Source organism: Rhinolophus sinicus, linkage group LG04 (genome assembly GCF_036562045.2).
Source record: "Rhinolophus sinicus isolate RSC01 linkage group LG04, ASM3656204v1, whole genome shotgun sequence".
Lineage (NCBI taxonomy): Eukaryota > Metazoa > Chordata > Mammalia > Chiroptera > Rhinolophidae > Rhinolophus > Rhinolophus sinicus.
In genome coordinates this window covers 97,292,660-97,364,748 of record NC_133754.1, presented here as the reverse complement: position 1 = coordinate 97,364,748, position 72,089 = coordinate 97,292,660, and the positions used below count along the sequence as shown (strand labels likewise).

Below are 72,089 nucleotides of genomic sequence, written 5' to 3'. Positions count from 1 at the left end.
GTCTTTTGGAAACTGAGATGTTTGTCTGGCGTTCTCAGTGACTGATGTTTGGACTTGTTGGAAAACAATCGAGCACAGACAGCTCTGCTCTTAATTTTTCAGTGTTAAACCAGGATCGAAGACCCCAAAAACAAGGCAGCTGCCACTGCAAAGTGAATTATAGCAACTCCCTCCACATGAAGTGCTATTTCTAGACAAATGTGCTCTCTGGCTGGAGATTACACAAGCAGAGAAAAGGCAGATAGCATTCAGTAAATATTGGCTTGGGGGTCATATGCATGCAAATGCACAATGGGCAGCTTGACAGTTCTGATTCTGCATTTTCAGTTGCCCCATTTGTCTCTTTTCTGAGATCATCTCTATGATACAGAATCTGTTCTGTAGTCTCTCCCCTTCTTCCCCCATACCATGGAAAGGGTACTTTGGCAAATCTTCAGTCATTCCAAAGACAAAAACTAGCCAATTTAGCTTCAGTGAAAGATCTTTAGGGAGGAGCAGATTTATGTAAAAAGGACAGTCCCCCTACCCATGCAAGGCATTTTTCTAATTTTTTTTCAGTGTGGTTGTATGTGGTAGCACAACTATTGGTGCAGTATTGTCAGTGGTCTGAATCACAGTGCTACATGCCAGCTTGTGAACTGAGGCTAGTAATGAATTCCCCTCTCTCTCAAAACAAATACATGAATCATCCTATCCTGAAAGGAAACTGGAAGGTTCAAATTATAAATATTAAGTATTAGAAGGCAAATTATATCAACAAAAGAGTGAAACTGGAAATCAAGGGTAGTGGAAACAAGCATTAGTCCAACCCTATATAAGAAAAAATAACTCCTACTATGATTTAGAAATATGGAGAGTCAGAGGTGGATAGGTAGGAGGCCAGGCAGAAAGCCGACAGCTTAGAAATGTAACTGCAATCTGCAGAGCAGCTCTCAGGACTTAGTGTGAGGCTCAAACTTTACAAAGGCACAATCACTGCTCAATAGATGCTTTGAATAGATGATGAGCCTTTGTACTCATCATCAGCCTCATTTATTGGGAAAACAAATGAACATATGAAAGAAAACCTTTCTTTGTTCCCAAATGTAAAAAATGAATTAAGCTTTGCTGCTGCTTCCTCAGAGATAATTCCAAGTAATGCATATTCTAGTTCTACTTCAAACTCCTAGTCTGGCCTCCCTCATGTCACAGGTAATACTCATACAAATACTCGTATACAGAACTAAAGTCTATCTACAATTGACTGTGCCTTTTTTTCCTACTTCAAATGCTTCTGCATTTCCCAATCAATTCCTTTTGCTCATCTTACTATCTCTACCTGGTCATGCTAGAGAAGGTGGAATTGCCTGCTGAAAAAAGAAGCAATGGAAAATAAGTCATGGGAAGCATAGGGCTTCCAGCTAGAAACAAGTAGCCACTGGGCAAATTACCATCATACTTTTTAAAGCATTACTGAGTTCACAAGTAAGTATTAAAGGTACAAAAAAAGGTGGAGCTGGTGGGGGGAGACTAGGGAAAAAAATTAGAACAGAGAGCTGAAATGGGGATAGTAAGCAACAAGCAAACTTATAAGATAACTTTTCCCCGGGACGCAGTATCGCCTCCTGAAGCCCACCACAAAGTGGAAGAGTTGAACTTTATATTCCCCCAAAAGATGGGACCTTCAAAAGGAAACCTTAAACTTGAAGTTTAAATGTCATTTAAGCTGAAAAAGGAATTCGTAAACAAAGCCAAAAAAAATGTACCCAGAATTACAGCATGGAGAGAAGGAGGTGGGAAAAATCATCATTAGGAGACACAGAAAAAGCAGACTTCCGGATTACTGAGGTCATTCATGGTCGCCATCTACATCCAAATCCCACCCCTACCCCCCAACATCCTCCGGTAAACCACACAGTTCAACAAGGCGGACAAAACAAATCTCATGCTATCAGCATAATGACAAGACAGAGAAGATTACAAGCTTTAAATTACCCGTATACAGAAATATAAACAATTGCCAGAAGAGATATATCTCAAATTCCCACAATAAGCCTTTGTGGATTGCTAGGGAGGTTTCCATGGAAGAGAAAATAAAGGAAGAAAGGGCTTACTACTCACCTAAAGCTCCCCCTGAAAGAGAAATTCCACTTGGACAATAAAAACATTGAAAAGGAGTCATAGTACATCAGAGCACTGACTACAGAGAAATACACTTAGACGTATGTTGGGCCCGAGGTGGCAGTCACATAAAAGCATCAATTCTGAGAAAGAGGCTTCAAAAGACAAGAGAGGTCCACTCTGAAAACTTGAAGGTGAAGGAAAAAAATTAACTAGAGGGAGAAATTTAGGATCCTCAAAGATAAAAATGAACCAATTGTTGAAGGACACACAACCGCAGACTCCTTTGTACCCCTCAAAAAAATCCATTAAAAACAGTAGTTTCTTATAAATCTACTTTGCTACATAGAGAGAAGAGGGTTTTCTTGAATTAGGAATTTTCTGTAGAGATTATTCACTAAAGATTGATGCAACAATTCATCTTATCCAACTAACTACACATGTCCCTTTGCAATGTGACTTTGCACTCTGCACCAAATCTGGACTAATCCTATGATTTGTTTTGATCGATAGAATGCAATGGAAGTGACACTGTGTGGCTCTGAGCCCAGGCCTCGAGAGTCCTTGCAGATTCCACCGTTACCCACCTAGAACCTGACTTTAGAATGAAAGACTACATCTGCAGAGTCCAAGCTGTCCATCCAGCTGAGCCCAGTCCCCAGCCAGCCCATCAGTTGAATGTGGCTGTATAAATGAGCCCAGCTGAGACCACTGAAGACCCACCCAGCCAATATACACTTACAAATCACTAAAGTTTTTGTTTTAAGCCAGTAAGTTTTACAGTGGTTTGATGTACGGCATAAAATAACTGATATATACCATAAACAAACATCCCTGCCCCTAAAATGCATAGATATAAGCAGTCTTCATCTATACAAAGCTACTGTAAGGGGAAAAATAAAAACCAGAAAATAAGAATGCTTTCATTCAACTAATAAACGTAATGAACTGCCCCTCCTTGACAAAATCACACAGAAAAAAACTGTAACATGATACTCCAGACAGAATTAAATATTCTCAAACAAGCATTTGGGAATATGAAAAAACACCATTATGAGAAGTTTTTATTTTGAAAAATGAAAGAAATGGAACCCAAATATGAAGAAATAAAAAGAAATTTTCTTAAAATGAGGAAAGCAAAAGACAGTATTATATCAGAAGTGATAACTAAATTACAAAGTGTCAAAGAAAGAATAGACTCAAGCAAAAGTTTAATAAAGGCCATTAAAGAAATGTGGGGGTGGGGAATGAGATTAAAAAAGAAAATGGGTGAAATGAAACACAGAAAAAGAAGATCCAACATATGATAAATAGAGACCCTCAAGGAGAAAGAGAAAAATAGGGGGGAAATGAAGGTGGAGGAGGAAGAGAAGAAAGAAGAAAAGAGTAGAAACAAAAGAAAAAAGAAGTAGGAGAAGGAGTTAGGGAAAGGGAAGGATGAGGAAGAAGAAGAGGAAAAGGAGAAGAACACTCTAAAAGAACTAATTCATAAGCTATCCAAGAAAACTTTCAAGAAGTGAAAAAAAAAAACCACATGAATATACATAATTGAGAGGATCAACCAGCTACCTGAGGAAATTAATATAGCCTAGTAAAATTGTTAGGCTTTAAAGATAAAGGGGGAAAGTCCTTTGGGATTTCAGGCAAAAAATATCAAATAACTTACAAGGGCAAGAGAATTAGACTGAGATTGCTATCTAAAAAGTAGCACACAAAGCAAGACAACAAGAGAGCAACATTTTGAAGAACTACAAATAAAAACACTGAACAAAAATATACCAAAAAAGCAAACATGAACCAAGAATGACTTAGCCAACTATCTCAAGATAAAGGTTTATAGAAAAACAGTTTTGTTTTAAACATGAAGAGCTAAGGAAATACTGTACTCACAAGCCCTTCTTTAAGAGTATCTTAGAAGAGGAACTTTTTCTAACCAAGAGATGACTGGAGAAATTTCAGCAAAAAGGCTGATGGCAAACATTTAATATGTTTAAATATAAATCTAAGACTAAAAGGTGGGATGAGGGGGATGAATAATATATAAATGTTATGTTTTGACAAAGTAGAAATAGATGCAACAATAAAAACAAAATAAGGGAAAGAGGAAAATAGAACAAGTTCATTAATTATTATATAGGCACTAGGTAGAAATCAAAGGATATTATTAGAAACCCACAAACCAGAAAACAAAAGGCTAAATAAGAAAATAGAGGACAAAGGCAATAAAAAATGTTCAAGTACAAATGTAACCCACTAGAATAAAAACTAAAACCTTTTTTTAATACCAAAAGAAATTTAAAAATGAAAGCACAATGAAAAATACGTAAAGAAAAACACACAGCTAATGCAGAGAAAATAGTAATTATAACATGTCAGGGTTGCAATAAAATATATTAATCATATCAACAAATGTGAATGGACCTAATTCAAATATTAAAATAAAAATATTTTCAATCTGGCTTACAAAACAGACTCAACTATATGCTGTATGTAACAGATACATCTAAAACACAGCGATGTGGAAAGGTTAAACATAAAGGGATGGGCAAATAAAGATAATAAGAAAGTAAGGGTTGAAATTCTGATATTAAAATAGAATTTCAGCCGAAAGCATTATATGTGACAAAGAAGGACACTATAATTCTAAAAGCCAACAATAGAGATATAACAGTTAGGAATATCTATGTTCCAAATAACCTATCAACCACCTTCATAAAGCGGGAGACTATAGGAGATTTAAGGAGAAGTGGATATAAACACATTACTAATAGGAGATTTTAAGACACCACTCAGTACAAGTTAGGTCAAGTAGACACAATATAAGGATAATGAAGACCTAAACAATATAACCCATAATATAGGACTTATGGGCCATATATAGAACTTCATACATTAATAATAGAGAATATACATTCTTCTTAACTGCACATGGAACATTCACAAAACTGACCTTATGTTAGGGAATAAAAAAAGCATCAATAAGTTCCATAAAATAGAAATAATATAAAAAATGATCACAGTATAATGAAACTATTAATTAGTAACAAACTTGTTTTGAGAAACACCACCATTTAATTGTGATACTAAATATGCTATGAAAGCTGAAATACAAAAACAGAATCTTTTTATTATTCAAATGCCAAATGCACAGAGGTGAAGAACACAGGCTCTGCCACTTATCTGCTCAGTAAGCTTAAGCAATTGATCAATCACTATAACCTTCCTTTTCCACATGTAAACACAGAATTAAAGTGAAAAGGATTGATGTAAGTAAAACATTGAGCTCACAGCCTGCATACTGTAAGCACTCAATCATTAATTGTCCACAATTAGGGATGATACTGGTCTGTGGACCTCAGTAGTCCAGTAACTGAAACAAATTTGATGGAGTCAAGAGTTAGAAACTTTTTAAAGTGTAGGAAAATTATATTCTGAAAAATGGAACTCAATCTAAAGTCGAGGAAGTTTAGAATTCACAGTGACTAGCAGAGTTCTTCTACTTTACATTGAAAAAATGATGCAGCCCTAAAAGGATATTTGTATTATTTTTTGCTAGTCTACGAGTGAAACTAGAGATTTAATTGTTATTTTCCAATAAAACTTTGGAGGTGACAAGGCCTGGTGGGCTCGATGTGTGAATTGCTTTTCCTCTGAAAGTTTTACTGGGAAACGGGATGAAACTCAACCAACCGTAGCACTCCCAATAAATTGAAGTCAGATAATGGGCTGGAGTGTAAATGTGTTTGTGTCTTTCTTCCCCTTTAAAGACTCCTGGTAGAACAAACATTTTTTAAAAGATCCTTCAACTGGAAAGTAAAACCTTGTATTTAACAATGCTTAGGTAAAGGGGACATTTTTTAAAATTACATAATGTCTAAAAAAAATAAAGATACTGAAAAGCACTAACTATCAGAATTGGTGAGATACTTTTAAAAATAATGATTTATAGTCATAAACAAAAATACAAATCAAAATTAAAACAAATTACCCAGCTAAATGCTATTTTTTTTTATAAGAGACATGCCAAAAATAAAGGGACAGAGAAAGATTGAAAAATATAAGGGCACAGAAAGATTGAAAGCAAAAGAATGGAAAGGTTACATTACACAAATATTAACAAAAAGAAAGCAGGAGGGACTATGTTACTAAGAGACAAAATAGATAACCGTAATATAACTAAAGATAAAAAGAGTTCTACCTAATGATAAAAGATTCAATTCACCTAACACGATCGCCTTAATATGTATAATGAAAACTTGATAGAACTTCAGTGTGACATTGACAGAGACATCAATATTGCAGGAGATTTCCACCCCGAGTTAATGACAGATGGTATGATGCAGTAGGTCTCCAGCGCCAGAATACCAGGTATGATTCTTACTCCGGTACTTACTAGTGGTGTGATCTTGGACAAGTTACTTAACTCATTTCAGTTTCCTCTTCTGGAAAATTAGAATAATGCTCTTACTTACCCTATAGGCAAATGCAATTTAGCACATGAACAGATTAAAAAAGAAAACCATATCAATCCCTCAGTGGATGCTGAAAAAGCAAGAAATTCAATACCTATTCATGATTTTTTTTTTTAATGTACACAAAGGAATTTCCTTAACTAGATAAAGAAAATCTTAAAAAACAAAACAACAACAAAAAACCTTAATGGTGAAACATTGACAGCTTTCCTTTAAGATTAGGAAAAAGACAAGGACACTATTATTTCCACTTCTGTTCCACATTGTATCGTGTACCCAGCCAGGGGCATAAGAGAACAAAATCAAGTAAAAGATCAAAGAATCAGAAAGGAAGACGCAAAACTGACTTTTTGCAGAGGATATGATTCTCAATGTAGAAATCTCTAAAACACCAACAGATAAATTATTAGAATTAATAAGGGTTTAGCAAGATTGCTGAATACAAATGCATTATATGAAATTTAATTACATTTCTATGCAATAAGAAATTTTGATTTTTTTTTTAAAGTCGATACCACCTTACATAGCAATAAGAGCTTGCAAATAAATCTAACGAATAGTGTACAAGGACTATTATGATAAAAATTATAAAACTTTATTAAGAGATTAAAAAGACCCAAATAAATGGAACTGTATACCATGCGCATTGATAGTAAAAAGTGTTATACGATATAATTATCTACAAATTAATCCATAGATTCAATGGAATTCAAACCAAGTTTTCAATAGGAATTTTCATGAAACTTGAAAAGCAGATTCTCAACTTTATAAGCAAAGCAAAGGGCCAAGAATAAGCAAGATACTCCCAAAAAAAAACAAAGTAGGAAAGCTTAACCTACTGGACTTATCATGAAGTTATAAAAATTAGGTTCGTAATTTAGTGTCTATAACAATTAAGTCAGTGTGGAGTTGATGCTGGAGAGAGAAATATACCAATGGAGCAGAACAGTGAGAAACAGATGTATAGGTACACACATACACACATGAAACTTGACCTATGACCCAGGCTGCACTCTGAACAGTGGGGAAATAAGAGATTATTCAATAAACAGTACTGAGTTTCTACGTGAAAAAAATAAAATTGTGTTTCTCACACCATACATGAGTTAATTCCAGTTGGAAAGAGCGAATGCCTTTGTGGCTTGCTTCGAAATAGGGAAAGGTTTTTAAAATAAACCAAAAATCCATAAAAATCATAAAGAAAAAATGCATAATTTCAACTGCCTTAACACTAAGAACTTCTGCTCATCAAAAGACATTGTAGACGGAAAGGACAAGCCCCAAACTGTAATTAAGTATTTGTAACATACTCATATATATAACCAACAAAGGAAGAACACCTAGAATTTATGAGTTAATAAGAAAAAGATAACCCACTATAAAAAATAGTTAAAAGAGGTCACATATTAACTGAAAACAAAACACGAATGACCCATAAACATATAAAAATATGATCAACTTTATTAGTCATTTTGTAACTAAATATTAAAAGCACCCAGAGATACCATTTAATACCAATTAGACTCCAAAAATTAGGGAGTCTCCCATTACTAATGCTAGTGAGGTTGTAGAACGGGGCTCACAAACACTGTTGGTGGGAAATTTACACAGCTCCTGTGAAAAACAATTTTAACATGTGCATACTTAAATACTCCCTAGAGCACCGGTGTTAAACCTTTTGACTATCAGCCACAATCATACATTTTAGATCCCAATTCAGTACAGCAACGTGCTTACAAGGGAAATCTGTTTAGGAAAACAATACTTGCTCTTACTATGTGTGACATACTCTGATCTTTTCTGTTTTCATACAAACATTTTCATTTTTGGTATACCAATCCTGCCAAGAGTGTCCATAGAGTCAGCAGCATACACTTCTTACCTTGGGCCTCCATTAAGGGAGGGTTTTTTCCTAAAGTAGGGCAGGCTGGTATTCTAGTTGAAGGAAGGTGTGTTTCTCCCTTGACTTCCATTTTTGTCTGATCATTTTTCTTCATGTCAGGAAGCCCCTCAGTTCATTAGAGTGCCTAATATGTACAAATCACACATTAATTCTCTTGGTAAATAGCTTCTTTGATCCAACAATTTCAGAAGCACTGTGTTTTGCATTCCAGACTCTCCCCAGCTTTGCCATGGTAACGTTTGAGAGGACTTCCTTTTAGAATAGGATATATTTCTTTGATGTCTACAGTGTCAACTTTCTTGTGGATGCCCACGTTTGCAGACAAAGGAAGAACTCCTTGTTTTCAACAAGCCCTAAGGAACATGTACGAAGTCCCTTTTCTTTTTCCTTTTCTGGTAATTATAACATGTATCAGTTCTGTTTGAAATCTGTAGATGCTGGTTGCATATGTTGGGGAGGAACAAACTTTGTTCTACCCTCAAGGTTCTTCTGGCTGGTCTAATAATCAAACAGACATGAGACAGATTAGCAAGAGAAAATAACCAAATTAATACATACATGTGTGTGGGAACCCTGCATACATGAGAGCATCAGAGTCCCCCCACCCCCATGCATGAAAGGTTCAGAGATAGAAAGGGGATTGAAGTATGTAAGACATCCTGAGCCAGAGATGAGGTGATGTACCTTGAGGCTTCACAGGGTCACTGCAGGATGATAAGAACAGACGTTTAGTAATGAGAAGTTTGCCCTGCCCTGTAGATAGGTCAAAAGAAGTTACCTCTGATCATAGCTTATTATAGGAAATGCCCCTAATTCAAGTTCTTCTAGGTAGTTGAGAGGGGCAGAAGTTTCTTTTGAGATTGCGGCTAAAGTTGCCTTTAGCTCAAAGTAATCTGCATACCACTAAGGCACATCTTGGGGTGACTCGTTCTGAACCCCCACATTCTACTAAATTTGTTTTCATGACTTACTAATGGATCATGACTCACAGTTTGAAAAGTAGTGCCAGAGAGAACCTCTTCCATGGTGTGTCAGGAAACGCATTCAGAAACGTTCCTGACAACCATTAGTTTATAAGGGAAACAGTACAGAAACTACAAAGGGCCCACTCTCAGGTAAGGGGTGGTTAACTTCACTCAATGAATGTTTACGTGGTCATGAAAATTCAGAAACCTAGATAAACCTAGACGCAACATGGATAAATCCTGGAAATATAATGTTAAGTGAAAACAAGCAATTTGCCCATTACAAATAATATAACTTTTTTATATCACTCAAAACCAAGCAAAATGACATGTTTAGGGAAATACGCGTATGTGGTTAAAAATTAGTTTTAAAACATCAAAGGGAAAGAGAACAAAATTTAGAATAGTGGTGACTTCTGTGGCAAGCCAGGGAGATGGGGCTGGGTAAGAACCCCCAGGTAGTTTTAATATTGATCATGTTCTGGTTTCTAAATTGAATGGTGATTTCATGAGTGTTTATCATTATTACTCATAATTTATATTCATTATTGTAGTTAGACTTATGCTTATTTTGTGGTTATTATACATTATATGCTTATTATTATAAACTTATACCTGTACTTATTTTATTATCCCACATAATCTATACTTTATTTTTTTTGTATCAGGTATCATGATACCTTTTCTAAATGAAAAAAAAAATAAAAAGCTGTAAATTTGGTCCCACAGAAATGTCACGAGGGAGGCCCATAAACTCTAAACTCAGGGTAAGAACACGTTTGCCAGGTCCCAGATCTCCACTACTGGCAATTCCCATGAGGAGGCACTGGAATTCTGCATGCTCCAGGCAACATTCCCAACCCACCCACCACCCAATTCCACAGCCTTGACACCAGTCAGAAGTAGGCTCCTAATGCCCTGTACCTTTATGGGAAACCCACACAACCCCAGGACAGCCCACTTACCCCAATTCCCACACTGACCTCCTCTCATCCCTCACCCAGCCTGCAGTCCTGAATCCTGGGTGCTCGGTAGTGCAGTCAGCCATCAGCAAAGTCCTTTTAGCCTCAAACTCTGAGCACTGCCTTCACCTTCCGGCTGTCAGAGCAGCCCCCCTCTCCTGAGGGCGCTGCTCTCTTACCGCCCTCTTACCTCCCTCATATACCTGGTCAGCAGGTGGTGAGGGCGCCCTGGCTGGTCATTGCTGCTTCCAGGCCATTCTTCCTCCTTCTTGCCAAACTGCCTGAGCTCTGAAACTCACCACTGGCCACCCTTCCTCTTCACCTCATTCTATGAAGCCCTTACCTCCTGACTTATCCCCACTCTTTCCAATACGGCTGCTGTGACTCTTGGTGGCAACAACACCCGAGGCGATGATCCATCCAGCACCCCAGCCTCAGGGTTCCTGAATTTCCTTTTCCTCCAGCAATTTGACCGTCCCTTCCACGGTTACACGTCCAGCACTAACAGGGCTGTGAAGATGGAAATGTCCTGTATCTGTGCAGTTCGGTCTGGTGGCCATTTGTCACATGGGGCTTTCCACATGTGTGACTGAAGAACTGAACTGTTTATTTACTTTTAATTAACTTAAATTTAAATAGTCACCTAAGGCTAGCAGCTAATATATGGGAAAGCACGGCTCTAGATTTTGTCATAATCAGTAACTGGAAAACCCCTCCCCGATCTGAATTTCAATCATCACATTCTCCTTCCATCATCTATTTTCCCAGCACATTCTCTTGAATATCAAATACAATTCTTTCATCTCCATAGGACCAAAAACCAATTGATTCTACAATTATTTTTCACTGTGTCTCAATTCTTCATTTCCCTCCTTCCCCAGTTTGAATTCTATAATCCCAAGCCCCTTGTCATTGTCTAGCTTCGTTTTACCTGCTTGGCAAACCTGGAAACCTGATTTAACCTAAGTCCCTGCTTTCTACATGCCAAAAACGGAACATCTGAATGCGGAGAAGAAAGTTGCCCAGCTCTGACTGGGAGTGTTGAATTCATGACTGCCAAACTCAAAAGGGTATTCAGTATCGCCTGGCAGTTCAAATTAGTCAGTCTCTTGCTGTCATAGGGTGACTATTGCCTACGTTTCTTCTCAAACCTCCACACCTTTGCCTGCACCACCATTCTCAGCTTTCACACGCTCCCACCACAGTATCGTCCCACCTTCCACATCTACGGCCATGAACTCTGCACTCTTTTGAGTTACCATGGATCTACTCTCTGCTCTTATTTAAGACAGATCCCATCTCCCCTCACTTCTCCTAGAACACCACTCCAATAATTCTCTCCTCCTTCTCTTGCATCACCAATTCATGATTCCCCTGGGGTCTTTTCTGTCAACATACGAACACACCATTAATTCTAGCATCTTCAAAAAAAAAATTGATTCTACTTTTCCCTCCGATTCTTAACTCCCTTTTCAGTAATCTCAAAAGGATTGCCTTTCCTCACTGTCCCAATTTCTTTCCAGTCTGTTTTACTTTTTTGAGGTAAAATTGGTGTACAGTAAACTGTATCTACGTAAAGTGCACAATTTGAAAAGGCTTGGCATATGTATTCACCTGTGCGATAATCACAATCAAGGTAACAAACATTTCTTTCACTCCCAAAAGTTTTGGTCTGTTCTCCTTGTTTGCCTTCTCTGAAATATTTCAGCATATTTAGCATTCCATTTTAACTCGTCTATTGGCATTTTGGCTGTATCTTTTTGTATTTTTGTTGTTGGTAGTGGTGGTTGCTCCAGGGATTACAATATAAACTTTCACATCTATTTGGGGTTAATAAACTAGAAACCTTACACCATAGAAATGAATCCCTTTACTCTTCCTCTACCAACCTTTGTATTAGAGTTATCATAAGTGTTACATCTATATACACTTTCTTTCAGCACTTTAAAGATGTTGTTCCATTGTCTGTTGGCATCCATGGCTTCTGATGAGAAATCCACTATTATTCAAATCATTATTTTTCTTCAATAACTTTAAATTTTTTATTTGGTCTTATTTGCTATATCTAGGCATAGTGTCTTTTAACTTCTTCTACTTGGAGTTCGGTAAGCCTTTTGAATCTGTACATGTTGTCTCTGCTCCAATATTTATTTCCTCTCCTTCTGGGATAATCATATATATGTTAGATTTTAAATTAAGCCCCAAGTTCCTAAAACTCTATTCATTTCTTTTTGTTCTTCAAATTTAATAATTTTTATCTCCAAATCCAGTTTTGCATTCGTCTATCACTTTCATTTTGCTATTAATTTCAGCAGTGAATTTTTTTTATTTCAGATATTGTAATTTTCAGTTCTACAATTTTCCTTTGGTTCTTCATTAGTTTTTATTTCTCTATTGATATTTCCTATCTTTTCGTCATCTCAAGTCTTCTTTTACCTCATGGTGTATCTCAGGGTTGTCTCTTGGGAATCGGTCACCTTTTCTTGGTTCTTTGTGTATCAGGTAATAATGTACTGTGTCTTGAGCATTGCTAGTGTTATTTCCTAGACTTTGGGTTATGTTCTGATCCTCTGGAGAATGCTAATGTTTCCGAGTTACATACCTTGCTTAAGTTCAGACCATAAGCTCCATTTTACCTTCGGTGGTTCAAGTCTCAATTCAGTTCTCTACGTGTTTGCTATGCTGGTTTCAGTCTGCCCTGCACATGTGGGGTTCAGGGTTAATCTGAGACTGATACAGGTTCCTCTGCAGTTAGGGAATCACCTTCTGTGTTGTTGTTTTTCCTAATCAGATCTGTCTGTTCCTCTCCCACCCAAACACCCCCAGGCCACCAACACCTCTCTCTTTCCAGTTCACAGGGACTCCCTTACCTGATTTTTTTGGCCAAAAAGACTGAGAAGTTTCAACTGCAGTTTAAGCCACCTGAAATATACTGATAAGCCACTGGGGCCTGCCCCTGGAGCAAAGTATTGAGAAAAAAATTTTTTTAAAGAAAAAGAAACCTGGTCCCTGTTCCACAACCTGCCTTCTGTTGTGGACTCTTCAAAAATCCTCAAGTAGTTGTTTTTGTGTTTCATCAAGACTTTATTTGTCGTCAGCAGGAGGGATGGGCTGTCAGGGAAACAAACATAATAGCCAGACTGGGAATCTCCCCACTCTTGTCTGAACCCCCTCCAGTCGTTTCCTTCTTCAGCACCACCCAACTACACTTCTCAAGGTGACCAGAAATTGCCTCTTACTTAACAGTTCACTTTCTCCTTCTACCTCACTGGACATTCTAAGTCTCCTTGGCTGGTTCCTGGTTATCACTCTGGCTTTATGGTGGAAAGCCCCAGAGCTTGCCCCTTTTCTAATACACTCCTTTGTTGATCATCTGGTCTGAGAAGACTCTCAAATTTGTATCAACTCTCAGGCCCCTTTTCACCTGCAGACTGGTGTTTTCAACGGCCTACTTAACACGTCCACTTGTGTGTCTAAACACATTTCTAACTTAAAACCTCCGACTACACCGTTATTATGCCACCCTTTCCCCACCTCTCCTCCCTGTCTTACCCTTCCCAATTAATGCCATCTCCATTTTTCCCAAAGCTCAGACCACTGTCCTTGAAATCCTTGATCCTTCTCTAATACAGATCAAGTTTCTTTATCCCCTACACAGCCCCAGCGATCCAAGTCACCCTCTTCTCATGTCTCAACTCACCTCCTGTTTCTTCCTTACCCTGTGTTTCCTAGCAGGGCTTCTACTGACACTGTGAAGATCACCATCTGTGGCAAAACATTCAGCATCCCCGATCCCCAATCACTGTGGCAACCGATCCCCCCTCACCCATGTGTGTACACACATGCAATTCCAAACAGCGTTACATGGATGTCAGATCACGTCGTTTCTCTGTACAAAGGATCCAAAGACTTAGCATGTTATTCAAAGTGAAGGCCAATGTCCTTCTTAAGAGCCTATAAAGGTCTTACATAATCTGATCTCATTGTAACTGTGATCTCACCTCTTCCTACTCTCCTCCCTCTCCATTCCAGCCACACTGATGCTCTTTGAATGAGACCATGAGCCCTCCTTCCTTGAGACTTGTGCTACTTCCCCAACCTACTTTGCTAATGTCTCTGCACAGCTCCCTCCATTATCTCCTCTTTCTCTTCATCGTCTTCTTGGTGAGGCTTTCTCTAGCTACTTTATTTAAAATCGCAAGCCTCGCCTTCGACAGTGTCTATCCCTTTCCTACTTTCTTCCCATAGCTCCTATCACCACCTAACATTTCTACATATTTAACTTATCATTCTCTATATTGCCTATGGCCTCCAACTAGAATATATGTTCCAGGAGAGCTGATGTTTTTGTTTGCTGTGTTCACTTACCTATTCCAACACTTAGAAAGGCATCTGAACATAACAGTTGCTCAACAAATATTTGTCAATTAATAGAATGACATAGGAATGGTGTACTTATCATGAGAAATGAATCGCATAATATACAAATGGCCAATAAGCATATGAAAGGATATCCAACATTAGTCATTAAGGAAACACAAATCAAAACCACAGTGAGGTACCATTTCACACTGACTAGGATAGCTATTATAAAAAAAAATTTTTTTTTAATTTAAAAAACAGACAAAAGCAGGATCTGAAGATATTGGAACCCTCATACTTTGCTGGTGATATATAATGGGACAGCTACTTTGGACGTTTGGCAATTCTTCAAAATGATACAGAGTCACTATGTGAGCCAGCAATTTCTTTCCTAGATATATGCTCAAGAGAATTGAACACATACGTCCATACAAAAACCTGTACGTGAATGTTCACAGCAGCACTATTCATAATAGCTAAAAAGTGGAAACCCAAATGTACAACTGATGAATAGGTAAATAAAATGTGTTACATCCATACAACTGAATATTATTCAGTGATAAAAATGAAGTACTGACATATCCTACATGGACAACCCTTGAAAACATTATGGTAAATGAAAGAAGTCGATCACATCCATATGAAATGTTCAGAACAGGCAAATACGAGCATATAGAAACAAAGGTGTCTATTACCTATATTACCTAGGACTTGGGGAGGTGCTGCGGGATGGGGAGTGACTGCTACTGTGTATGGGAGTTCTTTTGGGGGGTGACAAAAATGTTCTAAAATTAGATTGTGATATTGCACAACTTTGTGAATACACTAAAAACCACTGAATGTACACTTCAAATGGATAAATTGCATAGAATGTAAATTATATCTCAATAAAGCTTTTTTTTAAAAAAAAAAGAGCTGCATAATTCAAGTCAACAAATATTTAATTCACTATAGTTGGTAAATTGTGTCTTGTATCACATTTTCCCATTCCATCTGTGAACTTTCCACAATTCCTTATGTACACTGAATTAGTGGTCTCCTTCCCAGTTCCTTTAAACACTGTCAGTATCTAGTATGTGACCCATTAGATTGTCCTTAAACATCAAGGTCAAGTTGTCTTTCCTGAATTCTAAAAATCTTGACCAAACTCACTCTAAGACATACAGTTCAGTTCTTAAATAATGCAATTCACAAAATGATAATCAGAACTTCCTTGCCAACTAGGTATTTCTTGATTCAATGATTGCTCAGAACTGGATTTTTCTTCCTACTTCATTGGTTTCTGTAACACTGGGTTTTCGAAATCCTGTTAAAACCTGTGATTTTTTGCCTGAGAGAAAAAGAAAAATAGTTTAGATTGCATTATGACAACTGTAATAGCTAATATTTATTGCACACTTAGCTTGCACCAGGCAGCTACGTGAGCACTTTACATGTTAACTCATTTTAATCTTCACAACCTGTAAGATAAAGTATTATTATTTCTATTTTACTGATGAGGCACAAAGATGTTAAATAACTTGGCCAAAGTCACACACCTACTAAGTAGTGGAACAGAAATTCTAAACCTAGTGGCCCAGTTCCAACACCTATACAGAGAAAGGTCAGCCATGGGTCACTGAATTAATCCTTTTCCCATTTCACGAGTTATTAATACTTAATCCAGAGATATTTATGGAGTCCAATTAGATGTTGAGTGTTGAGGATAAAAACAAACAAAACAAAAACAAGACAGGGCTCCCGTTCTGGTATACTATTTAATGTGAGAGATAAACATACCATCAAGTAACAAAAATACAACGTAGTAAGCCTGTATCATAAGGTCCAAAGTCTAACCAGAGTGAAGCTGTAGAGGAGATCCAGCTGAAGATCTGAAGAAGGAGATGAGGAAGGATGAGGAAAGATGGTGCTGACAGGTTCACATTTCTTCCAGACAAAAGAAACAGCGCGTGCAAAAGCAAAGTGGTGGGAAAGAACAGCGTTCTGGAATGGCCTTCGTGTGACAGTATCAGAAGGGGCTGGTGAAAGTAGAGAACAGGTTGTGAGGGGCCTTTTATATTATGCTAGAGTTTGGAATAAAGAATACCAAAGAGTATGGCTATACGCAATCCTATTTGCATTTTGAGACGATAACTAAGGATTCTGATGGAGGACGATAGAGACAATAAAACAGGGATGCCAGGTAGGAGGCTGTTGGAACAACTGACAAGAGATTTTCAAAAAGAAGCAAATTAAATATCTGCAATTTATTTCTCTTTCAGGTGTATAAGCCATATGTGGTCCCAGGACCATGTATAGCAGCACTGCCCAACAAATATAAAGTAAGTCACATACACGTGTATGTAATTTTAAATTTTATACCAGTCACATTAAAACAAGTACAAGAAACACGTAAAATTAATTTTGGTAATAGATTTTATTTAATCATATCATTTCAACATGAAATCAATATAAAAATATTTGAAATGTTTTACAAACTTCTTTTAAGTTTTCAAAACCCAGTGAGAAGTTTGTACCTAAATGCTTCCCAATTTGGATGCTCAATTTGCCTTGAAACCACTAGATCTGCATTGAGATTGCATAAAATTTACAATTGAAAAAAAGTAAACTCTGATATCCAAGTTCTTCCAAATACACTTAACTGTTGCCCAACATTTGAATTGAATGCCAGTTTTAAAATTTAAATTTAAATTGATTCCATTGAAAAAGTAAAAGTTCAATTTCGCAATCACACCAGCAGTATTTCAATTGCTCAGTAGCCACATATGGCCAGTGGCTACCATTTCGGACAGCACAGATAAAAGCACTAAGGCACAATGAACTCACCAAACACTCCTGCTTGGCTTATAGCAGCTGCTCACTAAATATGTTTGTGACTATCAGAGAGCACAGGGTTTTAAAAGTGAAGAATTACTAATTCTAAACCAACGGCACATAACACAGTGTATAGGAGCAGAAGGTTCTTCTTGAGTCGAGAAGGAATAAACGTTCAGTGCATTATTCTTAATGGCTAAGTTATTTTAAAGAGCATTGTTCTTTAGACCAATTCTTTGTTCAGCTCATACAGAAGATGTAAACAATGATTGGAAGGAATCATTCTTTGTTATGACTGTACCTAAGAAAGAACAAAACACCCACACACAAAAAGTCCCATCATAGAACTTTAACCCATAAAATAATAGGTCGGGAAACAAACGCTGTGCCTTGAATAACAGTGCAAGAAATTGCTCACACACCCTGGGCAGGAGGAAAATCGTCTCCCGCCCTCTGCTGTCAGTTGCCTAGTACTGCATGGCTCCAACTGGGATCCAAACTGCATTCACAGTGATGATTGATTGATTGATCCAGAGAGGCTTTCCGCAGCACTGAGGAATTCACTACATGGTGACTATGCTTTCCTTCCTAAGGCTTATTTGTGAGCAGATTAACCATTCTAACACCTGAACAGGGAAGGCCAGAATTCTGGGTCTATGTGCGTTGGTTTTTCTGACTGGGAAATGGAGAAGATATCTTTCCCACCCTACTAAACTAGTCACAAAACTAGTGAAGAAGTGTGTACAGAGTCCTGTAATATTTAAAGGTGGGGAACGGATTTGACAAAGCCAGTGTGAAATACAGCAAATTATTACATTGGTATGGCAGGTAATTCAACAAGTACCATGACGCGAGCGGGAAGAGAGGTAGGTAGAGGTGGGGACCGGGACAGACTGCACGGTAAATGACAGTTCTGAAAGTGCAGCATCCTGAGCCGGGAGAGATGCAGGCCGAGGCACTGCCACCAGATCTATCCACGGACTTTTCAAAATTAAGGCATTTCGAATTTCATGCAAAATCATATTTTCAAAAGTCAGGAAACATTCTGTAGACTAAACAGATCAAGTCGCAGACCCCTAGTTTGCAATCTCCAAATGCACAGTTACAGAAGCTGAAAATAAGGAGCAACTCCAGACACAGTTAAAGTGAAAGCCAAAGTAAAATTAAAATAAAAGCTAAGTGAAGGACAGTGATTTTGAAGAAAGGATAATATAAACTAGATCACGAGCAAAAAAGAATAAAATCACTGCTGGGATCAGATGCAATCTAGGTCACTTTACATCCATATCAGGAATAAGGTAGATTCAATAGAATACGTACCCATAAAAACCAGGTAAAGGCCTTCTATTCAAAACTATATCTGGATTACATCTCCTAAAACACACTCCCACTACAAAACACCTGAAAATAATGAGTACAATTTTTCAAAACACCTTTTAAACTCATAGCTGAGCTAGCAAGAAAGTAAATTCCTAGAAGCCAAAAATGAAATGAAAACTTGAGGAAGGGGGGCTACTGAGATGATAGCTGCCAAGGGTCTAGAGGTTTTAGTAGGTGTTTGGGGGGCAAGCCAAGGCTCTCCTGAGGCAGTCTTCTTGTTGTCCCCCAAGTAAAATTCTCTCCTTCTTTACCAATAGGAGTTTTAGCTGGACCCCTTGTGAACACTATTACCATACACAAATGGAAGGGAGGGACAGAGGGAGGAGAGAGAGGAAGAAAGGGAAAGAGTCTGACAAAGAAAACTTGCCTGTGGTTGCTTTGGCTCTCTCAAGTGAAAGAAAATTCTGCTCTGAGAATTCATTACTCTGACTCTCAGGAGGGGCTATGGTTTCAATTCACACTACATATGTGGATTAAAAAACTCCGAGTGCAATGCTATCTTAAAGTAGACCTGGGTTGGTAGCGTTCTCAACTGCCTGACAGAAGCAAATGCAAATCCCCTCTGGAGGAACACATCTTCAGCCTCAGAATTCTCAAAGATAAATTCCTATCAAAGATGAGCTCACAAGTAAAAATCACAAACACACAAGGAGAAAGACAAAGGGGCAAAAGCCAGCAGGAAAATCAAATAAGACCCTATTGACTTTAGATATTGGACTTATCATGACAAAATAAGTATGTTAAAAAATGCTTAAAGAAAAAGTATAAGTATAGAACAAGAGATTATCAAAAAGTGACCGGGCATAATTTTTAAACAGCCAATTAGAACTCCTAAAAAAAAAAAAAAAAAAAGGGAAATTTAAAATTAAAAGAATTTCCAACAAAATTACCATAAAAAGATTTAAAAATTTAAAAGATGGCCTGAAACCACAATGACAATAAGAATATGAAAAACCGGTAATAGCAATGAAATTTTAGAAACTGGAATTGAAAAGTGACTTAGCCTATCAAGAAAGCTAAATTCTAAACTTATAGGGGGGACAGTGGGACTGAGAACAAAATTGACCCAAAGTGTAAAGAGGTGACAATTATCACTTTGAAATAGAGAGAAAAGGTAGACTTGCTTTTGTAACAAATCTTATAGAAATATTTGATTCTTTAAACTGTCTTGTGTAATTCTGATTAAAAATAAGAATGAAAACAATTCTCTATTTTCAAGAGTAATAAACTCACAGGACTAATAAAGCCAATAAGAGGGGCAAAATATCAATATACAAAAGTATATAAAATATATATTTAAATACTTAGGTTATCAAAAACAGGAATGACTTTCAATTTTATTTATACATACATAGGATTATTTAAATTATATCTGTACATACACACACACACACACACACACACACACACACCACTGGATCAACCTACATCAGGAGTCTAAAAGTGGTAGTTTTTAGGAATTTCTCAATAGATTATCTTAAAAGATACAATCATTACATCTAACAAGGGCTCAGTCTAGAAGGTCCAGTTAAAGGTTAGTTTATCTCAGTTTTCAAAGTGGCACCTGTGGACATATAGTTCACCAAGATGAGAACTTGTCGTTCATGTTGTTTAGAGTTGGTGCCCTTGAAACAAGTCATCACGTCTATCTATGAGAAAAAAAATTCTTCAAAGAAATGAAAACAATTTCATTGGCCCCAGTGATTTAACTTTTCTTCTGCCTTCTCAATATTTAACGATACAGAAGGCATTAGAATTAAATCTGAAAATGACATTGAGCTGAAAGCAGGATCATTTAATAAAGATGGCATTTTATTTCAAAAAGGTTTTACTAGAATGACACGTGGGATGTTGGAATTTGAGTCTTGGCATCACTATTTTAATACCTGTATAACTCTGGGCAAATGACTTTGCTTCTCCCCTCATCTGTAAAAGAGAAATGGTCACATCACCTACCTCAAAGTGACCGCAGTGATCAAAAACTTAACAACTCTCAAAGTGTGACCAGTTCAAAGTCCACGCACCTGACCTTCAAAAGGCCAAAACTCAAAACGTCAGAATTTGGAGTAAGGAAAGGTTTATTGATCAAAAAGGCCACAACCAAGATGGGGACCTAATCCTCAACACCATCTCAAAAGAATCGAGTTCAGGCTTCTTTTAGGTCAAGGGAAGGGGAATTGGGAGGAGCTGTTTGCAAAACTCAAGCACAAGCAGGATTCCTCTAATGATGAGCGAGTCGATATGTCAGACAAAGCGGGAGCTATGAGCCTGAAGGCCACGGGCACAAGGCAAGCTGGACCAAGATGGAGTCGGAGAGGCCGAGCATTTCACTCTGCTACAATTGCCCCCTTTTGTTGTTCATTCCTCAATCTCCAGGTTCAATTAAGAGGGAGGGTCAGCTTTTAAGATGGAGTCAGATCTGTCTGTCCATTGTGCCCCTCTCATCGGGCTCTTACAATCTCACACGCCCACCTCTTCCGCGAAGTTCCCTAAGCCTTAGAGGGGGCATTCTGGGTGTTCAATTTGCAAGCAGAGACCACAGCAATGGAAGAAGCAGCAGCAGCCCAGGATACCTGTATCCTAATATGAGACAAAGAATAAAGAGTAACTTTTGTGATTATGTCCTCCAGGACCCGAACCATGATGAGTTGGCCACTGTACTCGTATAAACACTTCCTTGTTCAGCCGACAAGTAATCTAGAGCAACCTGCTGTCTAGACAACGACCCATGTCAAGGACTGTTGGTGTCTTAGAGCCTGGGCAGTAGAATGCACCAAACGGCTGACTATAGGGGTTAAATTCCATACCATCAGTATTTGACAAAATTTACGGAAACAAAGGAAAAACAAAGGTTAATGATCAGAGCAAACTATAAGCCAGTTTCTAAGTTTTTAGGCTGGAAGCTCCTTCTGTAGTTTGAAATGTCTCTGATGACGTCATCAGGTGCTCAGGTAAACTCTGTGTGGCCTACACAGCATTACTCACTGAGCTTGTTTAAGCATGAGCTAATGTACCAACCGCTCTGAAATGTATTATCACGTCGTCCAGCTACAGTTTGCAATTGCAAGGTTCAGGAAAAGGGCAGCTTTAGTGCTTAATGATTCCAAGTCACTGGAAGAATTCAGGATTCAGTCCAGTTTACAAGTAGAAAACAAAACTTAAGGCAATGGACAGCACTAGAATCTAATATCCACAAAGGTATACTATAGTTCCTTTTGAAATATAATTTTCTAAAATCAAGCCCATTTTCACCAAAGATAGCCAAATTAAGACTAATTTATCTGCAACACAAGTCTTCTTTCAATAGACTTGGCCTGATTGTGTAAGTCCAGGAAGAATAGTTATTAACCATAGGTACCACCTGCTTTGGTGGAATTTTCCTAAAATCTTCACATTGAATTTTAAAAGGCCTGTCGAGGCCAGAAAATCCAAGGCAAGGACGTGCCACCAGACTCCGCCTGGGTGAGTTCCTCTCTTCCTGAGGTCCCCAGTGCATCCTGAGGTTCTTTCCTCTCAGTATAGCAAGTGCAGCGGCATTATCTCCATCAGGTAACACGTGTGCAGCCTGCGGGTTCTGTACAGGCAGGCGGTGAGCGTCAGGTGACGGTGCCAGGTCATGTGCGATGTGGAGTGGCTGCACCACGCTGAGCGGCCTGAGTGCTCTCGGTGTTGGTTCCCATCCACAGAACGTTTGAGCCCAGACTTCTTCTCCTGGATCAACAGGGGCCGCTTTAGCTGGCCGGGAAACGCCTCTCTCTCTCTGCAAGACGTATCCTATCCAACCTGGGGGAAGTTGCCAGACCAACCCCCATTCCAATGTCCCCTCCCCTGGTTCAGTATCTTGAGGAGCCCTGAACAGCAGCTGACGCTGGCCGTTTACCAGCCCTGGTGCCAAGGCATCAGGCTGGAGCCTTTGCCAGACATGCCCAGAGGAACTTCCCTTGTAGCAGCTCCTCAGCCTCGGCCAGGAGCCAGCCCTATACTGACGTCAGCGTAATTTGTTCTTCTAACTGCCTCGGCAATAACCTTTGCCCTCCTGTGCAAGGTGGAGGATTGATAAAGAGCCCCAGATGCGGGTTAGGAGCATAAATCTAGGGGCTCAGGGAATGGAACTGCTTTGTACCTAACTGCACAGGTGCCCACGTGCCCGCTTGGCACTGCTGTCCTGTATTAACTAGTACTCTCATGCCCTGGTCTCCTGCTCTCCAGCAACACTTGGCCAGTGAATAGACACCGCCCTGTTCAGCTGGAAAATAACCCAAAGCAATTCAATGATCTAATACAGCTTTGGCCAGAGAGACTATAAGGCCTCCTTTGGAGATGCTATGGCTTGAACAGTCTCATTGGCTATTACTCTTCAAGTTACTGAATGATTTCTAATCACATATTCATGAGCTCCCACTCCTTACCAGGGCGATAAGGTCCTGGCAAACGCTGGCTAAAAACCATCTTCCTGATAGCAAGGTAGATAGTCAGAATACTGGAGAGCGTCCCTTTTGAGCTGGTTGGGAAAATTTAAAGGAAGCTAATTGAATATTATATGTACAAAGGAGATGGTGTAAGGCAGGTGGAGTATTAGAAATATAGACAAGGAAAGTGAAGACAAAGATGCACGGAAGTGAGTTGCGCTTGTGCATTACTTATCTTTTGTTAGTTGTCTTCTAAACAGTAACTTGAGATCTGTTAGGGGTGTGCATGTGTATTCCGACTTTTGGGGAGTATCTCTGGCTGGAACAGGAGCACGTCTCCTTCTGCTTTCTGGAGGCCTTCTGAATGAATTTGTGTCAGCAGTGGAGCCCTCCTGGGTGTTCTTAAGAGGAGCTGGATCAATTTAACAGAGGAACGGATTATTAAAAGAACCCGGTAGGGCCTCACCCACTTGGGCTCAAGCTGATCACCAGGATGGTTGTTCTTCCATGATTTTAATAATAACCAATCTCTGGGGCTGACGCGATGGGAAGGTATATCAATCAGGTACATCTGCCTGCTAGAAGCAAACTCATGAGTAGTTATTAAAGACAGACCTCAGGACTGACTGTAAATGACAAAAACTTAAGATGGCATGGTTATAGATCTGATTATAACGTAACTGACAAAGGAATGTGCTTTTCTCTGAAACATAACACTTCCACATACCAAATGAAAATGTTGTATCAGGACATTGTAGATTCTAGAGATTATTTGTTTAAGTCCAGTAAGAATAGGAAATAACCATATAGACACCTTTAAATCTGCTTTGCTGGAATTTTCCTAAAATCTTCAGACTGAATTTAAAAGGCCTCTTGAGGCCAGAAAAGCCAAGGCAAGGACTTGCCATCAGACTTCTCTAGAACATTCATTCAGTAATAAGAATATATGCATATAAATGCAACATAATTATTTATTTTGACAAAGTTTCCCATGTAATTTCAACACACCAAAATAAGCCTAATAGTTGAATATTTCTCCTTTGCAAGGAGAGAAAACTAATCTTTTGAGGTGTTCCCGGGGCTCTTCTGAAACACTTCAGTTACTCCCAGGTCAAAACTATATTTGTAATTTAAATTTTGGGAAGTTTGTCAAAATACATCAAGAACTTTAGACATTTGACTAAATAGGATCATAAGTCATTACAAGCAATACTTAATTATCCATGTAACCAAAGTGGACCTAAAAAATTTCAAACACAAATACAGAAGTTTACATAATTGTTAGCAAAGCTTAGTTCTTACTACTGAGGCGATTCAGTTTTCTTATGTAATCAAGGACGTGGTTACAGCAACATAAAACACAGAAAATTATTTTGACAAAACACAGAATCTTTGCTTTCCAGGCAGACAACATTTTTCACATTATCAGTAGCAGACCAAGAGCTCCAGAAACTGTCCTTTTTTAGCAGAAAGAAAAATCTAACTCTAATTCTGCATCAGCTTGCTTTTGATATTTAAATTCACTTACTTGATTAAATTTATTTTAACTTAATAAGCTTGACCACACATAAAACTTCCTTTCTCAAGATTCTCATTTGGTAATTACTTAGAATACAAATAAATATCCATAATTTAATTTAGCTAACAAAACTTTCAAGTTCCAAGTTACCAAAGAGATTTAGAAAAAGCATTTTAAGTACACAATATAGTTATTGTTAAAGAGTTAACCTAAAAAAACTTGTAGAATAAGAGTATTATTTAATGCTGATTAGGATTCTAAAGATATGCCTACTTTACCAAACCAAACTCAAAACTAGATTTGATATCAAATATTTGCCCAGATCACGTGATTCTGAAAAGCGTTTGGGTTAGCTGTATTTTTGAGAATTCTTATATAAGCACTTGTTTAAGCCAGTTTAATATTCAGCTGTAGAAATATGTTATATATATACATAAACCTACAGATAACCACAGACAGATATCTCACAGCTTTCATTTTAAAACACTAGCTTTTGTGTCCCAGATACAATGCAAAACTCAGTATTTGCTCAGAAGACCAAGTTTTGCATAGCGTAAGAATTCCTTTAAAGCCGTTTTAAAATTAATTTATAATCAATCATAGAATGCATTTCATTGTCTCCGCAGGCCTGAGACTCCTCTCCTTCCAGGGTGCCCCTTAAGGTAGGCTTATTGACAAACACAAACAACAGAAGCATGTGCACAATAAAGTCTGAAAGCTCAGAGGGTCAGGGTAGCTTCAAATCGCCTGAATTTAAAGTGGCAGATTTTCCTAAAGATGCTGGCATTGGGGCCTGAGCACACGATGCCAGCTGCCACATCAGGAGACGTAGGAGATGGAGAGGGAGAAGGAACCTCAGACATCATTTTACTTTTTACTTCCAAACCAATGGGGGAAGAAGCAGCCTCAGCTCGACACACAAATGATACACAAGCAAGACAATACATTGAGCACCTTCCTAACCAAGCCTGATACACTAGGCAAGTTACAAATTTCAAATTCAAATGGCCAAACAAATGAATGCATCTGAAACTGTTCACACACTGGGTACAAGTCCTACAACTATTACCCTCCCCAAAAGGGTACCCCAAACAAATGCAAAACAAATTGGCTCAGCCCAAGGGAAAAGCCCAAATGGAGGGGGAGTTCCCAGTTGTACGCGCTGGGACGACTTACCCTTACTTCCAAATTGAGCCCGTCCACTCGCAGAGACAACAAACAAAAGGGTAGAGTCTGACAATCCTTATCCTGCGCTCAGACGGAGGCCCCCCAAATGCAGATGGCTTTGTCCTGAGGGAGAGAAAGCCCAGATAGAGAGGAAGGATTCCGGGCTGTGCATGTGGGAACAACTTACTCCAGAAACAAAACCAAAGTCCAAAGAGGTTTCCTTATTCCAAACGAGCACCTGCCAGGGAAAGTCCCTCCTGAGTCCCCAAAGCAAAACGGCTTTGGCAGCTACTGGGGACTCACAGAGGGAAACTCCAGCTGGGGCTGGCCCGCCACGGCCACCGTCTCCTGGCTGGCTCGCCAAATTGCTACCGGTACAAAGTCTGTGTGCCCGATGCTTCAAAAGGCCCAAACTCAAAACAACAGAGTTTGGAGTAAGGAAAGATTTACAGATCAAGGCGACAAGGCAATGAGTGACCTAATCCTCAAATCCGTCTCAAGAATCGAGTTCAGGCTTCCTTTAGGTCAAGGGCAGGGGAACTGGGAGGGGCTGTTTTTGTCAAACTCGAGCACAAGCGGAATTCCTCTAATGATGAGCGTGTGGCTATGCCTGACAAAGCGGGAGCTATGAGCCTGAAGGCCATGGGCACAAGGCAAGCTGGACCAAGATGGAGTTGGAGAGGCCGAGCATTTCACCGTTACAAATGCACTCTATGAAGCAGTATGTGGGAAGTCTCCTTTCAGCTCTGCCACCAATTACAATCTGACCGTAGCCACCTAGCTGAATCTTTTAAAGACATCTTCCTACAGTTAGTTATAAAGTCTTAATGACATAATATGAAAGACTTTATAAACTGTAAAACGTAAAATGCCTTATTCTTTTTTCTTCCCATTGAGCTCTCACTCATTTCCAGAAGACATTTAGAAAGACTAGTACATTTTGGCAACATAATTAAATGTCTACATAATAAACACAAAACACCATAAACGGAGGTGAATAGATTAACTGCAAAGCATTTGCAATACCAGGAGTGCCAAAAAAATGTATACACGTGATTTGTATTCATCTTTTGTTATCGGTACATATTATTACAATTTTAAGTTTTTTCCTTTCTTAAAATGTGTATACATTTTGTTGACACCCTCTGTATATAAGACAAATTAATCTAAATATTAAGAATGTTTAAAGGCAACAAGAAATAGGCAAGATGACATAATTGTCATTAAAGCCACATGGATCCAGGGCTGATTTTAAATTGTTAGTTTTTCTAAACATCTCTATAGACTACATCCAAGAGCTCTGCAAATAATTAAGAAAAAAATGGCCAATACTCACATGAAAATGTTCAAATTCCCAAAGTAGTCCATAAAACTGGATACCATTTTCACTTATCCTACTGGAGTTATTTCTAATAGCAAAAAATATATAAAGTATCTAAGTACCAAGAGGAACTTGTTAAATAGAATGTGGACATATATGCTCTATACAGCTATTAAAAAGAATGAAGAAAAACAATATGAATCAAGATGAAAAGAAACCTAACAGAAACTTCCTCTGGAGAATGGCGGTATTAGTTGGTTTTAATTTTATCCCTTTATGTTGCTCAAATTCAGGATTATTTTTGATTAAGTAAATATGTAGTTCTTTCAATGCAAATGGTAAATACTTCATAAAAATAAATCCTATTCATAACTCATTGCTCAAAGCCACCAATTACAATAATTTTTTTATTCCCTCAAGTTGAATTAACATCTCTGTGCTCTCAGGAATTTTAAGGGGCGGCCAGATGGCTCAGTTGATGGCTCTCAACAAGTTGCCGGTTCAATTCCCGCATGGGAGCTCAGCTGCGCCCTCCACAACTAGACTGAAGGACGAATTGGAGCTGATGGGCCCTGGAGAAACAGTCCCCCAATATTCCCCAACAAAATTTATCAAAAAATTTTTTTTCTTTGTATCTTTATCCTATCACTAAGAAATCCCATTTTGTACTTATTTGCATACAGTAAGAGTTAAAAGCCTAGACTACAGAAAGACAGCCTGGGTTTGAATTCTGGCCCATCCACTTAGTAGTTCAATGACCATTAAATGTTATTTAACTTCTCTGTGCCTGTTTTTTCATTTGTAAAAACAGGAATTGGTATCCAAGTCATAGGACTGCGGATTCAATGAGCTAATATATGGAAAGCTCTTAAGAAGAGGCGCTGGCTTCTTAGTACTCAATGTTAGCTAGTATTATTGAGTGTAGACAATATCCTACCCATGATTATATCCCCATGCTCCCACTGTGACTTGCACAGCAAATATTAATAAATATTCACCAAACTAAATTGACTTGTTACCAGGGGATTCAAAGAGGGATGAGGATGACAAAAACAAGTCCTATGCAAGTTAAATCTACAGCCCACTATTCACCACGGTAACCTTTGAGCCTAGTAGGTTGTTTTAAAAAATTGACAGATTAGGTACTAGAGAAAAAGTACAAGAATGAATGAGTGGGAAAGGCAAAAAAACACTCTGGGCCATGAATTTTTCCAATAATCCCTACTTTCTTCTATCTGCTGCTGTGTGTTAGCACCGGAAGCTTGATGATTTCCATGGTTTTCTTGGGTCAGATGAGGTTCACCTGTCTATATCACAAGGATCTAGTCTCACTCAGTCTGAGCATACAATGCTTCTTTGGGTTACAGGAGAGTCAAGTAAGCCTTTCTGGAACGGCTTTCTTATGAAACTTAACAGTTTCTAAAGTTCAGAGGGCAGACCACCCTCCATGCTAGTTTTTTTCTATGAACCTCTTCATAGGGAAACCGTGGGAAAAGGTCAGATGGCTACTACACCAGGCTAGCCCTTGCTTCTTCAGTCTTTACATCATAGATATGATTATTCTCCCTCAAGTCCCATGGCCCTTTGTACTTACCTTACTTTGCCTTGACCTAGTCTATTATACACTTGTAAGTCACCCCATAATGACATTACCTTCAGTGCCTTTAAGAGGTTAGGCATGAAAATCAGTGTGTTACTCCTATATCACAGGAAAACCTCAGCTCCATGACTTAGCTATGTAATGTCAAGTAAATTGCTTGACCCTTCTGCTTTACTGAGTAATAGCAAGATTAAACAAGGTCAAGTTTACAAAGGTCTGGGTGTGGTGCCCAGAACAGACCACACACTCAATAAATGGTAGATACACTGATAGGCAAAGATGACTTTGGGAATGAGATTTAACTTAGGCCCTCCAGCTCAGACTTCCCAGCACATCGGCCCTGCGTTAGCGAGCCGCAGGGTTGTGTTCCCTCGTGAAGTGTGTTCTGAAAAGTGCAGGGCAGCCAGGCTTATTCACAGTGAGAGGGGCAAGGCATGGAAGAAGATGCCAAAGCATTGTCTTGTGACAGACCATTCCAACCCACGTATTTCACACACACACAAATCCCATTACAATATTTCTTAAGGCATTACTGAAATACCCTTGTGGCAAAAACTACTTGACATTAAATTGGACTGATTATATTATTACAAAAGAACAGTTAACCTATATTTATAATAATGTAAATGACCTTGTACCAACTACAGGATAAAAATTCACACTCAGAAATAAAACCAAGATGCTGTTAGGAAAAACAATTAGCCAAGAATCTAATAAACACTGTAAAACCTTGTTGAAGGAATAAAAATACCCAGTAAATGCATATACCATGCTGTATGTATTGGTGTATTGTCAATTCTCACCAGATCATAACATATTTTATTTGTATGTACCCAATCAAAATCCCAATAGGATTTTAAGAAAAATCAAACTTGACAAAATAGGTACTAAGTTCATCTTAGAGTAAGTGTCCTAGAATAGTCAACCACACCCTCCCACACACATAAAACAAAACAAAAAAAGATAGGGCAGCTTTCCCTATCAGGTATCTAAATAAAGCATCCAGCTATAATAAGTAAAGCAGTAAATAACTAAAGCAGTATGTATTGGTGCAGGAATAGTAGATGCTTGCAAAGTGTCAGGGGCTTATGCTACCCAAATGCTTTAAAGTGGATTGTATTATTAATACAACCACCCATCTTTATTATCCCCCTTTCAGATGATGAAGCTGAGGTCTAGAAAAGATAAGTAACTTGTCCAAGATCATACAGGGTCAAGACAGCGGTCTGAACTCAGCTGATTCTAGAAATCCAACCTATCTCACAAGAAAACTATTAATAGCCATTATCTATAGAGATCCTACAAATCATTAAGAAAAAACTCCTAAATAACCTGGGTATAAAAATGGATAAAAGATATTAACATGCAATTACATTAACATGCAAGTGGATAATATACATGAAAAAGTTAAACGTCACAAGTATTTATTAAGATTGATAATATCAAGGGTTAGAGATTGCTGGGAAACGCACTCTCATAAACGCTGTAGATGTGTATATTTATATAGCACTTTTAGAAGGCACTCTGACATTAAAGCACAAAATTTGTATGCCTTTCAGCAACTTCTCTTCTATAATTAATCCCAAAGAAACATTAAACATAAGCACAAAGAAACATGTACAAGGATATTCACTGCAGCTTTTTCTGTACCACTGAAATACCGGAAAGAATCTAACTGCCCATCAACAGGTATTAGTTGGAACAAATCATCGTACATCCATGCTATAGGACAGTACGTAAAAAGGAAATCTGCATTGACTGACATGGAAAGATGTCGATGACATATCATTAAGGGGGAAAAAGGCAAGTCACAGAACACATAGATTTTTAACCCATTTGTTTTTAAAAAAGAATCTAAGAGAAAATAGGAGAATGAACATTTGTACACATGTTGAAAAAAACCTTTTTTAGAAGAGTCTGAAAGGATATACACCAAACCATTAAGAGTGGGTACTCTGGGAGGAAAAAGTGGGTGTAGGGCCTAGCTGTTGCAGGAGACATTTCCTTTTTACTCAAACTGACTTTGTTGTGTTGTCTTTGGTTTAAAAAAAAAAAAAAAAAAATCAGTATGTATATACCAGTGAAAACACTCAAAACCCAACCAAAGAGAATAAAATAGCAATAATTAGGAAATTACATATTAAAAACAATTACTGACACCTATAAAGATTCAAAGAAACTGACACAATGTAAATTTTATTGTTTCCTTAGTGATAGCCTCTGGACAAGGTGAAGACAATGGAGACAATGACAACACATTTAAACTCCTGTCACAAATTGATCTGTTACAAATTTCCAGTGGTTCAACATATTAAAATGTAAAATATATAAAGAAAAAAACCAAGAAATATAAATATTCAGATTTTTGCGGCACAATGCAATATCCTTTTAAAAAACTTGTTGTAACTGTGTAGTTTATTCTGACAGTAATTCAAAACACAAAATCACATGTTTTCCTGTCCTTCCCCCAAAATGTGGATCTGGGGGTTGCAGTATTAGAGAAAAACGCAAAAATAAAAACAGTTTTAGCGCTCAGAAACAAAGCATTTTTCTTATTTGAATGCATCAAGGCGCAAAAATCTCAATTCCAAAAAGCCAATCACTGCTATATGTGCATAAATAAAACAGATTTGACAACACTTTTATAATCAAATCCAACATTATACTAAAAATATGTGTGTATATATATCGATATATATTTTATATATATATATATATCAACATCTATACACATATATATGCAATACCTATTTTAGGAAAAAAAGTGCCTTGGTGAAATGCTTCTGAAAATATTCACTTGATGCACATTATGTACAAAACCATCTATATAAAAAATTAAACTATTTTCAATGAAAGTCCATGTTCACGTCCCACCTGAAAGGTACTTGAAAGATAAACAGGTCTACCTAATGGTTTCTGTCTGAAATCGTGGCTAAGGCAGTTCTCTTTCCAAGGGCTCTCTTTTCCACCCAGCCTATGTCACTGACACTAATACAGACAACTGTTACACAGATGGAACCTCACACACCTATGTGTTCTACCTGGAGCTCTGTTCACTGTTAAAACGGGGGATAGTGTATAGTTGCTACAAATACTTTTTTTCTTAAAATATAGTTTCTCTATTCCAAATTAAGCACTTACTTAAGACACTAAGAGGCTGATAAGCCCCTCCATTTGGTGTCAGTATCAATAGCCCTATAAGAAAGAACTCTTGTATTGGAATAGCTAGAAGAGTTTCCACTGAATTCATACATAGCGCATCCTTCACCTGCATAGAATCAATTTGGCTTAATAGCTTTTACCCCAGAACACCAGTCTGGAGTTCAAATATGCTCTTGAAGGTACATCTCACATATGAAAAAACATCTCATACGGGCAATATGAGGACATATAGGATAATAAAAGTTGTTAAAATCTGCTCAAGGAGTTTTACAGCATTCCTCTTTAGGGTAGCTGCTCGAGGTCAAGGTGGAAAACAAAAACAGGAAAGGCTAGGGGCAGTGAAGTTGGGTAGGTCAGATATTTACACCAGTAACCATTTCATTATGTCTTTAAGCAAGTAACTGCAATGACCTGGTACCTCTAGCTCATCGTTCTACAAGCACTGAGGATCTGAAGCTTAAAAGGTGAAAAATGGAATACCCTTAGAAAAGGGGAACAGTCTGAGGCAAAAGTTGTAGGTCTGTAAATATATATTTTATATGCACACACAATTGTGTGTAGTATTCTGTATATATTTACACACATATTCACAAGATGCCCTGCAGTGGAGTTCAAAAGGCCTTTACCAGGTTACCAGCTGATTCAGGTACAGGCCCTAGAGTTCACACCATCTCTATAAGAAACACATGTGCATATATTCACATAACGTAAACTGTATCAACAAAAACATTGCTATTAACACTAGGTTAAATAGTAGGTTTTACCAACCAGTGATGTCATCAGAACATTTCTCACACTGAGAATCGAAATAATGAAAAATATACAACTGGGCTTCAAATTCACAAGAGAAAATATGTTTAGCATGGCAAATAAGAACAAAGTTCAAATTCCAGAGTAGGGAAAAATATCAAAACTTTAGAAATCTCCTGGGATGCAATTTAATTACTGCATCAAGTTTAGAAAAATAGACTCATAGAATGAACGCTGCTGCTATATGTTTATCTTTTTCCTCTTTTGTTTCCAGCTGGAGGTTTCTTCAGCTGAAGGAGTTGTCCTCCTGTTCCAAAACCTGCAGAGGCAGGATTGGACACCCCAAATGTCAAACCAGCTGACGCCGTGATGCCAGGGTTGCTGAAGTTAAACCCAGATGTACTTGAGCTGCCAAAGCCTTATGTTTAGGGAAGAGAACATTCACATCAGAAGTTAATCACAAAAATAAATATAAAAAAATGGGATGAGAGGTAAATTTCTAGCTGCAAGAATACACTCTGTAAAAATAGTAAATCTCTTATGGCCCTAAATTTCTAACATGCAACTTTACAGGAAAATAATTTAGCAAATAACTAAGTGGCACCTTTAAAGACAGAACGTTAGTGATCCAGGCCCAAAGAGAAACCTTAGCACAAATAACTGAAATCTTCACAAGACTTTAAGTTGCCACTTTCCTGTTAATTCAATATGCCAGGGTGCCTTCCTCCTCAGGCCCTCCAGAAACATGTTATCAACATGTAGAAGTCTTCCAAGAAAACCACAACTCACAATTTTCAGGACAATTAACATACCGAAGAGTCGTACCCATTGTTTTGATTTTATACAAGAGCCCTTGTGTAATTAAGATCAAGTACTATTACTGTCTGGTTAACTAATATTAACATATTTATATTAAAATCCTGATACCGCTGAATTCTATTATCCTACTCTGTTGAAACTGTTCATTTTAAACTACTGAATTTTCTTCAAATTCCTTCAATTTAAACACAATTTAATCGGTACTATGTCATTGTTTTAGACATGCCTTTTATCCCTAAGCACTGCACATTAAAACAAGCCATTATATACAAATACAGAGAAAATTCAAAAGAAGGTGGAATTTGGAATTTTCTACTGGAAGAGTCAGAAGATTATACCTATTTCAAGAATGAACAAAAAAACCAATTAATCATCATTTGTAAGATAGGACTATAACTAAAGAACATTTCTTTGGACGAGAACTCATTCTCCTGAATGAATGATAAAAACTGGGTTAAAACTTAAAACAACAATGGGTTCATTTTGGTAAAAATGAAGGAAGTTGTTTAACCATGAAACTGGTCTATGGCGTCAAAAAGAATCTCTGGCTAGTTAAGAGAGGATATAATTATTATATCAAACGAATAAGTCTTGTTAGAAATATTTTATAAACCTGTCCTTTAACTTATGAGAGAGAGAAAGCTATATGGTTAGGCTTGCATGCTTCATCCAGGGGATAGAAAACTCAGTCAGGAATCTTTTTTGGATATTGGAAAGAACAAAACTTATACTTTTAAATTAAATACTTTGCACCTTTCAATTTGTCTGAAATTCAGGCTGAAACACACAAACCTGCACTAAGACTTCCTGAGGGTTTATTTGTTGTTCCAAATCCAAATGTGGAGGCCCCTGTGGTGCTGCATCCAAAACCAGAGCTAGTTCCAAATCCTGGTGGAAGGGTGATAGAGAAATATACAATGGCACGTAAAACATGGGTTAAAGGATACTGACAAGTAACACCTAGCGTTATCAAAGGTCTAACTAAACACAGTGTTGAAAAACATGACCTTATGAAGGAAATCTCCTTTTTACTCCTTGGCATAAGACTTATGGAAGACCCAGATTAATTTTGAAATAAAACATGTATATGTATTGAGACAACGTTTATGACCCATCAGTAATTTTTAAAGAACAAGGCCACAAAACACAAGACCATTTTAGTATTCTGTCTCTCAAAAGAACTAGAAATTTTAGTTGACAGACCATTCAAGCATGATTTTGGTTAAACAGATACAAACATATCTACTTTGGGATATTTCACTTGCAAAAAAAGAAATGATTAAATTCATAAATAAGCAGGACATGCACAATTTAAATACGAACTACAAGGTGATTTTACTCTGCTTTTTACCCAAACATTTTCACTTAAAAACCTTTACCATTGAAAAACTGCACAACTATAGAATAGTCAACCACTTTAAATCAAATCAGGCTCCTGCTACAGCAATGAGAAATTGGAAGTGAAAGTATGATGTTTTTTTCTCTTAATACTACAATCACCATTTAAATATTTTTCATCATATAAAGTTCAAGAGGAGATTCTGCTAAGTACTTGAAGACTTGTTTCTACTCTCTTAAGTGCTCTAAAAATGAATTTAAATTCTTAAGCTGCTTTATAACCACTTACCTAAATATTGAGTTTGACAGTATTATTGCCTCTAAGACATATGATGGCAAATTGGATTATAGATCATATAAGAATTATGCTTGTCTGTCATAATTCTAGTAATTCCTAATATAGTCTACTATATTAAGGAATCATATAACTTATAGGCTTCCCCTCTTATGATGATATATTTTACTGGAAATAAGGGAACCCTATTCATTTTGACAATGTACTTGTCAAAATGCAATCAACTTTCAATTATTCATACAATTAGGAATGCATTTGTATTTAGCACGATGTTTTTGCAGACTTACCTTACTAAATAGTTAACTTATGAAACTATTAAAACTTAATTGCTTAAGTATGCAAGTATGCATATAGGCAAATATGTCAAAAGTGCTTAAGAATGGACAGAAGTCGAGCTGTTCAACTTATAATAAAATTTAGTTCCCCATTTAAAGTGTTTGTTTTCAGAAAAAGATGATTAGGAGAATGTATATCCAGAAGTACTTTGGACTCCAAAATGATGTTAAGACTAATAATTTTTTAAAGTTCATTAAATTTATTAAAACGAAGTTATTAATATTTTCAAGTTCCTATTTTAGCATATTGCTTTGAAAATACGAACATCCCTATCACTTAATTTTAATACTTTTTAATATCTACTGTTCACAGATGAAATGTTTTTTTTAGGTTCTTAATCTAATACTAGAAAGCACTGATCATGTTTGGAGAATCGTTTTTGCCAGATGGAACCTAAACTTCCAAAATAGTAGATCCTCGTAAAAATTTTTTACAGGCTAGTATCAATTCAAATGCAATATTAGAAAAGTGAAAGTGTACCTCCAAGGTTTGAAGAACCTAAGCCACTTGATTGCAAGCCAGTGCCAATACCTGAGCCGAATGGTGTTCCAAAACTAACTCCAAGAGATGGCTGTGGCCCTGGTATAAAATAAAAAAAAAAAAAAAAAAAGGGAAGGGGGGGGAAAAAACAAATTTGCCTTACTCTTTCAAGTTTAAAGTTTATGAAATTATTTTTAAAATGAACAGTGATTACTTTTAACAAATTCTGTTTGCTAAAACTTAGTTTTCAGGATGTCTCCCCAGCCTAATTTATCTGTCCCAATTTATTCACATTAGACAATTAAAAGAGGCTACTGCATTCAAAGATGAATGTTAGTTTAACCTGCTAAATAATTTGAAATCTTTAATGTATTGTAAATTATAGTTTTTAAGTTTACTTCTAGAATGATTTTAGATCTCCCCACTTGTTTTCTGATAAAATTAGTTGGTGTAATCAGTAAAGGTTTTTACTTTTTTTTCTTTTTAAAAAACAAACTCCTTATAGTTTGTTAGAGTCAAGTCTCAATTGATCAAAAGAGACTGACACTAACATGGCAAAACTATCATGTTACTTCATAAGAGTAAGTACCCATAAAACTAGGCATGATTTCTTATATGAAATATGATATATATACAATAAATGGATAAAAAACAAGACAATGTTTTATTTTATTAAATTTATTGTTCATTTTAAAGCAAATCAATTACACAGTAACATGACAATTCCAACTTGTTCACAGAAAGTGATAATTGAGTTCTATTGTTAAGCTCTGCTACATTACACCACTTCTCATCTGATTAAATAAGATAGATACTGAACATTTACAAAGGCACCGCTGTGTACCTTGACAGATTCAATACATTCAAGATTTCAATTCAGAAGTTTCTTTCTAACATTTTGGAAAATGTACTCAGATGCAGAACCATTAGTCATCCCTTTTCCCATTTGTTACTTTAAAGATTTTGGCTGAGTTTGTTTGGCAAATATAGCATCAAACTTACTAGCCTCTCTTTTTAACTACATTTTTTTAAAACTAAGCAGACTACAAAAATCTAAAAATCTCTCATTTGATAAATAATTTATGAAAACTATTCAATAAATTTCATAGTACAATCTTCAGTCTTGTCTTTTTCAAGCACAGTGATCAGTGCATCTCAAAGTTGAGGGAACTGCCAAAGTAATATACAGATTGAAATTTTAAAATTTTCAAAGAAATCAAAGCGTTCAAGTTGTTCAATGAAGAATGAGGTTTGTATATTCAAAAGGTAGTGGAAAATTATAAAGCATTAAAAAACAAAACAAAAAAAACACCAAGGAACCACATTTTGCTACACTGGGACAAAAACTGGACTTTTCAAAGAGCTTCCACCCAGGAAATAAAGAATAAGAACAGCAGCCAGAGTTGTTACACTACTATTAAAAAATAAATTAACAAAGGATTTAAATTTTTACATCCAGTTTGAGATCAATTTGAGAATGAAATACCTGCCTAAAATCTCTTTTGTAAAATGTTACTATAGGATAAAAGAAAAAAAAACAAACTAAGCATATTATGCTCTTATTTCTAACAAAAATAATATGTAGAAAACACACGTCCAGTTTCGTTAACATTGAGAGACTTAACTGTCACGTTAATAGGAGGCACTGCTGGTGGAAGACCCTAAAGAATAATGCACACCACAGCCCTCAGCCCTACAAGTCGTAGAGTTACTCAAATAACATGCTTTTTGTTGTGTGTGGGTCTGTTTTGAAGAGTAACTCTAATCATAAATATTGAGGATATAGGTAATCAAGAACTCTAACGATGACAAGACTTTCCATTGCACAACAGGTACATGATATTTTGAGTTTTGTACCTTCACACAAATTCTGAAGGCAACATCATTTATAAAACTAGTAGGCAAATGTATAACATTTTTTAATAGTAAAAACTCATGATAAATATCTCCCATGCCAAAGTATTAGCATATATTACACTCTGGCCACCATATAAATTAGTTTCACTATTAGAAAGCAGAATCTAAATCCTTCAGGCAAAGGTTACGTAAACAATTCAAGAAATCTGTTTTGAAATCTGAAGTCATTCAATGAGAGGCTCTTAGTTCCATAAATAAAATCAAGTTAGTAGTAATATATCCCAATGATTGCCCAAAGTGAAATCTTCATGTAGAGTAACATTTTACAAAGGTTACCGTATAATATATTCACACACAACAAAATCAAGTTTAATACTGATATTTATATTTTCCAGAATAAATTCTACTTTTTTAAAAGTAAAATTGCATTCACAGGAAAAGGACTAAAGTGCTAAAATTTTTTATAATTTTCAATGATCACTCAAAATATCTAACGTAATTAGTCTGGTTATTCCAAAATCATAGTTTAAAATAATAACATTTCTTATAAAACAAAAAATGCCTTTTCCCCAATTTGAAAAATTTTTCTCCTACTAATTTAATGGGGAATGTTCCTTTGGTTATTAAATAAAACAAAATCACAAAACCACAAGAAACTAAAATGAAATACTTAAAGTTTCCTATTTAACACTACACCTTAAATCTCCAAACCTACACAAAAAGCTAGAAAGTAGTAATTCCTAACAAAACATCTCAGCTCTCCTTAAAAACAGCAGCTAAGTCACATGAGAAAAGTCTTATTATGTAAACATCAAGAACTTTTAAAAGTGTCAAAATACAACAGCAAAACTTAATCCCAGTACATTAGCTTAAAATAATCTATCCTAAAGTAAAATCATACTAGAAACCCTCATGTAAATCTTCAGCTCTTTAAGAGGCTTCAGAAGCACTGGTGGGTGGACAAGTCTTCTCAAGTTCTAGCAACATGGCATTTCCCCATTACTGGTGCTTATTTCAGACATAAATAGCCTGCTGGTTTTTCATCAATTCTCTTCAGCCTTCAGAAGCAATTACCATCAATCAAACAGGCCCAAGCTCTATTACATGTTTTCATTAAAAATCATAGAATGATTGAGAAGCCACTTAAGTGCAAACCTCCAAAAAAGACCACACAGAAACCACCTACAGAAGGTAGTAGCCTAAGAAGCGATCTGCTTTTTTACATTAATGAAATCAAGATTCCATATGCAAATAAAAGCAAAACCCCTCTGACAACTCAAGTCTTGCACAGAACAACAGTGATATATAAAAACAGCACACAAGCTTTACCTGGCATCATCTCAATGGTCTTTAAAAATCTGTTACTGGTATTCTTCAAAAGATATCATCAAAAATCACAGGACATAGGGAGTAAGTCATTGTACAATGCAATCTATAGGGACATTTCTAAACAGGCTGTAACTCATAAAATCAGTACGCATCTAACAGACCTCATAAATCTTGTGATAGTGGTGACATGACTAAAACAACTAACATTCTAACGGGGAGAAGCACAAAAGAACAGACTATGGAGCCGGGAGACCTTTAGAGAAACAAAAGGAAAAAGAGAAGACAATGCAAAATGGTATGATTATTTAGCATCTCAGTTCTAAAAATTCATACCACTTAAAATGAAAACACTATAAAACTATTTAGGTTGATAAACTACAATTCCTGCCACCTGATTAGAAAACCCGTATGTGGGTTTCAAATTCAAAACCGCAGGGAAGAAAGCAGTTTCCCCAAAGCCTGGCAAAAGTCAGAGACAAACTGAATCAATGAGCAAAAGGCTCCTCAACATGACCACTCTAAATTAAGCTATATTCTCCACCACCACAGACAACAAAGACCATGTCTATATTGTTTACTTTTCTATCCCCAGAATCCAGCACATAGTAGGCACTCCTATTCATAGAACAAACATGTCTTCATATGTCCATGAGCCCAAAATGCATGAGTGAAAATTTACAAACCTCTCAAGACTGTCTATATGTTAAAAAAAACCAAAAAAAAAAAAACCCTGAGAGGTAATTTTTCTTCAATTTCAGTTGTATAACACGGAATATGATTCATGTACAGCATAACCTTTTAGATAACTCACTTTTCTCAGTTTTTATTATTAGAATGGAAATCCCTAAGTGCAAAGAACACTGATCCAAACCCAAGCTTATCTGATCTATTTCAGGACTGACATTGGCCCTAAAAAGTAAACTGGTTGCTACGGTTGGTTTGATTAATTGGTTAAATAATCATGAGAACTGAGGATAATTATGGGATTGATAGAAACCAAAAACCCCATAATGACTCTTATCCTCCGTAACTTGAGAACGAAATCCTCCACTCCAGCCAGCTAGAGAACAACTATACAGTCATGTGAGCCACTATTCACATGGGGCCAGCCATGGAATGTGGAGGATTTGGCATAAATCGATCACTAGCTAGCTGTTTACTGATGGGAAGTCAATTCTGTCACCTCCAAATGTGAAGAACAATTTTTGAAACTGCCAACAGTGAGAACCAGAGAAGGCTCTACAGTGGGGGCAGCCTGAATGCAATCTAAATATGTCCTTGTACTATTATTTACTACCAGACTACATGGAACTCTCAGAAGGACACATGCGGTAGAATAGTAAGCATTACTTGAAACTTTATGAATAAGGAAAATCAATATCCATTAAAACTATATTTTTCGAAGGCAAACTAGGAGCCTGACAAAAACAGGAACTATAGGAATAAAAAAAAAGTAGTAATGTCTGTTAGACACAGGATCAAACTAAACACTGCAGAACTGACCACAAAAATGTTTCATTAAAAGTGGAATTAAACCAAGGACTAAAATTAGCTGCTTTGCAGTGTCTCACCAATTATTTTCATCTGCTCAGTTTTCCACTTCATAGTTCTTAATGTGCAACCCAGAGCATCTCAAAAACATTTTTCCTGCTCTTGCTACTGTTCTGTTCATTTTGAAAAGGTACAAATAATTCTAGCATGTACCTTCTTCCAAATTTGGTTAAGAGGGCCTGTACTCTTTCCAGTCATTATACACACACACAAAACTACTGATCTTCAATACACCTTGAATCAATAAAAACATACTTCACCCTGAATGTGGGTATTCCGTAATCAGTGTATGAGGAAACAAGAATGCACCATCTATCAGTATCGTATATGAAAAATGCAATCTATGGCTGGATTATCTCTGACTTTAAAACAATAAATGATACAATCACGATTTTAGAATCTGTTATTCTTAAATGTAACTCAGTAGTGAAACACCATGTTCTAACGGGTATTTATAGTAATACAGCAAATAACATTAAGTAAATTCACAATATTCAATATCTCATCGATGTATGTAATTATTGCTAAGACTACCCTGCGTTTTTTTTTATCAGGTATATGTTTATAATTGTGTCCATCACAATTTTTAGATTGCATTGGAACAGCTATTCATAGAAATGTCTTCAGTGCTAACAGAAAAGGGAGACTTATAAAATGCACATAAATTTCTGCATTTTAACAGTAAGAAGCTATAACTTGAATGCATTCAGACCTGTAGCAGGCTGTTGCTGCTGTGTAAGTGTTGCAGCCATGGCAACGGCTGCTGCGTTTGGCATGTTGCTGAAAGGGGTGGGGCCAGTAGTAACTCTGGGTGCATTCTGCCACTTCTTGGCTTCTGCTCGCCTGGCTTCAAACACATCTACAGCATCTCCCAAGAACATTTTCCTGTACCCAAGGTACTGTTCTTTGAGCACCTGAAAGAACGAAAAAAAGAAGGTTAATCAAGTTCTGTGTTGACTTTGGTAACATGTGAATGCATGTAACTATGTAATAAGTTAGCAAAGACAGATCAAAGATAGTGCCAATGTCAAGCATTCCACCTAAATTGCAAATTAGAGTGCTAGTAATGCATAGTGTGGGAATGGATGAGTTTGAGACTTCTAGCACTCCTTTGAATATTTTCTTCCCTATTTTTGTTAGGTCTTTACAATAAACTGCCTAAAATATTCTGGCTTCGTGAAGCCCTCTTTACAGTGAGTTACACCTAAGCTTTAAAACAGCAGAGTAGTATCTAAAGTTCCATTTTAAATATTCAGCTTTTCATGAAATTTTCCCTTACCATGACCAACCTTTTGGTAATTTTTTAGATTCAAAAACTTAAAAATAAAAAGCACTAAATATACGAGGTGTGATAAAAAAATGTTTAAATAAAAAAAAAATTATTACAGTACAAGATACATTGCCATTAATCCCCTTCAAAATACTCTCCTTGCTTCAAACACACTTATCCCATCATTCCTGCCACTTTCTGAAGCAGTACTGGAAGTCCTCTTTCCTGAGTGTCTTTAGTTGTGCTGTTGTGGCTGCCTTGAGGTCCTGAATTGATTCAAAACGTTTATCTTTCATGGTCATTTTGATTTTGGGGAAGAGCCAGAAGTCTCATGGTGCCAGATCCAGTGAATAAGGTGGATGAGGACACACCATAATGTTTTTATTTGACAGAAATTGCCATACCAGAAGCGATGTGTGACACGGAGCCTTTCCGTTGTGATCACAAAATATGGTGAATGAGTGCCATCCAATGAAAAGGCAGGGATCTTCAATATGGGAAGCGGCACATCAAACTTTACTAACAGTGTGTGACAAGTTTCAACTTGTTCAGTGCAGTCAGTCGGATGTGAGCTACAGTTGACAGCAGGTGTATTTTAAAGTGTGCCATAAATCATCCTCCATCATGACAATGCTCCGTGTCACACATCGCTTTTGGTATGGCAATTTCTGTCAAATAAAAACATTACGGTGTATCCTCATCCATTTTAGTCACTGGATCTGGCACTGTGCAACTTCTGGCTCTTCCTCAAAGTCAAAATGACCATGAAAGGTAAATGTTTTGAATCGATTCAGGACATCGAGACAGCCATCATGACAGTACAACTAAAGACACTCACGAAAGAGGACTTCCAGAATTGCTTCAAAATGTGGCAAGAAGGATGGAATAAGTGTGCTTGAAGTGAGAGGAGAGCATTTTGAGGGGGATTAATGGCAATGTGTCTTTTACTGTAATAAATTGTTTTTAATTTAAACATTCACTGTATTGTTTGATCGCACCTCGTATATCTGTGAAATACCTTTTATAAACGGCCTGGGTAGCACATGTAAAACTAAGATGTTGCCTCTGCACAGAGAGCTTGGATGGTATAAAGAGGGCCTATATTAATATTGTTTGACTATTTTACAATACAGTGGTACCTTGGTTTTCAAACGTATTCCGTTCCAGATGACCGCTTGAGTTCTGAAATGTTCAAAAACCGAGACACGGTTTCCCCATAGACAGTAATGCAAAATGGATTAATCCATTCCAGACCTTTAAAATCAACCCCTAAAACTGCAAATTTAGCATGAATTTTACTATCTAATGATACCATAGATCCATAAAATTTACGGCATTCATAAACCGAAATGTTCGTCAATGGAGATGTTCGAAAACCGAGGTACCATTGAACGAATGACTCATGTTGAGCTGGTGTAAACAAACAGGATAAAAAAGTATGTTTGTAATTTCAGAGAAAAAGAAAAATTACCAAGTTCATAAAATGGACCGGCTTAACCCAAGGTAACATGTGTCTTGATTAAAGACCACTGAGAGGGATGACTCTTTTCACAAAAAAGGGTAGTTTTCAAACCAGAGAGAAGACCCAGCCATTGAAAAAGCCATATATATTTACGAATAACAAATCTGGGATTTGCTTTAAAATACTCCAGGGAATAATGCATCTCTGTATGGAGAACTGATAAAATAAGATCAGCAGGACCTTGAGAACGGCTGAAGTTGGGTGTTGGGCACTTGGGCACTCATTCATTATAGTAGTGCTCTATTTTTGTGTATATTTGAAAACTTTCATAATAAAAATTAAGGAAAAAAATACACCTGAACAACACAGACGTCAAAATGTCAACAGAGAATCATCTTTAGTACTGTATAAAACTAAAGTAATATTATAGACAAAGTTTTTAAGAAAATTTTATAAAAATTCCTCCTTTAAAACTAAACTATTATAAAGATTTGGCTTATAATTTTAAATTTATTAAAGCAAAAGGTCTAAAGTGTGCTATCATTTCAAAAATGGTACAATTTAAAGGGTTAACTTTTTAAAAAATTCTGTTACCATGCATCGGATTAAAATACAAATAAAAATATTTGGTAATCTCAAGTAAACTCAGAGATTAGACTCAGATTTGGATGCTTTAAATTTAACAAATGTTTTTGAATGCCAACAAATGATTATATTTGCTTGATTAGTTGGAAAAAGTGCACTTATATTTCACTTAATATTATTACATGTGGTACAAAATATTCAGAACCAAATTCTTTTATTTATAATATTTCATAAACAAACAGTTCCCTGTATTTAGAAAGAACAAATATAAGTTAATAATGCAGTGGCTAAAAAACATTTAAAACATACATAAAATTAAAGCAGTGCAAGATAATTTTGCTACTAAGGATGTTTTTATTCTGCTGTGCTGTTTATAGTGGTCAAGAGGTGGAAACAAAGTAAATGTCCAACAAAAGAGGATGGGTTAAACAAACTATGCACATACACACAATGAAGTCCTATGTAATCCTACTAAACATGATGTAGAAGGAATAGGTATATGAAAACGGAAAGTTGTTCATAATGTACTATTACTTGGATCTTTTGAAAAAGAATAGATATTATCCATGGTTGTGTCTGGGCATGATTATGAATTATTTTAGTCTTTTTCACTTATAGGTAATTACAGCTATTTCTGCAATAAGCATCAATACTTCTGTCCCATAAATGAACAAATACTTTACTTGGGTCTAGATATCCAGATAGATGAACTGGTAATAAAAAGTTACCTTGACATTTTCATGAATAGACTGAAGTTGTGCAGCTAAAGCTACAAATGTTTGATAAATTTTCTGCATAGCCATTGACAGATCTATAAAAGAAAATTATGTTATCACACAAATACATATAACACAATCAGTATTATTTTTCTATTACTTGAGTCCAATTTTTGGTACAGTTAATGTGTATGAGGTAAAAAACTACATCAGTATTTCCATGAATAAGAGAAGATAGTAGTGAGCAGACTGAGAGAAGGACGTCTACATCAGAAATCTGGGGAGGGGAGGAGGCCCAAGACTTCTGCCCTTATTAGCACAGTAATAATTCATAATAAAGCATTTTGTACTTATAGGGAACAAAGATCTAAACAAGGACTTTTGAGGAAATTTTCTCATGGAAGCTTAAGACAATTACTAGTAGTTATCTAGAATATCTACTATATTAACAAGAGCTCAACCGCTCTCTTACCAAAAAAACAACAACAAAAAAATAGTGCTATCAAAAAAAATTACCACAGAAAGCATGTTACCTTGAGGAGTTATATGTGAGTTGTTTGCTTGAGTGGCAAGATGGTTTTCTAGTTCTTCAATCTGCTGCCTGTACTGCTGAAGCTGTACCTCAAACTGCTGAACCAAAATTCTGAAGTAGCTGTATAAAAACATATACAAAGTTAGAGCAAAGTTTTAAAAGCATTGTTTTCTTTATATCCAAACTACCAAATAAATAAATATATGCCCCCATTAAAGTAGAGCCTCTGAATTAGCCTGATGACATCATGTATTTTTAAGTGGTGCAAATATTACTGAAACAAAAACCCAAACACAAGTTATCAAAAAAAAGGATGTATATCCTTACTCCAATCATGAAATATCCAATTAACGGATAATCTATAAAGTAACCTAATACTTTTCAAAAGTATCAAGGTTGTCAAAGACAGGAAAGACTGAGTCACTGTTACAGATTGGAAGAGATTACGTAGAAATAACAACTAAATGCAATGTGAATAGGAGTCTAGAGTACAAAAAGTACATTAGTAGAAAATAGGTTTCTGGAACAGAAAAAGCACATTAGTGAAAAAGTCAGTATAATTAAAATAAGTTCGTAATTTGGTTAATTATTTGTGCCGATGTTAATTTCCTGTTTGTGATAATTATAGTATGATTATGTGGTATGTTAACAATAAAGGAAGAAGGGTAAAGGATGTAAGGAAATTCTTTGTACTACCATTTTTTCAAGTTTTCTATAAGTCTAAAATAAGTTTAAAATAAAAAGCGTTTTAAAAGTGTAATTGTTAGCCAGATTTTTACAATCAAGCATTTACACTTCTTATATTTATAGTCTGAATTTACAATCTGAAATACCATTTATAATCTGAAAACACTATAGTGTATTACAGAAAGAGCATGTAATTACTACTACAATTCTGATAAATTTAACCAGAGAATGCTAGAAAGATAAAAAGGGACTTTGAATAGCATGCAAACAGTCTGTCATTCTGTAAGAAATGGAGAACTGTGAAAGCCTTTTGCAGTGGAAAATGATACATTTCAACCCATTTCAAAACTAGCTCTGAAGGAAGCATGAAGAACAAAACAGACGGATAAAATGCTAGAAGTCCAGCAAGGAAGCACATCCTACGCTAATCCAAATACGATAACAGTATCACTGTCATTTTTAATTTCTTGATTTTGTTCATTGTACTGTGGTTATGAAAGAGAATATCCTTATGTTTAAGAAATATACAGGAAAGTACTTAAGCATAAAGCGCATCATGTCTGCAAATAACTCAAGCTGTTCAGGGAAAAAAACATACATATACATATAGAGAACAAGGAACAAAAATAGTAAAAATGCTAACGTGTAAGGAATCTGGATGAAAGACATACGGGAATTCTTTGTTTTATTCTTAAAACTTTTCTACCAGTCCGAAATTATAATAAAAAGCTAAAAGAAAATAAAAGTGAGGGGCCAGGAGTCAAACAGACCTGTACCACTCACAAGCACAGGACTTCACTGCTCTGTGCCTCAGGCTCCGTCCTCACCTCTAAAACAGGAATGCGAACAGCTGTAGAAGTTTTGTGGAAAGTGAGATAAAGCATGTAAAGTGCTAAGTGCACTATTTGGCATGTGGTAAGCATTTGATAAATTTATTAGCTATTATTATCCCTAGCAACATGAAAGGATATAAAAAAAAGAGACAAGATATGTCACATGTATGATGACTAGATGGATACACAAAGCTGGGTGAGGAGATTACAGCTGGAATTTCATAAATTTAATTTTACTTATCTACATTTTCTAATTTTTCTTCCTAAAGATTTATTAACTATGTAAATGAAAGCTGTGCTAATAAGTGAGTTAAACTATATTTAGCGTGCGATGTTTAAGAAAGGGACTATTACAAAATTATTTTTAAATTAAAAGTCCTAATGGGTAAAAAATAAATTTCTACTAAAAAAAACTGGAATAGACCCCGTAGGTAACATGCAAATGAAGTATAACAGCGTAAGAGTGGTTAAAAGCACAAAGCTTAGTCTTCACTTATCCTTCAATTAAATTGGGATAATGAACTCCCCCTTTAGGGTTATCAGAATTAAATTTAAAAATCCACGTAAAGTGCTTATTAACCCAGGCTTGCTACCTGTAAACTAAAAATGTTTAGCCTGTATATTGTCCTGACTGTTCTGCTTTTTTAAAGAGAGAAACTGTAGGGACAGAGTCCCAGAGAGCAGTTTCTAGGCTCATGGCCTCACGTGGAAAGGTGCTGGCTCGGGGTAGTAGATGGCCGTCAGCTCTGCCTAGTTGGCCATCAGCTGTAACCAGGTAGCCAACTAGCCACTGATAGAACTGCTGCAGCTGCGCTGGTTAGTCAGTGAGTCAGTTGGTTGGTTGGCAGACAGAGAAGCGGACAGCAGGTTGCGGGTCGTGTGACTCCAGCCTCCAGTGAGACTATAGTGGTATGACTCCCCTACCTATGGCTCCGTGGGTGTTCCTTTTTGACCTCACCATATCCTGCGTTCTTATGTGGGGAGCGGGACTAGAGACCCCGCAGGCCGCCTCGCACTACAAATGGTGCAGCAAGCAGGGTCCCCCGCACGACAAAAACATTTGTTGAAAGACTTCCAGCAACTTACTCAGCCGGAGCTGTATTTTCATGTTGGAATCCAGGTGGTGTTTTCTGGGTTCTTAACGCTATTTCAGCATTCTTTAACTCCTAATGTATCAGAGGTTAAAAAAACAAAACAAAAAAGGGCCAATTAAAAGTTAGGCTAAAAATACCAACTATCTCTGGTTTGAAACTTCAAATGACACCGTTTGTGGAGGTTCGCACTCTGAGAACATGGCATGGATGAAGCTGCTTTACAAGTTGCTAAAACCTCTCTCCCAAGACAAACTACACTTTTAGCAAACTATGACAAATATATAATGAGCTGCTGATCTATTTTCAGAAACTCTGGATTTCTGTAGGACTCACGAAGTTACTTCATCCACAGTGAAAGACTGTCCTACTATTTAAAAACCTTTAATATAAATGTAAAAACACTATTTTAAAAAGCAAGGTAGGATTAATGTTGAGACTGACGGTGGCAGCAGTTAACACTCTAGGTACTTACTGTGGACCAAGCACTATGTCCAAGGCTTTACTTTTATTATCATGGTTCATCCTCAACAATAACCCTAAAATGTAGTAATGTTTCCCTTTTTACAGAGGAAGAAATGGAGTCAGAGACATTAGTAATTTGCCTAAAACCATGGAGCTCGAAGACCTGAGAATTGAACCTAAACAGCCCAACTTTGTTAAAGCTTACACACTTAACTATTTTTAAATGACCTACAGCTGTTCCCCAATGCCATTTCTATGTCCTAGTCAACAGTCTTTCCAGACTGATGTTCGGTTTTAATCCATTACACTTCACATTCCTATTATTTCATGGCTTTTTTAACTTCTATTTAAGTTTCCCTTATTTAAAACAAACAAAGAAAAGGTATCTTACCTTAACTTCATATTCCCTGTAGCAAACTCTAGCCCTCATTTTACTACCAAGCTGTTAAGTCTCCAAGTCTCTAACTGTTCTCTTCATCTGCTTTTCATTCTTCAGCTCAGGTTTCCATCCTTTCAGACCCCAGTACAAATGCCCTAGGGTGGTCGGGACCATTCAGACTTGGACCCCTGCCTACTGACCCTTGCCAGGCGGGACTCTTACTCAGTGCTCCGCTAATAGTAAACTGTTTCTGGATACTCAAACATACCCTTTTCCTCCCTCCATGCCTTTGCCTGTTATCCTTCCTCCCAGCCTGGTGGACAACACCTAAGTGTGTTTCAAGACCCAATACAAAGATATCCTACTTTGGACAGACGATAAAAGTGCCCACATGAGCCCTCTGTGCCTCTATCACACCTTGTACTGAACATATTACCTGACTGACTTAACTCACTCTCTCTAGACTATTGTGTTTTGATCCCAAATGCCTGTTCAAATGCTCTTCACATAAGAGATCCTTAAAAACACATCCTGAATGCATGGACTGGCAATGACTTCAACAAACCATCTGACACCCACCCCACCCCAAAAAGAGCTTTAATCACCCTACTTATTTAAACTCTTGAGTTATGTACCAAAAATGATGTCTATAAATGATTTTGCTTCCTTAAGTTCTACTAATTGCTTATATTTCCCAGAAAGGCTTTCTTTCTGAATAAAAGGTTTTGGTTTAAATAAGCTTGATAACTACTTCACTAATGGAGTCAGAACACGTTTTTTTCCAATGGTAATGCACCAGACTGCACTAATTCCTGTACATTAGAAATAAGAATTTCTTTGATATCTCCTATTAAATTTTCTAACCTCAACTCAGAATTTCTTTTTGCCTAAGGAAACTTTCTTTGACTCATCCTCTACTTCATTTGCTACCTTTATGTTTCACCCAATCTTTTATTATTTCATTTACCCTACTCGACTTTGGAGTTGTGTTTTTATCTCTAGAAGACTGGTCTTAACAAGCCTGGTATGTAACAAGTATTCCACAAATATTTGTGAATAGAATCACATTGTTAGAGTGACAATGGATCCTATTACAGCATTCATTTCTTTTTCTTGAGTTTAACTTATTATTTTGCTAATGAATTTTTCCATATAATTTCATATTTCACATATGAAATTTATCATTTCATGTAATATTTGATGAGAATCTAAACATTCTCCAGTCTAAAAGCATTACTAAGATTTTCTTCCTCCTAGAAAAAACATATCTGATAACATATAAAAGAATAAGTGGCAAGGAAACATGGGGGAATACTTAATTTTTATTTAACCAAAGAATTCGTAAATGACTAGGAAATCTGAAAGCAGAAAAATAAAGTCTAAATTCCCTTTAAACGTCATACTTTAGAATAGCTATCTTAGTAACACATTTTTATTAAAAACATCACAAAGTATTTTCCAATAGTTGACTTCAAAACACCTATGCAGGTACAAACTTCCAGTTATAAAACAAGTAAGTCTTGGGGATGTAATGTACAGCATAGTGACGATAGTTAATAATACTATACTGTATATATGAAAGGTGCTAAGAGAGTAGATCTTCAAAGTTCTCATCCCAAGGGGAAAAATTAAATTTGTAACTATGTGTGATGATGGATGTTAACTAGCCTTACTGTGGTGATCATTTCACAATATATATAAATACTGATCATTATGTTGTACACCTATAACTAATGTTACATGTCAACTATATTTCAATTAAAGACACATAAGCACCTTTAAAATTTTTACTTAAAATATTATCACTTCATCTATGAAAAGCATAGACCTCAGATAAGCCCACATTAGAAAGAACTAGATATTATAGATTTCATATGTATTATATATTAGACCATCGGGATAAAAAACAAGCAGAAAGGAGTACCAGAAGATACTCGCCTCAATACCATCTTTACTAAGACCTGAGACCAGCAGCTCATCAGATTTAAGACCTAAAGGGTATAATTTTTATTTAATAACTGACAGATTAAAAATACATTTTTTTCTATCTGTTCTCCTATCACATAACCATTATGCCATAAGCACTCTTACGGAACAAAGCAATTAGCAACATAAGCTCGGGTTAGATTACCAGGGTCTGAATCCAAGTTCTCCCACTTAGTAACAAAGCACTCTGCCTGTTTTCTTATTTATATAATGAAGATAATAGTACCTACCTCACAGGGCAGTCAAGAAAATCCCATCTTAAGGTAAATACATATAAATTTTAGGATACTGACTCATCCACAGTAGGCACTCAATAAAAACTAGTAAATATTATTATAGCAATTTAAAAATATGTGAACCATATGGTTTTCTTACAGTATGTCCATATTAAACTTTATAATTTAAAAAAAGACCTATTTCCATTTGAAACAAACAACCCCTAGGATAAAATGACTTTACATTAGTTTACCTGAGCAGTTTCTATTTTCAATTTGTCAATATTGAGAGTGTTTCTCTGTAATCCACTGGCAGCCAATGACAGAAGCTGCTTCAGAGCTTTAATATCTTCTTGTACTTTAAGCATTGCTTTCGAAGACATTCTACTAATCTCTTCTTGGACCTGTTTCTGTTCCTTCACAAATTTCCTTAAAATTAAAACAGAACTGAGTTTAAAAAAAAAAAACATACCTTTGGCTCCCTACAGGGAAAAAGTACATTTACAACAGGCTGGTCGGAGTCTTTAAGTGTTTTAAGAAGCAAAAAATAAAAATTTACCTACAGTTCACGTGCTGTTTCACAAAATGGCAGTTACAGAATTTTAATTCCTGTTGTTCTGCTTTCACTCTCATTTCTAAAAGCATTAAAATTTTAACCAAGGTAAAATGTTTAGAAGGAAGAGGATTTGTTCCCCCTAAATTATACTCTCTAGCATTCTTCAAGTATGATTTATCTAATCATATTTGACACACTTACTGGAGATTTTCAACATCCTGGCAGATGACAGAAGGTAGATTTTCATCCTTCAGTGCTTTACTATCCCTAAGAAAAATATTAAAACCATTGAGATTATAAAAAGCTGACAGTTGAGTTTTACTAGAGCGTGTGTTAAGATACAAGAAAATAAAGCAAGTATGCCCCACTTACAGATTTCTTGGATGATTTCAAAGTTCTTTATAAAGAACAATAAACTTCCTGACCTATAAAATTACTTTAACAATTCATCTGACATGGAGATTTCTTTTCTAAGAACACTGGCATCTATGTAAGCGCGTGTGACTAATTGTTTAAGAAAAAAATCAGAAAATACTATAGATTGCATGAGATATTCAACTAACTTCTCCTGGTTCAAAAATTCTATGATTGGCATTTTATTCAGTTAAAAAATATTAAAGCATGCATTAAAGAAAGTCTACAAAACTTTGTACAAGACGCACACAGTATTTATTATTTTATAACTTTTCAATTTTTCCTTCAACAAAATAAGACCTAGTAATAGCTTTAGAGAATCCTAAATATATAATGAAGACAGGAATAAGTGAAATTTGACATACTGTAATGGATTCATGAGTTAATTTCAGTCACAGGTTTGCTGCTACTTCCTGGATATAACCCTAGGCAAGTATCAGTCTCTCTAAGCTTCCTCACTAATGTAATAGGGCTAAAATATACACAAGATGTTTGGGAGGAGTCAACTTAATTACTTATTTACAAATGCTTTCTTTAAAATAATACAAATTAGGTGAGAAATATAGAAATAATGATTTTCAAACACGTGTATGATGTATACAGAGGCTATCATTCCTCTTCATAATCAGGAAATAAATAGTACTGGTATAGTAACACATATATGAAATAAAAATACACACTCACACATATATTTTCATCTATATATATAAAAGATGCTCCAAGAGTAAAGTGCCATGAGTTATTCAATATTTAACTACTTAAACAAATACACACATACATTTATATTTATTTTCATTATTTGGGAAAAGCCAACCACTTCCTAGAAAGAACTGGTTACACATTTTTTTAACAATCTTTCTAGAACATATGTTTATTATTTTATTTTCGACAAAAACTAGTTAAACTTTTTTCTAAATGCCTATATGGTTTCATTTACTTCCAACCATACCATTTGCCTACAATGTAATAAATAAAACTCTTTAATTAAAACATTTTAAAAGTTAAATTGTAAACTTACTCTGGTCTTGTTCCTGTTTTATCACCTAGAAAATTCAAGAAGCTATGTGTAAAAAATAGGTAATTCGATATATTGCAAATACAAGTTTTAAGTGAATGAAAACTAAGATATAAACAGAAATCGTTAAGCACTTCTTCGACTGCCTCTTAAACAGTGTACAATGTCAGGGCTTGTCAGAAAGTCCAAACATAGTGTGTTATAGAGACACATTTATGTACCAGTAAACACAGTTATGTGGCTGATTTGCATCAATTTTTTTCAAGGGCAAGAATCTTCCTGGTTTCAACTATCTTCCACGAAAAATATTCCTGCCTAGCAGTTTCACTTCTAAGAGCTTGACTTGATACTTTTTAATTTAAGGCACAATCACTATGGAACACTAAAATATGTCAGATTACCTGAACGTCTGTAAATATTTTACAAAACCAGCAAATCTTTTTAAAAATGAGAAGTTTTTAATGTCTGCAGATATATCAACAGCTCTCTATAATAACACCTGTCTGACTGTTATCATTAATAGTATACATACATCTAAAAGTAGAAATGTAAAAATGCTCCTTCAGCTAAATGATGCAGTGACTCACTTGCTGCTTTTCCAAAATTTATTTCTGGCTATAAAAATAATAGCTGCTTATTTAAGAAAGCATAGAAAATGCAGAGACACAGAAAATTTCATCCCACCAGAGAGCCTCAATGGTTCCTTCCAGCCTTTTTCTGCACTTACACATACATTTTTAAAAGCAATCAGGATTACCATGTTATACTTTATTTTCTCAGCATGCTCTGAATACTTTCCATGTCAATTAAAATGACTTTAAATGACCATAGAGTACATAGATGGTGCAGCTGTATCATAACTTTATGCCCAACCCTTTTCTTAGGTTATTATCATTTACTATAGAAATAACGCTGCTACAATGAATGTATTTATCTACAAATACTTGTGTATTACTTTATTTGTATTCCAAGAATTAACAGGTCAAAGAGTACGCCAGGGAAGCCTGTGACATATCACACCAAATTGATCCCAAAAGACAATTGTCCCAATGTACCTTCCCGTCTACTAGGACTAAGAGTTCCCATTCCATCACACCCTCAACAATGAACACTTGTAAAAAAATAAATCATTGGCAGTATGTAAGTAAAAAAAATGCCACTTCCTTATAATCTTAATTCATGTTCCTGACAGTACTAAATGAAGTAAAACATTTATTTCAAATGTTAATTATTCAAGTGCTTTTCTCCATTTGTGAACTCCCTATTCTTGCTATTTGCACATTTTTGAGGTATTTTTCTTGACTTCTAAAAGCTATTTCAGCATGTACTAATTCTTTGTGTCACATATATCATATTTCATGTCTGTTTCTAAAATTAGATTCTAAGACACATCTCGATTTCAGAAATGTTAAAATGTAAAACAATAATCATTTAGGAACCAAGTATTTTCCTTTCAATTTGTCATTTATCTTTTACCTTTGTACATGTTTCTTTTTGTTTACCTTTTTAATCCAACTGTAATTTATTTTTCCATATTTTCTATTTCATTGATTCTAAGGTTGTTGTTTTTTTCCCTTTCAAGTTTAACATTTCTGAAACTGGCAGCCATGTTCTATAGACAGTGTCTTAGATTTGTGAGGCAATAATATAAAGTAGGGATTTAATTTTTGTTCCAAATAGTTCAACTTTTTTACTAACTACTGTATTATTTTGTTATTTGTTTGATATTCCATTTTTATCACATTTTACAAAAGTTACCATGCACACAACCATGCGTATATAAAACCCAGGCAATTTAGCTCCAGAGTTGACACTCTTTAAACTACAATACGTTGGCTCTCCCTATGAAGATGCCCAATATTGATACTTCCCAGAATAAAAGAACTAGAAATAAACACTAAATTATCATATATCCATTCATAAAATTGATATTAAGCAGCATTAAAGTATTTTGGAAGAATTACACACATTTACAAACACTTGTGATACATGAGAAATAACAGGTTTCAAAACAATACATCATGATCCCAAATAAAAAAATATACAATACACACATTAAGATAGCTACGTTAAGACACAGGCACATACAAATCTGTTTTCTACAAAAACAAAATCTTAAGTGCACAACACACAAAATGTTTTAAATATTATGCAAAATACTTAAAAGTAAAGGAATTTATAGTTAACTGTCTTCCAGACATAGGAATTTAAATCCCCTCAACAGGACTGTTAAAACATAAAATGACAATAACGTTCCTTACTTTTTTTATCTGATGAGCTGCTAAAATCTATGCCACCAAGGCCTTCATTGCCTGCAGTTGAAGTCGCTGCTGTGGTTCCCAAAGTCAAGCCTAGAGCATTCTGTCCAAGTCCTGCAAATAAGCCAAACATCATTTACAAAGTTCACGGAAGTCTTTATAACCATTTCTCCTCCTGACCAAAGCACTCAAATGCTCTTAAGCCAGATCCCAGATTTTCTTCCTATTTGATTTAGGCAAATAACACAAAACAAGTGTAGAGCATGCTCTGGACAAAGACTAACAGGCTTCCCTGAAGTCAGTGGTGCATGTAGTTTGGATGATGGGATTTTTCTTTATTAAAAGGCTCAGAGTGTACCTGTTAATTTGACATATGTGGACACTCAATTTTTCAGTTGTTTTTAATTCCTCTCTACAAAACCAGTTTTAGTTTATATATTTTCAGGTGAATATATCATATTTTCCAATCATTGTTTGGAATTACATACTTTTAATATAATCTAGTATTGGACGTATTCATTAACTCAATAGAGAATCCTTTCACATTGTATATATATATATATATATATATATATATATCAAATCATGCATACTTTAAATATCTTACAATTTTATTTGTCAATGATACCTCATTAAAGGTGGGGAAAAATAAATAGATAAATATCTAGCATGAATTTATAAGATTTTAGTATAATGTAAAGCAAATAGTTTCACTATGAATAAAATTTAAAGAACTGATAATTAGAAGTCCTACAGTTCAAACATCAAAATGTCATACTCCCAAGTTCTTTTCATAAAATTCAAAAAAAGTACATTTCATTTACATAAAGCCTACCTCACTGATAAAAGGAATTAAAGGGCCTAAATATAGCTAATCTTAAGTCATTAATATATACTTTTGAATCAAACAGCAGAATTTCAAAAAGCTTGTATTGTGAAATCATCTAAGTCCATACAGTCCCAAGCTGAGACTACTGTGGTTCTTAGACAAGATGCTATTTACTTTAAAAACAGAGAAAACAGTAGTATGTCCTGATCAGAGCATGGGATAACTGAAAACTGGATTTAAATCCTGGCAATCTATGAAAAAATATAGCTAAATAAACGTTACTAATTTTTGTAAAATCAATGGCACCTTTAAGTTAACACAGATAAAATTAAGCATTGAATATTATGTCAAGAGCTAAGAAAAATCAGAACAGATGTAAAAACTCAATAACGAGACACAAAAACAACGCTTTACCTCCCCTTTCTATAATGTTTGTGTTTAGCTCTCATAGGACTCTTTGGGAGAGATGTTTAAATATTTAACCTGCAAAGAAATGTATGTTATAGGCATCTGCTGACTTGGTTATTAGAAAATATTTTCAATACCTATAAAGTTAGACAATAATGACAAAGGTAAGTATTTGAAATATCAATACAAATTTGAACACTACAAATTTCTATACGTTGTCCTGACCAACTCCTTTTCTCCCTTTGTACTGACTTGGAATTTCTCCATTAAATGTAGTATCTGAATAGAGGGCACCATAGAGTGACAGCTTTAACAGCAAACATCATGTCATAGTCCGTCATGACTATCGCACAACCAAGGGATGCATTACGTACATATCAGGTGCTCAGTGAAACTTCTGAAATTAAATAGTCATTATAAATTAATTGTAAGCGGGCATTTTCCCGCCAAATCGCATCGTAACGCGGGGCGTTTTGACATTTTCTCGCCAAAATTAGACTTTCCGTAAAATATTCATATCTTTCGATCTATTTGATATTTTTCTATGAAACTTTCAGTGTTTTAGTTTAAAAAGAGGTCTCTATTTATTTACTTTGCAAAATTTTTGCCGGTTCCAACTAGAGGCGATATGACAAGTTTACTCGTTTCCCGCAAAAAATGTGTTAAATTAACCTGAGTATTATTGGAAATTCTGTGATTTCAACATGTACCAACTTTTCCTAATCTGTAAATAGTTAAACAGAAATTCTTGCTGATACGTTATTATGTGAGATAATTACACAATTTCTTCAAAGAAGAGAAAAGCTTTTCTCACTTGCACAAGGCCCCCCTGGTTTTCTTATATGGCATTAGCTATAGCCAGTGTTCAAAACATCTGCCGAATCCTTAACATGAGGTTAATTTCAAAGTAAGCCTGAAATGAGAAATCAATCTGAGATATAAAGTATTCAGTGTTCTCTGCCAGGTGAACTTATACTTCAGTATTTTGCCTGACTGTATTAGTTATTTAATATTTGTATTTTAAAATTTTATCTTCAGAGCATGCTACTACCTCTCCTGATGTCTACAATGGAAAGCCATTCCTAGAACCGGGGCTTAAAAGGTCAAGGTGTCCTACAATGAATGGAGACACAAAATGATCTAAGACCATTCAACTTTTTTATTAAAAAGACAGGTTTCTCTAGAAACCTTACTGACTCTTTAAACAGGTCCCTCTTTGTTTTTCTAGTCAGTCAATATTGAGAAACAGGAAAATTTATTTCTAAAATATGGCTAAGAGATCCAATTATGCATGAAAAACATTAATTCAGTTTTCATACTAAAAGGAAAACACACAGGTTAACAAGACAAAGTGATCTGCTCAAAATGCCAAAATAAAGCAAATTTAAACATAAGTATTTACTATTTTTGGAGAGTAAATGCCATCATTTACCTGATGCTGCTGTGTTTGCACTCTGGAAAAGTGAACTTCCCAAACCAGCTAGGGCTCCCCCTAAGGAAAGGCCTGTTGATGCAGTCGTAGTTGTGGCTGTCGTTCCACCCAAATTATTTAGGGTGAACCCTGTGGATGCTTTAAAAAGAGAGACTGTAAGCCTTCAAAAGGAAACACACTTCTAAGAACACCACAGAAAACACAAACACTTTCTTTAAAAACAAAACAAAACAGATGTCCATGGTAAGACTGGATCTTGGGAAAAACTACTCAATAAAGATAAAATTATATATACTTAAGAATAAAGAGAAATAGTACCTTCAAAGCAAGAACCAGTGACAGAGAAAAGGGCTTTGGATAATATAATTACAGAATGGTATCAGGTACCTGATTTTAGACAGTAATAGAGTTTTCAGCCCAGGCCACCAACTCCACCTTCAAATTTGAATGAATCTAAGCCAGGCAAGGTTTGTGCAAAGTCCTTATCCTTCCCTGTCACCAAAATGCTCTTTGAAAACAAAGTAGATATTAACAGTTTTACATTAAACCTCTTTCACCCTCTCCCCTGCTTTGCTCTGTAAAGACCAACTTCCAAGATGGCCTCTGCTTCTTTAATGCCCAATCCTGATCTTTTTCACAATCAGTAATTTAGGGCAAAGTTGCTGAATGATTGAAATAAAGTTTCCCAAACTGAAGTTATCTTTAATAAAGGTGGATACCCATGTTCACTAACCAAATAAAATTAAAACTGAACCATAACATGCGACTTTCTCTCATTCCACCTCACCTGCTGGGGTTGATGTCAGAGCAGACGAAAGAGTAAGACCACTGGCTGAGGTAGAAGTAACAGGCAGAGTAAATGGGGTGGCAGACGCTGCAGGCTTACTGAAGCCTAAACTGAAGCCTGTCGTAGAAGCAGATGTAGTGGCTGGCGTTCCTGTGGGGGTAAAAAACGAAACATTTTACCATAACTGTGTACGTATTACACCATTACTCAGGATCCCTAAAAGTCTGTGATTCTACTTCTTCTAGCTAGAATAAGGAAGTACTTGTGTATGAACAAGAGAGAAAAATATAAATGTTGGGACCAAATTAAAGTGAATATTGAAAAGATGGCCCTTTGAATTAAAAAAAGCAAAAGAAAATTCAATCAATGTGGTGATACTGAAATCCATCTTCAGTTGTACCACGAGATTGACCTAAAACAGCATTTATCCTTCCTTTCCTTTACACTCGGCACAACAATAGTCCCTCTTCTCCCAGACTATTTAAACTATTTTTGCTGCTCAAATTCCCCTCTTCCTTCTGGCTTCTGTTTCCGTCATCTCCCAGCTCTCTTCCAGCTCTTCACTGTGCCACTCCACTCAGTCCACTTTTATAGATCTCCTTCCTGTGTTCACTTCTTAAATGATACCTCGTATGGTTCCCTTCCTGCTCCCTTACTTCCGGAAAGATCTCACCTCCTTTCAGAATGTCAACTATAGGCACATGGGTCAAAATCTACATCTGAGTCTGAATTGGCTGTCTCTACCTGGATGTCCCCTACCTTTCTCCCTATAAAAAAACTTTCCTAAACCCCTCACCGTGGTCAATTCAATTGCCCAAGCCAGAAACCCCAATCCTCCTTGACACACCTTCTGTCCCCTGCATTCTACTGGTCACAAATCCTGCCAGTTCTCCTTCAGACATAGCCCAGGGATACAGGCATCCTCAAAACCTTAGTTTAGGCCATCTCTCAAGAACTATTACAGTCACTTCTTAATTTGTTTCTCTGTTGTCAGTCTCCTCCAACCTCTAATCTATTCTTGGAATTATCTCAGTTACTTGAGAGAGAGAGAGAGAGAGAGAGCGAGAGAGAGAGAGAGAACAAAATATCTTGGTGATTCCCCAACTTAAGGTTCCTATTAGCTCTACACTGTCTCTAAAATAGAATCTAAACAGTCGGCACACAACCACCTTGCTTATCTGGTCCCAACTGCTCCTCAAATCTTCTCCCTACCATTCCTACCTGTGAATCCTAAACTCCAGGAATGCAGTATTTTTCCTATTTTCCTGGATCCTCTTATGACTGGGTCGTTGCACTTTCCACTCCTCCGTCTAGAATAATGTTTCCTGCCCCCAAAATGAACTCCAACTCTCTTCTTCCTTGGTGCCTTTCATACACGTTTTAGAGCATGTATCCGATTACACGAGAACACGTGAATACACCCACCTGTTCCCTTCACCTCACAACAGACTGAGTGTCTTGCCCACGCACTCAGCAGTTCCTGATATTGGCAACATCCCCACCAGCAGCACCACCATCAAATCAACAGGTCATACTCAATGTTCAAGGCATTATGTACACCCAAGGCCAGTTAAGAAGTAGTAGCTGAGCAAAAATGTAAAAGAAGTATGAATGACCTGCACTTTGGCTTCTCCTGTAATCACTAAGCAAAAAGAAGCCAAAAGTATGCTTCTGGATTGCCTTAATCAAAACTGGAAATTCCTGCCAGAATACAGTGCTTTGAAATCATGTATGAGTTCTACAATCTCAGAAATTAAGAGGATCCAAATGCTTGCCCTGTAGCCAATTCTGCAAAACTCTGGTGGTAAACAGATGTGTTTTCTGTTGATAACAGGTAAGTATCATCCAAGTGAAGACAATCCACCAATCTTTAATTTTAAATTAATTTAATTGTAATTGATTTTCCTCGATGCCCTTTCATTCTTTCATTTCCTTTCACAGTATTTACTGCCATCCAGATTCAAGGCAGGCTATCACCCTAATTATTCACATTCCCTTCGGCATATCACTATAGAAAACTATGAAGCTGCTGAGATGGAAGGAAATCTCAAAACTTGTTATAGTCCAATACCCTCATTTTATAAATAACTAACAGCTGCCAGATATGACTAAGGCCTCACAACTATTTAGAGGTACAACCGGGGCTTAATTCCAAGACTTCTGGCCTACAGTTGGGTGCTGTTTCCACTAGAAGGACCTGAATGACTGAAAAATGTACTGTGAAATAAATTTCCACAGAAAAACTATTTCTGTATTTTTTTTTAATTAAAAAGGGACTATATAGTTAACTGATTTTTAAAAAAAAAAATACTCAAATGCTGAAAAGTTCTTTAATAAGTCAGCATCTCTGATCTTTATTCAGTTCCTTACATGCTTCCTTCTATACTCCAGCTCTGCAAGATATTACGAAAGAGTAGAAAACCAGATTTGGGTTCTTTCCTCAGAAATTCTTACCCAGCGTTAACCCTGTAGATATAGCTATTGCTACTCCTGGGGACAAAAGAGAAATAAAATTTAATGGAATATGACATTTTTTATGTTTGTCATAAGGGTAAAACTTGGAATCACCCTCAGGGAGTGAGAACACTGCTAATAAGACCAATAGGTATCACAATTTTTTCTTGCATCATACCACTAATATAAGCATTCTTCCTATAGCACTGGTTTCCATATTGCAAGCTGTACATAATTAGATTAATTGGGGAGTAAGGCTTATAAAATGCAAACTATTGCTTATAACAAAATTAGGGTAGGAGGAAAAAAAGCTACTCCAGGCAAGACACCGGCACACAGAGCTGTCTCAAGAAGTTCTCTGGCTGGGCTCAGATTTACTCCTGAACTTCTTTCATTTTCTATGCGTGGCTGTGAAAAGCGTTACAATCAAAGCTAGAAGGTCATTGCAAAAGGTGGTAACAGAGACCAAGAGGCTCTAAGGTAGAGAATAAAGGATAAATAAGGAAGCAACTCCAGTGAAACATAGTTTTAGCTTATAGCAAAAAACCTGTATTTAAAAAAAAACTTTTTATTAAAATGTCTACCCTTACCTCTTGCCCTTTTCCCAGTGAAACAATGGTTTCAATAATACAACAATTTAAAACATGTCTTAGGAATGTAAATTGCTACAGCAAAACAGGATGCTGACTGTCCTATGTATACTAAATTAATGTCAAATACCAAAATGGCAAACTTGATTTAACAATCTTCACTAAGGTAAAACACTGCATTATACAATCTAATGTAAACACTTAAATTATTTAATTCATTATGTTTAAAGAGCTATAACTTCTCTATATCTTCTTTAATTCCGTAAGTGTGGTGTGTGTGTGTTCCCTCACACTAAAGTAGATCACCGCTGATGACCGGGCCTGTCACTGGCCCTTCGTTCCACATCCCTGTATTTCTTTTCACCTTAGTATCTACCATTTTTTAGGTCCACCTTCAATGATGATCCGTGTAGAGGGAGGAGACACAGTACAGAACCTGAAAAGGGATAAAATCCCAAATCTACTCCCTGCCAATGTAGCAATCCTCCTTACCTGTACTTGTTCCTCCTAGAGTGAACCCAGTGGCAGCTTTAGATCCGAAGAGTCCGGTTCCGAAACCACCTGAAGAAGCAGATGTAGTGACTGGAGTCGTGGTGCTTCCGAGAGTTCCAAAACTGAGCCCCACAGAAGGGGTGCTTGTTTATAAAAAAAACAAACAAAAAAAGACAAACACAAAATAAAGTCTACTAGAGCCAATATTTACGTAAGAAAAATGAAAATTAAGTCTTCAAGGTTAATTATTTTCTTTCATTTAACGCATCCTATACATCTCCATAGGATACAAACGGAATTAACAATTTGAACCAAATTTAAGTATTTTTCAGTTCTCTTCAAAAATAAATTCACATATAAAATTAGTCTTTAAAAATACATTAACAACCTTCAAGAAAAGCATAATCTAGAGCAATCAGGATTTCAGATCCCAAGTAATCACAGACAGGACCACACATATTCCACTTTCACCCGTTTTATTTTTGAAAGCGAGCATATTTTAAAACAGCCATAAGGAAATCCTGGAATGCGGATCATTTTCCTTTTGAACTCATGTGCAGTTCACATTACTAAATCCATCTGTTCTTCTTCCCTAACTACCGTACTAATATAAAGAAAGTATGACATACCCAGAAATAGAAAAGGTATTCTAAATTGTCGTCACCACCTCTCCTACGCTACATTACCTCATGCGTGGGGTGGGGGTGGGGTTAGGTTTTTCTGCCACAGAAAAAGCAGTAAGGACTGAGGGGAGGGAGACGGATAAGAACAAGCATATCCTGGCAAGAGTAAAATGCAAAGCAAAATTACGCGCTATTATCAAGCGTATGTGTTCATCAGCAGAAATCCTCTTCAGAGTTTTTCAAACCTTAAAAAGAGCAACTGATAATAACAAGTGATGTGAACAAAGTTCACAACTTTTCAACTATTCTTATCAAGACACAGAGGCTCCAACTTGCTATAGACAGGTGGGAGGTTTATGGAAATAGGGGGGAAACCATGACAACTTGACAATTCAAAAATTATGTGAGTGTTAAGAGATGTGACATGTGTAACATAATGGGAAATCCCACTCATCCTATATATGTATCTTCATTACTTCTCTCCCTGCCCTTCCATACACATATAATCACCATGAGAAAACCCAATGTCAGTTTTTAAAATGTTTAAAAGCCTGGGGTATCTCGATTGAAGGGGAAGGCAGTAGTGCTGTGTCTGGATTCCAGTACCAGTTCCCATGTGCTGATACCTGTGTGACATTACTTAATAACAGTACCCACTTAACAGGATTTTTTTGTAAAGATTAAGAGGTTACACAGAGTGAATTAACTTCACTCCATACATGTTGTTACTATTATCATTAGGAACACTTACAAGTTCAACTAAACACATTAGGTACTAAACACATTAGATACACATTACATAATTTTGTGGTATTATGCCACAAAAATCAGTGAGGTAGAACTTGAAATCAATCGTCAGCACACACTGAGTAGGAAAAAGAGGGCATACCGTAATTGTGTCTTAGTTTACCACTAATTTTAAAAATGATATGTCATGCAGGGACTCTGGTCTCACTCCCCGCACAAGAACGCAGGACATGGTGAGGCCAAAAAGGAACAATGAAGCCATAGGTAGGGGAGTCATACCATTATACTCTCACTGGCGGCTGGGTTGGAGACACAGGAGGCAGAAGCCACACGATCCGCAACCTGCCGTCCGCTCTGCCAACCAAACAACCCCATGTTACCTGCAATCTGCTTGCTGACCACGCTTACTAGCTGCAATCCGCCATCCGCTTCTCTGCCAACCAACCCCTTGCTAACTGCAATCAGCGCTTGCTAGCTCAGCCACGGCAGTTATATCACTGGCTAATGGCTAACCAGTTACAGCTGACGGCCAACCAGCCACAGCTGATGGTCATCTATCATCCGAGCCAGCACCTTTCCACGTGAGGCCGAGAGCCTGGAAACTGCTCTGTGGGACTCCGTCCCCACATGATACCTAGGAACACGTGTGTGTGCCCTGTTGCATGAAGTACAGGGAGAGGGCTGTCAGAGCAGGGCTACAAGGTCTCACTGACAAAGCGCAGATCTTTAAACACTTAAACTCAATTTGAAAGGTATTTTAAGAAATATTATTGGTAAATTTTGATGACATCAAATTAAGGAAATATGCTCTCCTTCCTCCCAAACAAATCCCATTTTTACTGCTAATCCATAAACATACAAAAGATATGCAGTGAAAGTGTGTATTTTTAGACAATTAAAACATTTAAAATTTTTTGACAAGATACCTGAAGACACAATGAAGTGTTGCATAACTGAAGTTGAAAACATTACCAAAGAAATACATCAAAGTGAAACCTTCTTACTCTACCAGAGAACAAAAGAGAAATGTCAATGTGGCAGAGAAATTTACTTACTTTAAAAAAAACAAAAAGCGACCCCAGACCTGACCAATTATTGCCAGTATTTGCCAATGATTCGACAGGATGTGTAGTAGAAAAGCCAAGTTGACACCAGCGGGTCAGGAATGTTATTTGAACTTCCCCAGCTTGCCTTACTGTGGACTTAGGAGATGACGTAATAGCTAACATTTATTGAGCACTTACCAAGTGCCAGACATGATGCTACATATTTTATATGCTTTATCTCATACAACAACTCTGAGGTAAACATATTATTATTCCCCTTTTGCAAAGGTGGGAACTGAGACCTGGAGAGAACCCTCCCCAGAATGAGACCAAATCACCAAGTGGAACGAGGGGCAGTCAGGCTGCCAAACCAGTATTGCAGAGAGATGTTAGACTGCTTCTCCTTTTATTAATTTATCCAAGCCGTTCTAAAATGTGTGTAAAATTTTCTAATTTATTACCAATAAATAACTCATTTACTCTATCATTCAACAAGTACTTCTTAAAGCCCTTCTTATGGGCCAGGCACTGTCATAGGGACTAAGCACTGAAGATGGAATGATAATTAACTCACACCCTGCCCTCTGGAAGTTTCCAGCCAGTGAAACAGATTGATCAATCATTCAACAAGTATGTACTCAGCTCCAATATTCTACTGGAAAAACAGTATGAAAAGGTCTCCACCCTCATGGAGCATACATTCTATTTCTGGGATCAGACAATAAACAAGTCAACAAAAAGATAATGAACTGATTACAATTGTGGTAAGTGCTATGGTACAGGGTGCTATGAGGATGGACAGCTCTCCTGCACTGAGAGGTCAGAAAAGGCCTCTGGGGAAGTAAACAAGTGAGTCCCAAAAGTAGGCATTAGCTTGGCACATGGGTAAGGAGGTGGTAGAGGAATTCCAAGCAGAGGAACCTGCCCTAAAGTGTGATGGGATTTGGCCAAGCCCACCTCAGGAACTGAGAAAAGAGCCACATTGCTAAAGCAGTGTTTTTGAAACTAAGATCAGGACCCATCAGAAGGTATAAAATTGTAACAGCATTTTTAAAAAATGAAATGCAACAGAATAGAAAATATCAAAGGGCATCTCAGGAGATATCTTTCTCTGAAACATTGTTACTTGTGTTCCTGAACTGGGTGACAATATGTTATTTTTTACAGTGGGTCTGGACCACTGAATTGGAGCAAACTGAAACGATGGGCCTGATCAGGATGAGCCAGCCTAAGAGGGTCCAGGTTATTTGGGTCTTGTGGACCGTAGCAAGATTTATTTTTACTTCATTCCAATGATAGTGGAAAAATCATTGAAGGGGGCAATGCGAATTTAAAATATATCAACCTGGCTACAATGTAGTAAAAAAAGAGACACATAAAAGTAGATTTTTGAGACAGCAATTGGGATTTCATTGAACTAATCTAAGTAGGAGATGATGGAAGCAGTTCTCATTTAACAAGAGAAAGGTCACAGGCTGAAAACCTGGCAGGAATCTTAAGTACTTTCATAAGAATGTAAGTGTCAGGAGAGCAGGACTCTTATCTTACCACCTAAAACAAATATTTATTGGACATAGGAGTATGTCCAATAAATATTTGTTCCACAAATGACAAGAGCTTGCAACAGGGTGGTAGCATTGGAAATGAAGCAAATAGAAAATGAAGAATTCTAATTATCAGGTCTCGCTGATTACGTGTGTAGAGTGAGAGAAAAGGAGGTATTAAGGAAAACTTCCAGATTTCTGACTTGACTGTATAGTCTGTGGTTCCCGCCTCCCTTTTAAATGCAGACAATGCTGAAGGAATTTTTTTCTCTTTAATCTACAACCATTCTTCAAGCCTCACATCTTGTAACTCACCCTATGATTTAATGAACTCCTCCACCTTTATCTTCGAAATATTTAGTTCTAAAGTTTAAATCTGTCATCGCTAAAATGATCATTATTTTAATTGCCTCTTTCTGGACTTACGCTAACCAAATTTTTGTCCCACTTAGGGTGCAGCAGATTACACACAAACGATGAATGTTACCTACGTTTTGCAATTTAATCAAGGCAATGTAAGTCATTAAAACACTACATCCCCACTTTACTAACTTGCATACTGTCCAAAATTATCACCAATAAATGCTGTAAAACGTATTTAAAACAAATAAACAAAAAGGACAGATAGGGTCCCATGAGGCACAAAGACTTGAAACCTCCTCGTTAACTACAAAATCATTAATGCACTGTAATGTCTAAAACCGTATATCCTGCAATGGAATCTGAATTATCAGGGAGAAACTTTTATTTGTCCTCCTTAAAATTTTCTATTAATTGTTTTTTTCCAAAACCCCACACAATAAGCTACAATTTCATTCATTCGTTTAACATTCATTCTGTGCCTAAGACTGACGAATTGCTAGGACTCGGATGTCAAATCCCAGCCAGATCTCACTCGGCAGTAACAATGTACGAACCATCGTGGATTCTGGGGACCTCACAACACAGAGACCATCCACGCTCCTCTCAACCAGGCCGTCAGTAGGGCCCGAGCCGGGAAGCGAGAGGCGAGGCCTACGAAGCTGGCGCGAGGCAATTCTTTTTCTCCAAGCCAGAGGGAAGAGAGGCGGGACCACCCCGCGAGGGCCTCGCGGGGAGGACCCGGGCCCGGAAGGAGAGGAAGTGCGGTTACCTAGACGCCCCTGTCCCGAAGGAGAAACCGCCGCCTGTGCCGGTCCCGCCGGCGGCCACGGTGGTGGAGCCCAGCGTGCCGGTCCCGAAGGAGAACCCCGTCGACATGACTGCCCGGGGCTCAGCGCCGTCAGCAAGCGGAAAGGAGTCTGGGGACGCTCTTCTCGCCTCAAAGCCGAGGCGGGCCGCACAGCATCGCTCTCCCCCAGCCCGGACCTGCCCGGCGGGAACCTCAAACCCCAGCAGCAACGACGATAAGGCCTGGGTGGGCGGAGCAACCACTCAAGAGCACCTTCCGGCGCTGGGCGCGCGCACGCAGCCCACCGGAAGCGAGACCGCCGTGCAGGGAACCCTGGGATGCGGGGTGGGGTCGACGTGTCGCGCAGAGCACCCTGGGACAAGGCGGAGTTGGTGCTCTGCTTACTTTAGAGGTAGGCTCACAGGTTTCTATACAAACGGAACCATTTCGCTTTTAATCAGCCTCTATGCTGACGTAATCTGTACTCTATGGCTTTGGAATCTCAATTGTTGCTTATATCGTTGCTTACTGCCAAAAACGATGCGCAGAATCTCAGAGGTGAAAAGATCCTGTTGAGTATTCCAAGCCCCTCTTACAGAAAAGGAAGCGATTTTAGTCTTTTGGTGTCTGCCACCCCTTAAAGGACGGCGACTGTGTCTGCTTCCTGACAGGAAATCAATCGATAATAATTCACTCATCCGTTCAACGACGTGAGCATCACATTCTTGCTCCATGGCGAGCGGAGCCCGATGCCCCGACACCGAGAAAGTTGAGAAGTGCGTCCTTTTGTGGGTGGCGTAGGCCGCCCTGTTCGCTGTGCTGAGCAAACAACTGGCCAAGCCCCTGGATGTCTAAGAATGTAGTCAAGTCTACAAAGGGTGTCAGCGTAAGAGTGTGAGACCCCGCCCGCCGCGGCCGCTTCCTCCAGATTTTGCGGCGCTCCGACGCCACGGTGCCACCTGCTAGAGGAACTGCAGAGTGGAAGGGATAAGAAAACTACGGAAACAAGTACAACTTAAGGTGATATTTAAGTGTTCTATGAGCAACCCTCAAACATAAGAAAAATACGGGTTCAAAGAAAAGATCCCCTCTGGCGGAAGGATCCGGAAAGACTGCCAGGCGGTGGTGCATTTGAGATGCTGCCATTGGAATGTGGACCTTTAATTTTCCATCAGGGATTGTTACATTGCTCCTGCAAATGGTGTTCCTACCTACGATTTCTTCCAGTAAAATTAATCCCATAGCAACCACCAGATTTGCTTTCCTAAAACAGAATTCTCACCTCCACACTGCTTTGATAAAACAACAACAACAAAAAAAAAACCTCAGTGGTTCTAGTTTGGCACTCAGTGTCCCCCACGTGACCAATATTACTAACCTCACATCTCACAACTGCCCTTAATGTAGCACTTTGTACTGCGTTGAGCTTGGGAATTGCCACCTGCTATGAGCTTAATTGTGTCCCTCCAAAATTCATTCAAATCAGAGTGGTTTGAGTTGTGCCGCAGTAACCCAAAAACATGCCACAGGAGCACTGCAGAGATGGAAACTGCAATGTTTGATGAACAGTATTACAATCTACCACATGCCTCTAAATGGTTGGTCCTTAAAGACCCTTTCTCTGACGATTTCTGTTTGTCCCGTTAGCAAAAAGAAAAGAAAACACATCTTTATGTCCTATTTAAATAAAACTCCAATGAAAGTATAAGCCCAATTACTTGGTTATTAAATTGAAAAGTAGACAGTAAAATGGTAACATAATTTTCATGCCTATTTATGCATTTATGCCTAAAACCTGTGCAGCCAGGCAAAACCATGGAGCACTGGAATTTGGCTTAACCTTCCTTACCTAGTGTGAGTGACATGCTATTGTAAAGGATGTTCCAAATATTCCTCTTTGACATTGTGGAACCTGAACTATGTATCAATTCTATGTGAATTACTGCTTTCCACGATGAAGCAAGTTATTCAGATTTCTAAATTCTATGGCAAGCCACTTTGCTTCCTCCTGGCTTTTTGTATATTGTGAGAATTCTGGTAAGAAATTCCACCTTTTGCCGATTTACTGGCTATATAATGACGTTGTTAATGTCATAATCAAATTGAATGATCTGAAATGCAATAGCACTATAATTTTAATTTTGGTTTGCATTAAAATATCTAAATGGGCTTGCTTTGATGGTATGCTCAGATCAGGTTAACCCTTTGAGAAGTATCAGTTGAAAGGCTCTGACACAGAACGGAAGTTGCAATCTGAAGTCTATTTAAAGGGATCTGTAATATGTGTGGTCTGATCCTATGAAATATACAAGAGAAGATTATCCTTTAGAGACTATATATAACCAGTTGCTCTCTATCTTGAATTTATTCTCAGAAGGGGTCTAAAATCCCTTTAAATTTTCAAAAGATTCAACAACAATAAAATTTATAGAGCAATTGATCAATAATGCAAATGTGCAAAATGTTAACAATTCGTGACTCTACAAGCAAGGTATATTTGTTGTTCAATTGTACTCTTCCAACTTCATTTTGGTATGAAATTTTTCAAAATAAAACATTAAGGGGGAAGCTAAAGCTAATACCAAAAGTTTCCAACCAAGGATCAGAATAGTAATGACCGGTTTCCCGATGAAGTTTTCACCTATAACCCAAGAAAAAAACGGAAGCTATATAGGGATTTTCCATGAAGCTAAACATATTTAACTCAACATGTGGTCATTTATTTTGAAATTATGTCCTTCCTGTTGGTGAGTGTGGGGGGCGGGAAATGAAAAAGTTGCTTCATAGTGGATAAAGATAAGATCAGGAAAAGAAACTTGGCAATGTCAAATAAAATTAATGAAGGAAGCTATCTTGTTGCCACCAATTTTCATTTTTCCTTAAAAAAAAAAAAATCCCACTTTTGTTTAAGGTGGCACACTAACCAGATAAACGACTACATACCCCAGCTTCTTTTACAAGTAAATGTGACTAATTAGATGTCAGTGGGAGACATGAGATAAGAGTTCCAGTGTGACTTATTTAGAAGAGGAAGTAACTGGCATTCTCCCTTCCTACCGCCTGGAACTTAGACACATGAGTGGGTCTCCAACAGCCATCTTGGACTGTGAAGAACTTAAGAACAAAAGTCATATGCTAAGGAGGGTGTAGCAGAAAAATAGTATAAATGTAGGTATTTGATCATATCATAGAGCCAGCATACCAACTCTGGTCTGCTTACCTTCACATCTCTTTCAAATGAGTTAAAAATTGCCTTCTGTATTGTTCAAGCCATTATAGTTGGGTCTCTATTATTCATAGCTAAATTTAGTATATCATCTTGAGTAGGAATCCACATAAAAGATGTTGGTTGCAAGGAATAGAAAACTTATCAAAGTAGTTCAAGCATGAGTGTGTATATGTGAGGGAATGTGTGAAGACAGTGTAATTATACAGATACAGGGAAGTTTCAAGAAAATCTAAAAACAGAAATGGCCAGACCTCAGTATATCAGATACCAAGACCTAGCTCGTAAGAAATGAACTGAAAAGTGTTGTACTTCAGAGAATTGAGATTTCTAGGTCACAGTGGATGGGGGACACATCAACTGATTGAGTGCCAAGGGAGAAAGATGCGGACATTCAGGGATCTGCCACACAAAAATCAGTGATGCCAGATAGTAATGGGACTAGTATAGTAAGATCTGAGTCTCAGGCAGAAAACACAGGAGTTAGCAAGCAAATGGGGAGAAGATGGAATAAGTTTGTCAAAATAGATTCCCCTTCCCCTCTGTCCCCACCTCCATCTGCACTGTTACCAAAACTGGGGAGTATAGGGAAAGAGGAGAACTTTGAATTGGATACAAGGGCAAATTTTTATTTATATTAGACTGGACTCTGACTGCTAAAAATCAGATTGTTCTAAAACCCAAGAGTGACTAGCAGTTCTCTAGGAGCTCATGCTCCTACTGAGGAGAAGCAGAAGGGGAGCAGACAAAGCAGGCTTGAAGGAAAGCGGTGAAGAGAAAGAAAGCTGCTGCCTGCTTCACCCTGTAAGAACCCAGTGTTCCATAAAGTGGTTACACAGCATAGAGCATGACCGACCACTGCATCAGCCAATGTCAATAGCAGGCACAAATAGACCAGACACAGCTACCACTTGGGTAAATCATCAATATCTACTCATTAAAGGATTCACAGAAAAGATCACACAGGATACACAGAAAAATAATTTAAAAATTCTTTAAAACAATGAGGAGCAAGCTTTCAAATTTCCAAATCCTGAAAGAGTGAGGGTCACATTGACCTTCTGGAAACATAGTAATATGTCTCCCTCCAATAGAGCATGAAACTGAAGCAGTCCTGTATGTCAGCTAACCTGAATATATGCACTTCGCTAAGCCACGTGCACCTCTTCAATTGCAGCGTTATAGAAAACATAAGATCAACATACATGATACAGTATACAGTGCACTACAGTAAGAACAATTGTTTTATCCTTCACTCAGTCTCCCCAGTGAACACAGCCTGATCCAAATAAACTTCTGAACTCAGTGCTGAAGAATTAGAATGAGGTTCAGCAGGTATCCAGACATCTCTGGGGATAATAGGATGCATTCTGCTTAACACACACATACACACAACTATTATTTAT

General features: G+C 37.0%; 1 protein-coding gene across 3 annotated transcripts; it reads right to left on the bottom strand.

Annotated features, from left to right (window-relative positions):
* Positions 1-15,919: 15,919 nt before the first annotated feature.
* NUP58 (nucleoporin 58) lies at positions 15,920-67,760 on the bottom strand. 3 transcript variants are annotated; one of them, XM_019736447.2, is made up of 15 exons: positions 67,440-67,760; positions 62,348-62,490; positions 58,812-58,961; positions 58,025-58,162; positions 55,359-55,469; positions 53,101-53,125; positions 51,870-51,935; positions 51,367-51,541; positions 48,063-48,142; positions 45,458-45,576; positions 44,937-45,019; positions 41,604-41,805; positions 36,155-36,253; positions 34,498-34,593; positions 15,920-16,094 (listed from the first exon to the last, which is right to left on the bottom strand). In XM_019736447.2, the coding sequence occupies exons 1-15, from the start codon at positions 67,544-67,546 to the stop codon at positions 16,012-16,014; spliced, it is 1,677 nt and encodes a 558-aa protein (XP_019592006.2). In that variant the 5' UTR covers positions 67,547-67,760; the 3' UTR covers positions 15,920-16,011. The 3 variants fall into 3 exon arrangements, with proteins under 3 accessions (XP_019592006.2, XP_019592004.2, XP_019592005.2); XM_019736445.2 differs by lacking the exon at positions 15,920-16,094 and adding an exon at positions 21,019-23,779; XM_019736446.2 differs by lacking the exon at positions 15,920-16,094 and adding an exon at positions 31,138-33,304.
* Between the last annotated feature and the right edge of the window lie 4,329 nt (positions 67,761-72,089).

Excerpts from the sequence above, each read along its gene's own strand:
- NUP58 (XM_019736445.2), bottom strand. The coding sequence starts at position 67,546 with ATGTCGACGGGGTTCTCCTTCGGGACCGGCACGCTGGGCTCCACCACC. Across the intron at positions 62,491-67,439 it reads TTCGGGACAGGGGCGTCTAG|CACCCCTTCTGTGGGGCTCA; the intron begins GTAACCGCACTT and ends TTTATAAACAAG. Across the intron at positions 55,470-58,024 it reads TGCAAACACAGCAGCATCAG|GACTTGGACAGAATGCTCTA; the intron begins GTAAATGATGGC and ends GCTTATTTGCAG.